Source organism: Bidens hawaiensis, unplaced genomic scaffold (assembly GCF_021521415.1).
Source record: "Bidens hawaiensis isolate Kalapana, Puna unplaced genomic scaffold, B.hawaiensis_p1.1 tig00003587_1, whole genome shotgun sequence".
Classification (NCBI taxonomy): Eukaryota; Viridiplantae; Streptophyta; class Magnoliopsida; order Asterales; family Asteraceae; genus Bidens; species Bidens hawaiensis.
Window position 1 is genome coordinate 2,387,620 of NW_027491204.1, and position 72,089 is coordinate 2,459,708.

Below are 72,089 nucleotides of genomic sequence, written 5' to 3' on the forward strand. Positions count from 1 at the left end.
GGAAATCATTGGAAGACTAGCCAAATGAGCTATTGGCTTGTGTGAGAACAACATAGTGTATTAATCAAGAAAGGTAATCAGGGGCTACATCTTGGCCTACTTTCTAGTTGCAACTCCATATGAGCCTTTGGAGGTGAATGAGTTGGAATATGGTGAACTTGCTACTCCCTTCGAAAAGTGGACACTCTACACTAATGTAGATTCAAGTATAGATGTTTCCCGGGCTGGTCTGATAATTATAGAGCCTCACAAAACTGAATATACCTGTGCACTTTGATTAGAGTTTCCATGTACTAACAATTAGGCTGAATATGAAGATCTCGTAATTAAGTTCCATTGTCGATTCAAGATTGGTGGACAATCAAGTGAACAATGAGTTCATAGAAAGGGAACTTCGATGCTACAGTATAATCATAAGGACAAGGAGATTATGAAGGAATTCAAAAGATGCTCCTTAGCCTGAGTCTCCGGAACTCAAAACAAGCAACTTGATGCCCTTAGTAAACTGGCTTCCCTGACCTTTGCTCATATAACACAAAAGGTTCTTTTCGAAGTATTGAGAAGCCCTTTGATTGAGGAACTAGAAATACATGACATAATAGAAATGGAAGGAATCACTATGATCTATTCTAGAGTTTCCCAAAGATGGTAAGCTTTCCACTGAAGAATGAGAAGCCATCAGACTAAGGCTCAAAGCCAAGCCGTATGTTGTGGAAGACGATATCCTACACAAGAATGGGTACATGATCCCTTTGCTACGATGTGTAGGTCCAGATCAAAGCAATTACCTTGCAAGAGAGGTACATTAAGGCATCTGTGGAACACACTCCGGTCCAAGGTTGGTAGTAACTAGACTAATGAACATAGGATACTACTGGCCGATGATGCACAAGGACTCTACTAAGGTGATACGCAAGTGTGAAAATTGTCAGCTCTATGCTCATGTAAAAACTAATATGAAACATGACCTGGTGCCCATCATTTCCGCCTAGCCTTTCTACAAATGAGGAATGAACATTGTTGGTCCTTTCCCCGACGCAACAAGAAAGTGAAGTTCCTATTGGTAGTTGTGGATTACTTCTATAAGTGGTCGAAAGTCAAGCACCTAGCTTCCATCAATGGGAGGCAGGTAATGAACTTCGTATGGGAAAGAATAATTTGCATATATAGGTTGCTAGGTTCAATATTGATAGATAATGGGAAGCTATTTCCTAAGAAGCCATTCAGCCTGTGGTGCAAGGAACTGCAGATCAAGCAGGTGTTTAGCTTAGTTGCATACCCCCAATCCAAATGTTAAGTTGAACCGATGAACTACAACATTGTAGAAGGTATCAAGTCAAGATTAGGGAGGCATGGCATAAATTGGGTAGAAGAACTCCCAAGTGTTCCCTGGACTATCCGAACAACGGAGAAAACGAGCCACGGTAAAACACCTTATAGCTTAGTATTTGGCTCAAAAATTGTTATCCCTGGTCTACGAGCACCAAACACCTTAAGTGATTCCTGGTTTAGATCCTCATTCAAAATCTATGTATTTGTTTCAGTTTGATGAAGTGGATAAATCAATGAATGGCATCATATTTTGAGTAAAAACTTGTTTATTATCCTATCTAAGGGTGAGTGTAAAATCCCAAAAATTTTAATACCAATTTAGAAAATTTAAGAAGTTGAGGGACCAATTAGTCATTTAGATAAGATAAATATATATAACTCTAATGAAGCGACACATGTCTGATGACTAATCGCATGAAATCGACACATGTTTGATGACTAGTCGGATGAAATCGCCATGTGTCCAATGACTAATCATATGGAATGACATGACTTGTCAACATGAAAGGACACGTGTCATCATAAGAATGAATGGTGGCAAGAGAAGGTTCGACAAAGGGTGTGAGTTTCAACTATAAATAGTATTCATATGTTGCTCATTTGTGACATCCCGAACATAAAACCACTCTCACTTTCTTGAAATTTGTGCCACCGAGTTGGAGTCCCGACGCCACTATAGAGTTTCGACATTTCATACCCCCGACACCCTACGTGTAGTCGAAGTACTCCCCGTTCGTCCTTAAGCGTTATACCCATTTTAAGGTAAGAGTTATGTTTAAGATATTTCAATTCATAGCTTAGATCTTAGTCGAGGGTATAGGCTAAACCTTGGAAAGCTTATATATGTATTTAAGCCTTTTATTGGTTTACAAAAGTAAACATTTCTTTCTTATTAAGAAACATAAAGTTTTGCATACAAAGGTTATTGTCAATTGACTTTCTTCTAAAGGAAGAAACATTTACACACACACACACACACACACATATATATTAAAAATTTTAATTAGAAAGGCTTGACGGGCATGTAGTAACTGGGAGGGTCACAATACCGGTAGTCGAGTTTCTTGTCTAATGATGTGTGTCTAATGAGTGTTTCTTTCTATGTGAATCACAACTAAGCTATAAATTTTAAAACACAAATTTCAAAAAACCATACACAACCGGAAAGTGTACCGATCACAAGTAGCATAGACCTAAGAAGTCCAAGTATCGAACACAAGGACACGTGAAAACGCCTACGATTACTAAACCCTAGACAAGACCTTCCTAAGAATAATATTTTTAATTGATTTTTAATAATTAAAATACTTGACCTAAAATAATTTGACTAAATTAATTAACTTAACTTAACAAAACTAACTGAAACACTTAATGAAACTTAACGTGGTTTTAACGAATATGGAGAAAACGTCTACCTAGGTAAGAATCAAATTAATGGTCTAACAGGCAAATGGATTGAATGACCTCACGACACCGATATCTGAAGATGACACAACTAAGGTTCGCTCAAGTTAGCTAGATCACTTCTCGGTCTCACCAATAAACCCTAACTTACACTTAATTGATTTTAAAAACAAACCGGACAACTATTACTAAGGTGTTCTAATATCGACTATCCTCTTGGACTCACCGACAGATGATCCTAATGGAAATGAATACTCCACAACCAAGGATAGAGGAACAATTTAGCTTAACACAAACTAGATCAACTAACTGCTCACAAACCCATACCCGACAAGAACCGAACCCGCTCTCGCGCAATCCTAATTCTAACATGCAAAGGATATGATGAGACTTTACTTTTTATCACGTCTCGGTCTCTAAGAAGGTGCTTACCCGGTGAAAAATATCAATTATGAGATATAATTAATAATATGGCAGCCACTAAACACAACATAATTTGTCATTAAACCAAACTTTCAATAGCAATTCAAGTCATATTAACCATACAATCCATTCAACACATTAAAACCGAACAATAATCATCACACCTAGGTAGAACTAAGTAAATTAGCCAAGCATGATTTTTGGATAGCAACAAATACTCATTATAACCATCATAATACTCATCCAAATCATAAGAAAATTCAATACAAAATCAAGTATAATCAATAATAACTTAATCCTTATCTCAATTGTAAAAGAAATCAATAATATGATCAAAAACAAGAAAGTTATGAACATAAAACAAACCAAAGATTATGGAGATATAATAATGATGATCTTGGTTGTCCTTGGAAGCTTAATACACTTGTAAACACCTCAAATCTTGGCTGCCAAACTATTATTTTTTTCTCCTTTGAACTGCCGATCGTAAATAAACCCCAAGGGGGTTTCTAACTTTTTCTTGATTTGTGGCTGCTACTTGCGATCTACTGCTGGCCACACAATTTTCCAGCCCACATACTTACATTATTATTATTTTTTTGATTTGGTCCTTGCTGCAGCAATGGTTGACAAAAACCAAGAAATTGGGTTTTTTAGCCTTTGCTTTTCTTTCTTCCCGATCAGAACAAATATTTTGAGTTGCTTAGGTTTTTATATTTTTTTTTTCTTCCAAGCTGCTGTGCCGACCACAATTAAATCAACTTTGGGTTGATTTAATTTTTCTTTGCTGCCCACTTGCTCGCCAACTTTGACTAAACCAAATACTTGGTTTATATTATTTTGTTTTCTTGATTTCTACTAGCCGATCGAAAAAAGAATATGAGATTTAGTTTTTTTTTTCTTTTTGGATCTAGCGCTGCCAATCACTACCTACAGATGTTCTTGTGTTTGGCTGGGCAGGGGGTAAGCATGCGTGTGTTGACCTCACTGGGGTGTCCCCGTTGGTGGGGCTGAGAGACAGTGGCTTCGTACCGGGACAGGCGGTTTTGAGAGCGGAGTCTAGGAAGGTTGCTAAGCATGAAACATTGTGTTTGGAGAATCAGCACGTGTTCATTCCATTTGCCTTCGACACTTTTGAATCCCTAGCTCCTGAGGCGGTTCGCTTCTTGGAGCGGGTGCAGAAGGTGGTCCACAGTGACTCGCAGAGCCCGAGGAACCAAGGATTTATATTTAGTAGAATAGGCTTTGCGATTCAAAAGGGGATAGCGGCGCAGCTTGTTGCTCGCTTACCCATTATCCAGATGTAGTTCGGTTTGTGTTATATATAAAAGAATCAATATTTTCTCATTAAAAAAAAATCGCTACCCTCTTAGAGCTTAGGGTTTTTTTTGTCTTTTTGATGTTTAATATATAAAATACATGTAAGGCTTTTCACTAGTGGGCTTGGGTCGGGCCTTGAGTTTTGTCTTCAAAAATTGATCATAAAGGCCTTTTCCGTCTTCCATAAACCCGATTCTTTTCTCTTCAAAACCCGCAACCTACGAAAGATATAAAACTTTGTAAGATCATGTCAAAAAAAGTTAAAATTATTATTTATTAGAAAATTAGGCAATTAAAAAGACGATAAATGGTGCGGAAAACAAGTGTGTTTTACAACAAATCATCTAAGGAAAGTAATTCGTATAAATTCCAATCAACCGCGAGGCCCGTTTACTTTCCTGGAGAGCTTGGTGAGAGTGTTCGAACCTATTAGGCCAAATCACGCCACACCAAACATCATACAAACTAAAGTAATCACTTTTAATAAAAAATACTTTTATATCAAAAGAAATGTTTTATCAAGGTTTAAATCTATAAATTGGACTAAAGGTCGGAAGCTAGATCATTCGATCTAGATAAATTATTAAACTATTATTCTCGAACTATAGGTCCGAGGTAATCATCCATCAAACACAGAGAAATTGTTAGTTGTGTTGGGTTCCAATGGTGATCAGTCAACGGTTTAACAATTAAACCCGGTTTTAATTGGTTTCATAATTATTAATCAAATTAATAATAGACAAGAAAACGCAACGGAATATTAAATCGAGTAATCACCAAAAACGGAACCGTACCAGATCCAGTTACATACAATACGAGTACGTGACAAAAACAACCAAAATAAATAATAATATACGACATTATTTAATTTTACCTCGGTTAATAAATAACCGCTTAAGACACCGAGGGCTAACAAATGACGCTAGGTGACCAAACAAGATTAAGACCGACGGTGGCGGTGCACGAGTGGAGCGGAAACGAGGGTGGCGCAAGCGGCGGATGTGGCGGCGTTCGGCTGCGGTTGTGGCTGGCTGCTGTCGGCGGCGGCTTGTGGCTGGCCGGTGGCAATAATGAACCGAGAGAGAGGGAGAGGGTGGCTAGGGTTATATCAATTGATTGATTAAAATCTAATGACATATTTGTTTTGGACAAAAATCTACTAAGGATAATGTATCCAAATCTGTTATGTGAGGTTCTTTGCTAAATTGATAACAATGAATATATGAACATAATAGGGATGAACACCGTGATTTTTTGCGAGGAAAAACCCCTTGATCTTGTTTAGATCAAAGGAAAAAAAAACCCCGGGTGATAACAACTCGTCGATTACTAATTTATTAATCACAAAAAAAGTTACAAGTGTTTTGGAGATAACAATCAATGTTACAACGAATACTAGTGTATAGAGAGAATTATGAGTTCTACACTAGTGTGTGAGATTACAAGTGTGTTTCTAATTGATCGTTAACTCGATAATATAAAGAAAATATAAAGTAACAACATTTCCTAATAATCCGCCACTCATCCACAACTCCTTCAACATTCTTTGACCACGTGCTGGGAGCTTCCAGTAGCGAAATTTGAGGTAGACTCAGTCATATAGCCGTTATAACTAGCTAACACGTCACCATTCTAATACAATCATTAGTAATCAAATAACATCGAGGATCCTTGATCCTTTGTAACTTGAGATATATCTTAAGGATAACTTATCCATAAGACAGTCAAGGATAATGGATCCTCAGCATAAAATTCATGCGCTAACAATTTCCCCCAAAATGGCGGGTGTTTATGCTTTACAGCTGGCATTTTGAAATTTGAAATCCCTGAAAAAAGATTAAACGATTAGACATATACCAGGAGTCATTATTATCAAACCCTAAAAATTAGTTATAACCGCCTATATATGTGATCCCGATAATTCATTTATAATCACATATCCGGCCGTTCAGCAGGTATCTTTCTTTTTTTCTTTACTCTTTTATTATTTTTAACAAACATGTCTGTCGCTTCTTCTTCTTTTCTCTCTAAGCCGTCCGACCAGTTTTCCGGTGACTCCGGTTTGACGGAGATGCAATCCCAGAACCTCATAGCCAATCCTTCTATGGAGATATGCAAGTTCACTAACCCCGAGATAGACGAGTTCCGATCACTGTTTCCACCAGAAACCATTTTCCGACCATATATATGACTCCGGCGTTCCATGTGACGTTTATTCTCGAACCTGGGTGTGTTTTCCAGCTTGTCCCTTTCTCATTGGCTACACTTATCCTTTTCCCCCTTTCACACAGAGTTTCTTCGAAACCACGGGCATATCTTATATCCAAGCTATGCCCATGATTTGGAGAGTCCTAGGTACCATTGAGAGGATTATTGAAGAAGAGGATATCGACTTCGGCATCCCGGAATTGTCTCACCTGTATACCCTAACCACTCACGGTCCGAGCTGGTTCATACTGAAATCCAAGCCCCGACAAACCCATCCGATTTCAAAAGTGACCCTAAACGATTCCTTTTGGAGGAATCATTTTTTCTTCGTAAATCGCAAATCCATACCCGGTGGGGCTGATTTACCTTTGAAATGGATCAGAAAGGGTAGGATCCTGGATCCTTAACAAGATATGATCTGTGATGACCGATCTAACTCTGTATCTTTTTCTTATGAATTGTAGTTGAGAATTTTGCTTCCATGGCCAAGTTACCTGGAACAGAAGAAAAAACAAAACGGTTCCTTGCACTGGATACCGTGGTCAGAACTTTTCAAGCCCGTTTCATCGAAGCTTTTTGTGATATTTCCTCAGATTCCAACATGTCAAGTAAAATTAGTGTAATTATTTGAAATAAATAATGATAAATAGAATACTTATCTGTTAATTTTTTCTTGCAGATGCTAAGAAATCTCAAAAGTCTGCTAGCAAATTCTCCTTGGAGGATATTGATAGTATGGTTACTCATCAAGATGTCAAGAAAGAGGCTTTGAAAGCAGCAACCAGTTCCGAGCCAAAAACTGCAACTACTAGAGCCAAGTCAGCTGCTTCCAAGAGAAAGAGATCCTCTGAGCCCGAAACCCACTTTAATGTGATCCTCACTGTAAGTATCCTGTATCCTGCTATTTTGAATTTAAGGATCCAATATCCTTCTAATCCTCACTCAATTGTTGGTTACAGGCTATGAACGCTTTCAAGGACCACTACGAAAAGATTGTGAACCAGATGAGCGCGAAGCTGTACGGGATGGGGAATGTTGTGGTTACCAAGGATAAAGCCTTAATTTAGCTTTCCAAGGACATGAAGCAGTAGGAGGATCAACTATCCGCAGCGGAAGCCCAGCGCCAGGAAGAAGTGAAGCAGGCTATAGAAGAGGCCAAAATGTGGGCTGCCAGGTCGGTGTTCCAAGCAAGGATTAAGATGGAGACGGAGGCCAGTGATCCTGCTTTCGATAAAGCGAACTGGGACATGAAGAAGTGGAAGTCTGATCTGGCGGCTCTTGGTGGCGAAGAGGATATGGAGATGGCTGAGGAGAACGAAGCTGGGACTAGTGGGGTCAAGGATGTGATGGAAGCTGGTGAAGGAAAGGAAGCGACCGCGGAGGATGAAGCAACCACGTAAATGGGCGATGAAGGATATCGAAGACAAGGCCCGAGCCCATTTTTTTTATGTTGATGTTTTTATGAACAATAGCTATGGTCTGTAACAAACACTAGTAATTAGGGTTTAAGGATCAATGATCCTCAAGACAATTTTCAGGGGTACCGAAGGTGGATGGATCCTCTATTTGTGGGGATTAAACCTTTGGTGCCTCTGACTTTTATTTTCCTGCACTTTATGAACAATTAGTAACACCTGTTTAACCCGGGTGGATGGTCCATCTTTCGTATGGTGAAATCTGGGTTAAGAATTTTGGATAAGTCCAGGTGACTTATAATTATTAATAAACTAAAACTTTTTGCTATTTGCTTCGTTATTTTATTTTGAAAGCTTATTTGATATAATCTTAGTTTTATTGTAAGTTTAAGAAACAATCAAGAGCAAATATTTTAGGATAGAATATCCTTAAGAAAAGTAATTAAAAGAAAAATTTTAGGATAGAATATCCTTGGAAAAAATTCAAAGATTTGAAATCTTCAAACCAGATGTATCTTAGTTAAACAAATGTAAATGGGCAAATAGAAATCATACCATAAGGTCTAAGTAGACCTAAGTTACCATATGTACAAAACCTTCGATGATCCTTGTATAAATAACCTAAGGATCTTAAATCCATAAGTCTTGATTCTTGTTATCGGACTTAGAACATCTGTTGCAAAGAACTTATAATATCAATTGGGGTTAAACCCGTTAAGCTAGGGACAAGCCCAAATAATAAACTGGGGACAAGCCCGTGAACTGGGGACAAGCCCGTGAACTGGGGACTAGCCCAAACTGGGGACAAGCCCAAAAACTGGGTATAAGCCCAAAACTAGGGACAAGCCCAAACTAGGGACTGACCCAAATTGGGGACTGACCCAATATACGGATGTTAACTGGGGACTCGCCCAAACCGGGATTTAGCCCAAACGTAAGATAACATGAAAATGTTATAAACCGGTGGTATGGTACGTCTACCATAAATCGTAGGATCCTCCGTATAGCCGAAAGAAACGAAATTGTCAGCCACTAAGTGTGTGCTGGTCCCGCTGCCCCATACTATACGTTGGATAGCTGCGCTACAGGCGAGAGTGTAGAAACTCTAGGTCGTAAGAAAGGTGAAAACCTTTAAACCTTGGAGGATATGACCATCAAGGGTCATACCTAATCGTGGGCTAGGCCAAGGGAAATAGTTTAGTACCTCAAATATAAAGGAGAGGTGGCCAACCTCTTGATCATTGAATACCTCATTAATATCCTGCATTGTTACTCAAAACTTGGAACATACAAATGTTAAGAATATGTTATCCTTATATATGCAAAAACCAAAGGTGAATAAGTGATTAGATAGATATTACCGATTTTAGGATCCTTGATCCTTAGAAGATATTTGATCCTGATCAGAAAAAGTATTTCTTGAGGTGGATAGCATTCCATGCTCTTGGTAACCTGTTTCCTTCCATAGTGAGCAAATGATATGCCCTCTTTCCAGCCTCCGATCCAATCAAATAAGGACCTTCCCACTTGGGTGCTAGCTTCCCATCTGCCGGATTGGTGGTATTCTGTAAGGCTTTTCTCAAGACTAGATCTCCTTTTTGAAATCTTCTGATCCTTATACTTTTGTTGTATGCCCCAGCTACCCTTTGTTGATAAGCCGCCATTCTGATCTTGGCTAGGTTTCTGAGTTCTTCAACAGTATCCAAGTCTTCAAGAAGGATTCTATCATTGGCTTCAGGATCACGGATGCTTGTTCTGGCACTAGGAACCACCATCTATGTAGGGATTACTACTTCTGATCCAAACACCAATGAAAGGGTGTTTGGCCCGTTGCATTCTTGGGTGTTGTCCTATCAGCCCAAAAAACATAAGGTAGCTCTTCGGCCCACTTTCCTTTCTTGGATCCTAGTTTCTTCTTCAAGTTGTTGATGATTATCTTGTTACTTGATTCTGCTTGGCCATTAGCTAGAGGATGTACCGGTGTAGAAGTAATCATCTTGATGCCCCAACTGTCACAAAAGTTAGTGGTTCTTTTCCCGATAAACTGGGAACCATCGTCACAAATAATTTCTGAAGGAATGCCAAATCTAGTAATAATATTTCTTTTAATAAAGGATATCATCTCTTTTTCACGTACTTGAACAAAAGCTTCCGCTTCTATCTATTTTGAAAAGTAATCAGTCATTGCAAGCATGAATACTTTTCCTCCTGGTGCCTTAGGTAGTTTACCCACAATATCCATGCCCCACTTCATGAAAGGTCATGATGAGGATAGAGGATACATAGCATATGCTGGTTGATGTAGGATATTTGCATGCCTTTGACAAGCATCACATTTCTTTGAGTACTCCATGGCATCCCTCTTCATTGTTGGCCAGAAGTATCCGATTCTCAGAATTCTAGAAAACAGAGCTCTACCACCAGTATGATCACCACAATCACCTTCGTGAAAGTCTTTGAGCACTTCTTGAATTTCATGATCCTCGATGAACCTCAAGTATGGACCTGCAAGAGATTTCCTATACAGAATATCATGTAATAAAATGTATTGTGATACCTTAATTTTAAAGGATTTGGGATTCTAATTGGCGGGAATTTCTACACTTTGAATGAATTTTTTGATCTGGAGGATCCAGGATCCTTGGTTGTTTGAGGATGATGGATCCCAAAGTACAATTTGTTTGTCATTTGTTATCTCCTCAACTTCTTGTTCTCCTATTACTGGCGGGAGTATATGAATGATTGGGATCTTCGTTTCTTCTGGAATCTTCAAAGATGAGGCTAAATTTGCAAAGGCATCTGCCCCAGCGTTCTCTTCCCTTGGTACCTGTACAATGCTAAACAATTCAAAATATTTTGCTAATTCCTTCACAACATCTAGATATTTGATTAGTTTTTTTCCTTTAACAACATATGAGCCATTAAAGTGGTTATCAATCAACAATGAATCTATATATACTTGAAGATACTTTATCCTCATGCACTTAGCTAATTGAAAACCTGCGATCAGAGCTTCATACTCTGCCTAATTATTTGTCGCTTGGAACTCACAGGCTATAGACTGGGGTAATATGTCCCCCTGTGCCGATTTCAGTAGGATACCTAATCCTGTCTCTCTTACATTGGAAGCTCCATTTCTGAAGAGGATCCAAGGATCCTTGGTTTCTTCTAATTGTCGGACTTCTAAATCAGCTTCTTTTTGCATGTCACTGCTGAAATTAGCCACAAAGTCTGCTAATGCTTGCGATTTGATGGTTGTTCTAGGCTCATACTGAATATCATATGCACACAGCTTCACAGCCCACTTGGCCATTCTTCCTGACAACTCTGGTTTTCTAAGCACATTCTTAACAGGATAATTAGTTCTCAAAATAATAGTATGCATTTCAAAGTAATGTCTCAATTTAGTAGAAGCCATAATAAGTGCAAGAATTAACTTTTCTAAATGAGAATACCTGGATTCCGCATCCAAAAGACTTTTACTTACATAATAAATGGGATGTTGTTCACCTTCATGATCCTTGACAAGGACATCACTTACTGCATTTCCTGAAACAACAAGGTATAGATATAAGGATTCTCCATCCTTAGGTTTCGTCAGAGCTGGTGCTGAGGATAAGTAATCCTTTAAGGCTTTTAGGGCGACTTCATGCTCCTCAGTCCATTCGAACTTCTTATTCTTCCTGGGGATGTCATAGAAGTCTTTACACTTCTCGGAGGATCTGGAAATGAATTTGTTGAGAGCAGCTATTCTTCCCGTCAATCTCTGGACATCCTTAGCATTCACAGGAGACTTCAAGTTGATGATAGCTTCTATCTGTTCGGGGCTTTCTTCTATTCCTCTTTTGGTCACCATGTATCCTAGGAACTTCCCAGCTTTGACACCAAAATGGCATTTTGATGGATTCAGCTTCATATTGTACTGATCCAGGATGTTGAAAGCTTCTTCTAGATCTCTGAGATGATCCTCTGCCCTTTTTTATTTCACCACCATGTCATCAATGTATACCTCCATAGTCTTGCCTAATTGATCCTTGAACATCATGTTGACTAATCTTTGATATGTTGCTCCTGCATTTCTTAGTCCAAATGGCATAGCAATATAACAGTATATGCCGGTAGGAGTCATAAATGTTGTATCCTCTTGATCAGATGGTTCCATCTAAATTTGTTGAAATCCAGAGGAAGCATCCATAAAGGTAAGCATCTCATGTCCTGCCGTTGCATCCACCATGGAATCTATATGTGGTAATGGGAAAGGATCCTTGGGGCATGCCATGTTTAAATCAGTAAAATCGACACACACCCTCCACTTTCCATTCTTTTTAGAAACAACAACTACATTAGCTAACAATCGAGGATACTTAAACTCTCTGATCATACCGGCCTTAAGAAGTTTTTCAACTTCTTCTTGTATGATCGCGTTCCTCTCAGGAGCGAATTTCCTTCGCTTCTGATGGACGGGTTTAATAGATAAATCCAGGCCTAACTTGTGAGTAATTACCTCCTTAAATATACATGTCATGTCTGAATGTTTGAAGGAGAACGTAGACTTTCTTTGTTTTAGAAAGGATATTATATCCTCCTCGATCTCACTAGGGATACTGGATCCTAGGAACACTTTCACATCTGGATCCTCGGGGTCCAAGGATACTTCCTTTAACTCCTTCTCATGAGCTTCCATCACGTCCATAGGATGTTGATGTGGTTGCTATGCTATCGTTTGTTTAGCTGCCGGCTTCATTGATGAAGAGTAGTAGTTCTTGGCTTCGACTTGGTCACTATCTATCCTTACTACTCCCCAAGGAGTTGGTAGTTTGATGCATTGATGGTAAGTAGAGGCCACCGCCTTCATCCCATGTAGCCAAGGCCTGCCTAAAATAACATTGCAACAAGAAAGGTTATCTATGACATAAAATTTTTGGTAAGAGTTTAACCCTTCGATGTATATTGGGATACCCCAATGTCTTCTTGGTCTCTCCACTGAAGCCGACTAACACCGACGTCCTCGGGATAATCTGAATCTGGGATGTTCATCTTCTGAAGGACATCATGCTGGATGATGTTGACCGAGTTTCCACCATTGACAAGGATCCTGTGTACATAATGGTTAGCAATAAACAAAGTAACAATCAAACCGTCATGACGAGGATCCTAGATGCTTGATTTATCTTCTCCATCAAAGAAGATTCTTTTGTCTGTTGTTAAGGTGGTGGATATAACCGGTCGTTCCCCGTTATCCAATTTGGTCTCCTTGGCCAATCTCTTAACTGCTGAGAAAGAAGTTCCACATATGTCTAAGCCACCGGAAATGAAGTTTATCACTTAAGCATCTGATGGGGGCGGAGTTACTTTTTGAGGAGCCTCTTCAGGATCCTGGACTTCTTTCTTCCCAACAGTTACTTAAAGTGGCCCTTGCTCAGGAGGTATTCGATTTCCCTCCTCAAACCGATGCAATCGTCCGTCATGTGGCCAAAATCCTCATGGAAAGCACACCATTTGAATTTGTCTCTGAAGGTGGTTGACTTCTCGTTCTTTCGGGGACACCTTGCCTTCTCCACTAGGTCCTTCATGGCACAAATCAAGCCATAGGTATCTACGGAGAAGCAATATTCTGAAATGCTGGGGTAATCCTCATCATCATCATCTTCAACAACTCGAACCTTTTGATTGTTGAATTTGGAGTATGGCTTCGAATTTTTGTTTATGTATGAGGATCCTTTATTCTTGTCAGGGGATTCTTGCTTTTTTGAGCCCTAACTATTCCTGGATCTTTTTTTCATCCTCTATCCGTATGAACCTTAGTGCTATGTTCCTTACTTCATCTAAAGTCCTGCAAGGAGTCATCACGAAATCATCATAAAAGGGGGAGCCCTTCTGAATTCCCATCTTGAATTCTTCAACAGCAGTAGTCATGTCAAGATTATGGATTTCTAGAGCTTCCCTACCAAACCTTGTAACAAAATCCCTAAGGGATTCATCACTATGTTAGATAACGAGGTATAAATCACTAGTTAACCTCTCAAATTTCCTGCAGGAAAATTGACTGTTGAACAAGTTAACTAAGTGTGAGAAAGAAGTGACAGAAAAGAGAGGAAGACTTAGCAGCCATTTCAAAGCAGATCCTGATAGTGTGGCACCAAAACCTTTGCATAGATAAGCCTCTTTGAGCCTCTCAGGAATTGGATTAATTTCCATCCTTTCCCTGTATTGGGCTACATGCTCCTCAGGATCAGTGGTCCCGTCATACACCTTCATGTTGGGGATTTGAAATCGTTTCAGGATCTCCGCATCACAAATTGGTGGAGCGAATTTGGATAAATTGTGGCTTCCTTCCGGTATCTCAGGAATTGGACGGATTACCCCTGTTACGCTGGATATCATATCCTTAAGTTTAATAGTTCCTAAGCCATAGCTTGGTTGATACATGCGTCATACATGGAACCATGGTTAGCATTTAAGGATATAGGATTATAAGTGTTACCTCTTTGTTTTGTAAAGATCGGCATTCCAGAAGAGTGGTTAAGGTAAGAAGCGTCCGCTACTGGAGTTGGTTAACCAGAAGCGATGGTTTGCATGGGGATTATATCTCCTTCATGGACCTCGGAGGACCTTTGATATCGAACCCCTGAGGATCCTTGATCCTGGAAGAAGGATATTTGACTAGGGATGAAGGATCCTAATGGTTGAGAGTTGAAAGATCCTTGAAGATACAATCCGGAGGATTCTGGTTGAAGGATGGATGATCCTTGCTGCAAGATTGAGGATTCTTGAGCTAGTTGAGCCATAGACCCCTTTTAAAGGATGGATGATCCTTGTTGGAAAGTTGAGGATCCTTGAGCTAGTTGAGCCATGAATCCCGGTTGAAGGATAGATGATCCTTGCGCATGTTGAGCCTAGTGAAATCCAACACCCTAGGCACTAGAGGAGTTTGGTCCTCTGCTGACCTCTTAGTCCTCTTGAGATCTGGTTAGTCTTGTTCTGCTGCTCCATGTAAGCCTTAACCTGCGAAAACATAGAGGAAACATCATTGTTAGTACTAACCACCGGAGCGACAGCAGTGGTTTTCGAGCTCTGGAAGACTGGCAGTTGTGTCTTGTTCCCAGCAGCAGTAGCTCGTGGTGCTCCCGTGATTTGCGGAGGCATCGGCGGCAAGGTTCTTGATGAGAGAGGAGCCGAAGATGGCATGGTTGATGAAGCAGGGGTTGATTGAGAGGCCATTGAAAGTGATATGGGTATGAAAAGTTAAAAATTGATAGGAATAACATGGATTATAGCACCAATTGCCCCACGGTGGGCGCCAAATCGTTTTGGGCAAAAATCTACTAAGGATAATGTATCCAAATCTGTTATGTGAGGTTTAGTGCTAAATTGATAACAATGAATATATGAACAAAATATGGATGAACACTATGGTTTTTTGCGAGGAAAAACCCCTTGATCTTGTTTAGATCAAAGGAAAAACCCAGGTGATGACAACTCGTCGATCACCACTTTATTAATCACAAAAAAGGTTACAAGTGTTTTGGAGATTACGATCAATGTTACAACGAATACTAGTGTGTAGAGAGAATTATGAGTTCTGCTCTAGTGTGTGAGATTACAAGTGTGTTTCTAATTGATCTTTAACTCGATAATATAAAGAAAATATCAACTAACAACATTTCCTAATAATCCGCCACTCGTCCACAACTCCTTCAACGTTCTTTGACCACGTGCTGGGAGCTTCCAGTAGCGAACTTTGAGGTAGACTCAGTCTTATAGTCGTTATAACTAGCTAACACATCACCATTCATACAATCATTAGTAATCAAATAACAGACGGATCCTTGATCCTTTGTAACTTCAGATATATCTTAAGGATAACTTATCCATAAGACAGTCAAGGATAACGGATCCTCAACATAAAATTCATGCCCTAACAATATATAACTAACTTATCCTATAAGGCTAAGGGGTATACACCACTCTCCATCAATATCCTCATTCGCCACATCAGCTTTCCCCCATCATTCAACATCACTCTTCAACACCCTTCAACCAAGAAATACACCAATCTCCATCATTCTCTACCATTCTCCATTTTTATTTTTTTTAATTTATATAATATTCAAGCATTAATAATTAAATTTAAACTTAAAACATTACAAATAACATTATCAAATAAACTTAAACTTAAAAAAAAATATCTAGTCTTCATCGTCCATAAGAAACCATATATGTTACCCCAATTCCGAACGTAATGTGTCATGTGTATCTTGATTTTCCAAAGTCAATAGATTATATTCGCTTAATGTTTCGTCAACCAGTTGATATTGGATGAGGTCTTCATTCTCCTTGCACTCGTAAATCGCACGTCCCTCGTCTTCAATAATCATTTTATGCAAAATACATATTGCATACATCATCCGTCTAGTTTTTTTGGCGTCCATGCTCGTGTCGTGTTGGCCACTACGTGCCACTTTCTTTTTTTGACACCGGAACATCCTTCAATATCTTTTCTTTCCGCCTCTTGAGCTTCCTTAAATTTCTTTCATTTTTCATCTTGTGGGCATGTGAAGAAATTCACAAACATGGACCACGATGGATGGATCTCGTCACCAAGATAATACCCGTGCTTATATTCATCCTACATTCTAGTATGTTATTGTAAAACCCCGACTGATTGAGGACCTTTAAATCATTATTTAATACTGGCAACACCAAAGAAGGCATGCCAAATCCATAAATCTTGTGAAGCAACTACTTGCAAGGATATAGTCGGGTGTGCATGATCACCTCGCATGTATTGACCGCGCCAAGCATTTGGCCAGTTTTCCCACTCCCAATGCATACAATCAATACTACCAAGCATCCTGATGTGCTAAAAGTAGTCAAACAACTTATTAACTAAAATAGGCTAATACAGACACTAAGTAATGTTAGGGCATGAATTTTATGCTGAGGATCCATTATCCTTAACTATCTTGTGGATAGATTATCCTTAAGATATGTATTAGGTTATGAAGGATCAATGATCCTCGGTATTATTTTTTTACTAATGATTGCATTTTTAATGGTGATGTGTTAGCCAGGTATAACAATTTTATGATCAAGTCTACCGTATATCTCACTATAAGGCATCTGTAGTACGTGATCAAGATTGAAGATTAAGTTGAAGTCTGGATCCAAGATCCTTAGTCAACATAGCTATTAATGGATGATTTTCGTATGAAGAGTGAAGTTTAAATTACAACAACGGCTCCTAGACTTAGTCTACCATTAACTTCGTCACTAAACGTCTATTAGCACATGGTCAAAGAGCACGATGAAGAAGAGTGGAAGACTAGCGAGTTTATAGGATTTATTTGTTAGTTAGTTATTTTACCTTTTCTTTATATACATTGAGTTGTGATCGACATAGGGGACATTCACACATATTCTAGCTGCTTAGATTTTTGTAATCACACACATAGCATTCATTGTATCTGTTGATCAACAACTCCAACCTTTGTAACCTTTTTTGTGATTATTAAATTGGTGATCGACGAGTTGTCATCACCCGGGGTTTTTTTCTTTTGATCTGAACAAGATCAAAGGGTTTTTCCTCGCAACAAACCTCTGTGTTCACTCCAGTTTCATTCATTTAACCATTGTTATTAGCATAGCACTATTCCTCACTTTTACAGATTTGGATACATTATCCCTAGCTGATTTTTATCCAAAATAATTTGGCGCCCACCGTGGGGCAATTGGCCTCTCAATCAACCTCTGCTTCATCAACTATGCCATCTTCGGTTTCTCTCTCATCAAGAGCTTTGCCGTCGATGCCTCCTCCAATCACGGGAGAACCAAGGGCTGCTACTGCTGGAAGCAAGAAGCAATTACCAGTCTTCCAGAGCTCGAAAACCGTTGCTGCTGCACCAATGGTTAATACTAACAATGATGTTTCATCTATGTTTTCGCTGGTTAAAGCATATATGGAGCAGCAGAACAAGACCGACCAGAGGATCCTTCGTGAGATAGAAGATCTCAAGAAGACTAAGAGGCCAGCGGAGGATCACACTCCTTTGATGCCTAGAATGCTGGATTTTGCCAGTATAGGATCCATAGTTCAGTTCTCGCAAGGATCATCTATCCTTCAACAAGGGTCCATGGGTCCACAGGCTCAAGGATCCTCACTGTTTCAGTTAGGATCATCTATCCTTCAACAGGGATCTATGGGTCAACAGACTCAAGGATTCTCATTGGTTCAGCCAGGATCATCTATCCTTCAATAAGGGTCCCAGGAAGCAAACTCAAGGATCCTCACACTTCCGACAAGGAGCACCCATCCTTCAACCAGGATCCTCTGGATTATATCTTCAAGGATCCTATAATTCCCAACCTCAAGGATCCTTCTATCAGAATCAAGGATCCTCAGGAGTCCAACATCAACGATCCTCCGAAGTCCATGAAGGAGATTTCATTCCCATGCAGACTATCGCGTCAGATGGTCCAACTCCTATCGCTGACTCTTCTTATCCCAGATACTCATCCGAGATGCCAACCTTCGCCCAGCAAAGAGGTAATTTGTATGATCCTTTATCCTTAGATGCTAACCGTGGTTCCATGCAGGATGCAGGTATCAACCAAGCTATGGCCAAGGAGCTACAGAAGCTCAAGGATATGATATCCAGTGTTCCCGAGGTGATACGACCAATCCCCGAGATACCTGAGGGAAGCCACAAGTTATCCAGATTTGCTCCGCCTATCTGTGATTCTGAAATCCCGAAACGATTCCAAACCCCCAACATGAAGACTTATGATGGAACCAATAATCTTGAAGAACATGTGGCACAATACAGAGAAAGGATGGAGATCAACCCCATTCCTGAGAAACTCAAGGAAGCCTGCTTGTGTAAAGGCTTTGGATCCACACTGACAGGATCAGCATTAAAATGGCTGCTAAGTCTTCCTCCCTTTTCAATTAATTTTTTTTCACATTTAGTTAACTTGTTCAACAGTAAATTTTCCTGTAGCAGGAAATATGAGAAGTTAACTAGTGATTTATACCGAGTTGTCCAACCAAGTGATGAATCCCTTAGGGATTTCGTTACGAGGTTCGGCAGGGAAGCTCTGGAAATCGCTAATCTTGACATGGCTACTTGACGGGTGGTCTATGGGATAACCCTTAATTGATTTAAAGCCGTAATAATCATAGTTTGAATTTGTTTATTTTGTGGAATTAGATAACTATGGTATTATTGGTGAATAGTAGGCTCAAAGGAGGTTCCAGGGCTATTATGGTGTATACCGAGGCAACCACATGAGCCGAAGACGCGCGAGTGGTCAAAAGAAGTGAAAACGAGAAGGCGCGGTAGAAGTCCACTATGGCCCACTTACGGCTATCTATTTAGTTGTATTTGGTTTATTTTTGAGTGAGTCTTCGACCTCCGTCAAATTTTGGCGCCGTTGCCGGGGAGTAGTGCGCAACGTGTGATAGCTTTAGTAGTTTTTGTTTGTTATTTTTGGGTTTACGCTGGTTGTGTTAGTGTGCAGGTACCTACAGGTGTATGCATACTAGAAGATCTAACAGGTCATCACCGCTAGTTATTGATCCTGAGATTGACAAAACACTTCGAAGAAACCGAGTCTTACTTAGGGAGAATAAGCTTCTTGGTTCTCCAACAGCATCAAACAACATGGATTCACCATTTCCCACTTCGGGTCAACCAGTCCCGACTACACCTCCACCAAATCCACCCCCACCGATTACTACTAATATACCTACACCATCAAGTGAACTCCAACCACCACCCACAACTGAACCCATCAATGCTCAATTCACCTATGCAACATCATCCACATTGCCACTTATTACCAACCTTTTTCCTACCTTTGGTGAGTCATCATCATCTCAACAATATCAACCACCACCACCCTTTCAACAATCACAATCAAACTACCAATACCAACCCCAACCGTTTATGCAACATTCATGATCACAAGGTGATGGATATGGATATGGGTTTGACAGTGAATTCAAGGGGTATGAAGTGGAAGGTTACTACACGGGAGGTGATGGAAGCCAAAGGGTAAATCTGGGAAATTTGGCATATAGTCAATGGTAACATCCGGAATCAGTGCAAGGGTTTAATAGACAACCATCACCGGTTGCTCAACAACAACCTCAACAACAACCGGTGGTTGTCCAACAAAACGTGCAACCACCGATTCAACAACAAGCTCAACAAAAACCATCGGTTGTTGTTCATCAACAAGTTCAACCGCCACCAATTATCCAACAACCGCAAGGGCAACCTCATGATCCACAATTTCAACAACCAATGCCCCAACCACAATTTCAACAACAGTTTGTGCAGCCAAGGCCCGTTTATAGACCAATGGGTCAACCAAGAGTACCAATGGGGGTACCAAGAAGGCACGCAAGAGAGATGGTTAGGGGGATTGAAGCCCATTTTCGACCCATAATTACTAATAATCTGTCTCCGGTGGTTATTCCTCTCAATCATCAAGGGAGGACATTTTAAGTAAGAACCAATTCCCTTCAAAGTCTTCTGAAGTATAAAGGTCTAGCAACGGAGGAACCGTACTTCCACTTGGAGGAATATGACTCCATTTGCAACACAATTGGGGGTCAAGGTTTTACATCGGATGATGTGAAGTTGGTTCTATTTCAGTTCTCATTGGAAGACAAGGCAAAGAGATGGTTTTATACTTTGCCTTCCGCGTCTGTTTACAACAAAGACCAATGATGCGAGAAGAAGTTTGAGAACCTTCCAACAACAATCAGGGGAAATGTTTCATGAAGCATTTGAGAGGTTCAATATGATGATAAAGAATTGTCCTCATCACGGTATTTCTTTATGGGAGTTGTTGAATGCGTTTCATGAGGGTTTGAGTATGGAGGATGAACGGGATTTGCGGTCGATCACTAATGGTACATTTGATACCAATTATGAACAGGATGATTCGGCGTATTTGGAACAAATGGCGGTTACATCAAAGAGAAAGGCCCAAACCGGTCGATGAGCAAGACCGGCGATTGGTAGACCGCAAGTGCAAGCCGTGGAAGAAGGAAATGTACAAACCACTAATCAAGTAATCGATGTTTGTATAAATTGCAACGAGTTGGGTTATGCAACGGAAGTGTGTGGGGTAGGTCAAGCACCGGTGGAAGAGGTGAATGCACTTCAAGGGAGATGTGGTAGGAATTACAACATGAACTCCAACACCTACCACCCCGGGTTGAGAAATCACCCGAATTTTCGTTATGGAAATCCGGCCACTCAATCTAACCCGAATTTTCAAGGAAGTCAAAGAAATTATGTCCCTCTCCAACAATATAATAACCAAGGTAATTATCATGGCGGGAATAATCAAGGATTTCAAGGTCAAAGGGGTGGCGGTCAAAGCGGGTCAACGGGTCAAAGTTCATCGAGTGGAAATGAGGTGATGGACATGTTGAAGTTGATGCAACAAGACATGCAACGAAGAAATCAACTTGATGAGGTTAGAATGCAAAAGGATGAAGTAAGTGATAAAGCCATCCAATCGTTGACCACACAAATGGGTCAACTCGCAACTGAAGTGTCCGAGTTGAAGAAGAATAAAGGTCGATTGCCAAGCGACACAAAGGTAAATCCTTCTCATAACTCCTCTCGTAATGTTCCTATTAATCACGTTAGTGTTTTAAGAAGTGGTAAAGAATATAAAAAAGATTTATCACCGGGTGTGGTTGATGGGGAAGTTGAGGATATTACGGGTAATGAAAGTGATGATGAAATAGTAACAAATAAACCCACTAAACATGTCACTTTTGAAAAACCATTACAAAATCCGGGTCAAATTTCAAATTTAAATGATAAAAATAAGGAAGTAGAACCAAAGATGGTTCCATTTCCTTTGGCTTTACTTGACCCGGGTAAGAAAAATATTATTTCAAGAAGGGGTCCTCAAAAAGAAGAGATGTGGGAAGTTTTTAAGCAAGTAAAAGTGAATTTACCGTTACTTGAGGCAATCAAACATGTGCCCGCGTATGCTAAGTTTTTGAAAGAATTGTGCACTCAAAAGAGGCAACAAAAAGTGCCTCTACGAGTGGATTTAACTGAGCGGGTAAGTGCAGTTTTAATAGGAGACCTTCCTCCTAAGCTTCAAGATCCGGGAACGCCATTAATTAACATTCAAGTAGGCGATTTTCAAATGTCTAAGGCGTTACTAGATCTTGGGGCCGGAGTAAGTATTCTTCCGGGGGGTTTATACGACCAATATGATTTTGGTCCTTTAAAACGAGTTGAGACAATGGTTGTGTTAGCCGATTTGTCCCATAAACTCCCCCGAGGAATTGTGCGGGATGTGATAGTAAAAGTTGAAGAATTTTACTATCCGGTCGACTTTCTGGTCTTAGATTACTCATCGGTTGATTCGACCCAACAACAAAATGTTATATTGGGTCGACCGTTTTTAAACACCGCTCATGCTATTATTGACTGTCGATCGGGAACAGTTGATATGGCTTTTAGAAATAGGAAAATGAGATTAAATGTGTTCACTAACGGATCTAATGCTTTATGTGGTGATGAGTGTTTCATGGCAGATATTGTTGACACGTGTGAACCGCACGATTATGAGGACGATGCTTTGGAAGCATGTGTTTGTGATTTTTCTGAACATGTACATCTTTGTGCATTGAGGATGGAAGAGAATAATCAAGATGTGTTGGCGGTAAAAGAAGGACGACCACCATGGACTCATCAAATTGAAAGTCTACCAACTATGATCGATTCGGGTACTAAACCGTCATTGGAAAGCCCACCAAAACTGGAATTGAAGGATTTTCCTAGCCACTTGAAGTATACGTTTTTGGGGGACAATGACACATTACCGGTCATTATTGCATCTAATTTGGAAGATGCCCAATAACAAGAATTGTTGAAGGTGTTGAAGGAGAATAAAGCGGCCATAGGTTGGACAATTGCCGATTTAAAAGGCAGTAGTCCATCTGTAGTTATGCACAAAATCATCACCAATGAGGAGGCAAAACCAACCCAAGAGACTCAAAGGAGGTTGAATCCCAATTTGAGAGAAGTTGTGAAGAAAGAGGTAATAAAGTGGTTGGATGCGGGAATCATCTATCTCATCTCGGATAGCGCATGGGTAAGTCCTACACAGGTGGTACCGAAAAAAGCAGGTATACAGGTAATTAAAGATGAAGGCGATGAACAAATCGCCACCCGACCGGTCACCGGGTGGCGAGTTCGCATTGATTATCGTAAATTAAATGCCGCTACATCTAAAGACATTTTCCATTACCTTTCATTGACCAAATTATTGAAAAATTATCGGGTAAAAAATATTACTGTTTTTTGGACGGGTATTCGGGTTATAACCAAATTGCTATTCACCCGGATGACCAACACAAGACCACCTTCACCTGTCCGTATGGCACTTTTGCTTTTCGGCGAATGCCATTCGAATTGTGTAATGCCCTGGCCACATTCCAACATTGTATGATGAGTATTTTTTCGGATATGGTCGGGGATTCACTTGAGGTATTTATGGATGACTTTTCAATTTTTGGTCCAACTTATGAAACTTGTCTCAATGAATTAGAAAAAGTTTTAAAAAGATGTGTTGAGACAAATTTAATTCTAAGTTGGGAAAAAAGTCACTTCATGGTGCAAGAGGGTATCGTGTTGGGTCACGTAATATCGGAAAGGGGAATGGAAGTGGATAAGGCAAAGGTTCGGGTAATATCATCTTTACCTCCACCTAAAAACATTAAAGGGGTAAGGTCATTTTTTGGGCATGCGGGTTTTTATTGAAGATTTATGTAATTTATTGTTAAAATATGCTCCTTTTGATTTTACTAATGAGTGTTTTCAAGCGTTTAATGTTTTGAAGGAACAGTTGGTTGAAGCTCCCATTCTACAACCACCGGATTGGTCAAAGCCGTTTGAGATTATGTGCGATGCTAGTGATACTACTATCGGAGCAGTTTTGGGTCAACGAATTGATAAAAAGCCGGTGGTAATTTATTATGTGAGTAAAACTTTATCCGAGGCGCAACTTAATTATACAACCACCGAAAAAGAATTGCTTGCGGTGGTGTATGCTTTGGATAAGTTTCGATCGTATATTTGGGGGAGTAAGGTGAATGTTTATTCGGACCATAGCGCGGTTCGATATTTGATGGAGAAGAAGGATGCAAAAGCACGGTTAATTCGATGGGTATTGCTTTTGCAAGAGTTCGACTTAGAAGTTCGGGATAAAAAAAGGTGTGAAAATTTCGTGGCGGATCACTTATCTCGAATTCCATTGGAGGGTGTTGATGACCCGATAGAGATAAACGAACGGTTTCCCGACGAACAATTGTTATCCGTGTCAACCGCACCGTAGTATGCCCACTTTGTGAATTATTTAGCAACGGGGTCTATTCCAAGTCATTGGGTGAAGAAAAGAAGACAACGGTTCATGGCCCAAGTGAAACAATATAATTGGGATGAGCCCAAGTCAAGATTGGTTCGGATCAGATGATAAGGAGGTGTATTCCTGATTCTGAGGTACGGGAGATTTTGACTCATCCACATGCATCGGCGTGTGGAGGTCATTTTAGCGGTCAAAAAACGGGTTACCGGGTGCTCCAATGTGGGTTTTATTGGCCCACCATTTTTAAAGATGCAAGTGAGTATGCCCGACATTGTTTGAATTGCCAAAAGTTGGGTAGTATCTCGAAACGGGATGAAATACCATTGCAACCGATTTTGGTGTTAGAGATTTTCGATGTATGGGGAATTAACTTTATGGGCCCGTTTCCAAACTCGAATGGATTTTTATATATCTTGGTTGCGGTTGATTATGTGTCCAAGTGGGTAGAAGCGGTAGCAACAAGAACCAATGACCATTCGGTAGTTTGCAAATTCGTTCAATCCAACATTTTTGCTCGGTTTGGTATCCCACGGATTATTATTAGTGATGGTGGGTCACATTTCAAGAATTTCAACTTTGGAAAGCTTTTAAAGAGATATAATGTGAATCACCGAATTGTTACTCCTTATCAACCACAAACAAGTGGACAAGTCGAAGTGTCCAATCGCCAAATTAAAGAAATCTTGATGAAGACGGTGCAGTTCGATAGAAAGGATTGGTCTTCTAAGTTAAATGACGCATTGTGGGCGTATCGGACCGCCTACAAAACTCCTATTGGCACAACTTCTTATCGGTTAGTTTATGGGAAAGGGTGTCATTTACCAATAAAGTTGGCACATAAGGCGTTTTGGGCGATCAAGAATGTCAACGCGGATTATAAGGAAGCGGGTGAATTGAGAAAATTGAATTTGAATGAGATTGAGGAAATCCGGGATGAAGCGTATGCTAGTGCTTCCGCGTACAAAGACAAACTAAAGAAAGTCCATGATGCAAAGTTGAGAAAACGGACTTTTGAAGTGGGTCAAAAGGTGTGGTTGTATAATTCAAGCCTAAAGTTATTTCCGGGTAAGTTAAAGAGCAAGTGGATGGCCCATATGTCATCTCAAAAGTGGGTCAGTTTGGTGATGTGGAGATTGAAGATGTTCAAGAGCAAACAAAACAGGTGGTCAACGGTCAAAGACTTAAACCGTACTTGGAAGGAAAGGACATCAATATGCTTGATGTGGACCGGGTGAGTTTTTTATTACGCTCACCGGATGAGGAAACGAATTAAAGGGCCAAATGTTGTATATTTTAGTATAGGTTAATTTAGTTTTTATTTAAAATTTGGTTTTATAAAATTACCTTCTTCTCTTTGGAGTTGTCCAAATCAAGTGTGGGGAAGTCCTTGTGATTTTTTTTACCGTGTTGAGGACAAATCGGGTTTTTCATTGGGGGTAGGGTAATTTTTATTTTATTTTTTAATTTATTATTTTGGTTTTTCTTGGTTCCTTATTTTGTGATTAAAAAAAAATATTTTAGGTGAACCGTGGACCACGGTCCAAACCGTGACCCACGGTCGGTTCCACGGTGTGGGGTGTACTACGGTACGATGCCTTCTGTTAGTTTTGACGTGACCCACGGTTAAGACCTTGGGCCACGGTCCACTTGAACCAGCAATTAGACCAGATGCAACCGTGACCCACGGTTTAGACCGTGGGCCACGGTCCGGTGACGACAACGAGGAGGGACCGGGTTTTAGCGCTAAAAATTAACAAAAAACCAATTTTTATATCAATTTTAAACCACACAAATCACCTAACATTATTATTTTCTCCTATTATCATCTTCTTCTTCTCAAAACCCATCTTTACAAACCCTAACTCTCAACTTCAAACCTTCATATCTACCTCATATCTCCATCAATTAAACCGATTTTTGAGTCTAAATTGGCTAGAATTCCACTTACAATTATACCATTGCATTTGAGAGAATCCTCTGTTTTGTTGGTCGATTTTGGACAAACAAGTCCGAAATTTTTGGTTTTTTTTGGTTTAGTTTGAAGCTTTATTCACCTACATCTTCTACAACACTAAGGTATGGAATCTCTTTTCATTATTGATGGTATATTGTATTGAAGTTGTAACTGTGTCATGATTGTTTCTATGAACCCACTTGCTTGTTTAAGTAATGAGTATAATGATTATGCATTATGGTTGTGGCTAGTGAATAAATGTTATAACCTATGGTTGTTTAATTGATTAATTGGAAATTATTTGTTGAAGTAAGTGTTGAAATTTTTGGTCAATTGATTAACAAGTGATTATCCACAACTATAGTAACAAGCAAGTGTGAGGAAGTTTATGTTGACTAAGCTTGGTTTGTTGGGTTGTTTGATGTGTGTAGTTGGGTAGAACCGCTGACAAAGGAAAGTCAAAGGCATCAACTTCTAGTGGTCGAGCAGCCCAATTAAAGAGGCAAAGAATGCAAGAAGAGCAAGAAAATGTGCAAGTACAAAATGTAAAACCCACTTGGAGAGGTGGGGGATTGTCAAAGTACGCGTTGGAATGGCAACCGAAGCTGTTCATTGATAAGATGGCCACTTTGCATAAACGAATTGAAGGATATATGTGTGAGAAGGAGGTAAACGATCCCGGTTTTGAGGCTTTTGGGATAGTTGACAAATTTGAAGCTTTGGGTTGGGACACAGCCCTTAAGTGTTACGATGAGAAAGTTAACACGTTGTATGATAGAGAAATTGAAGAATGGGGTCCACATTGAGATGCCCTCCCTACAAGAAGGGACACGATATGAAATTAATTGGAACAGTGGGCGGACAGGAAGTCATGATGTCCTTTGACATATTCAATCAAATCGCTCTTTTTGACAGTAAACCAAGCACCTCATATATTTACCCTTCTGTCAAAGAATTGTTTGAATGTCCTGACAAGCACCCCAAGGGCACAACATGTTAACAAAGGTGGTTAGACCAAGAGAAGGTTTTAGTGATCAGATTAGGAGAAAAGATCTGAAGATTGAGGCGAAGTTGTTAATGTCCATTTGCTTATATAATGTGGTTCCCCGTCGGGGGACATTTCGGTAGTGAGGAACAGTGATATTCCAGTTTTGTACGCATTGATGTGTGGAAAGCCTCTCATTTCTTTCCGATATTTAGTAATGCACAACATTTGAAACAGTCGAGAAAGTAACAAGCGGAAGTTAATTCCGCATTGTCAACTGATTACAGCATTGCTTAAGAATCATGGTGTGATAACTGATGAGTCGGTGGGAATAACCAAGGTGTTCAAGGAATTTAAGTTGTCGGATTTGCCGGGTTGGAATTACACACGAACCGATAGGCATCATGTGCTTGTGAGTGATAAGGTGAGGTGGAGTGTAGTAAGAGAGGATGTTGAAGTGGAGGAGAATGAGGAGAGATAACAGGTGGAAGAGATAGGGGAGCACGATTACATGGATGTGGGCGGTGGTAGTAGTTCCCAACACGGGGGTTGGGATTATTCGGAAGGTTATAATTCGTATGGTAGCAATTGGTCCCATGAGGGGTCCATGAATGAGGTGGTGGAGAGGCATAGGCCACCCACATATGAGAATTGGTCGGATGAGACACGCACATTATTCGACCATCAGACTTTAATGGGGGCCTATGCTGAACGGGCCGAAAAAGTGAGGCACGACCGGTAACCGTGCAAATGCATATGGGCAGGAACATGAGATGAACATGAGGTACTTGGTTGATCGTAATCGGAGGATGCATGATCAGTGGCATGCAGGTGAACCGATCGTGTCGGATCCACAAATGGTAGATTACACAACTCTACCCCCGTATGACGGTTCGGTACGATATCCCGAACCACCACTTCATCATTCCATGTGGATCAACCCGATGCAATCAATGGCACCACCACCACCACCACAAGAAGAAGGAAGCAGCGGCGGCGATGGGGCGTTTAACTTCAGCCAGTTCTCAGAGTTTATGATGTCTATCTTTGGGCCGGCCCACCCGCCTTACAACTGATCAAGCCGCATGATGCTAGGTGAACACTGTTTTGTATATTCTGTACAATTGTTATCTTTTGTTTTGTGTTTTTTATTTGTTTTTGGGTGGTTGGGTGGTGGAAAAAATACTTTTGATTAAGTATTAAAGGGTTGTGTTTGAAGGAAGGTTGTGTTTTTGAAGTAGTTTGTTTTATTTTTTTTTTCAAAACCGCACATTGGGGACAATGTATCCCAAGTGTGGGGATGAGGAAATTTTCGTTTGTTTTGAAAAATTTCATTAAAAAAAATTCAAAGAAAAAAAATTAAAAAATCAGAAAAAAAGAAAACAAAAATTTTAAAAATGTGTTAATGAAATCGGAAAGTGGTAAGATGGCGGGGTGAAGTTTGGGTCCCTTTTCATGGTCATAATTCCCTAAATAACACGTGCCTAGTTGTTTTAAAAAAGGAGAGTATGTAGTTTTCTAACCAAGGTTAGAATGCTTTCGGCATAATAACTTGCATAACATGTTCCCTTACACTTGAAAATTGAGAAAGTTTTGGTTGGTGAGACGGTTAATATTCTTCGATAGAACTTGTACAATTAGTGCATTTCGAGATCTTAGCTTGGAATGAGTGCAAAGATGATGGAGGCACTTAGGTTAAGCCTCGTCTGGATGAGCGAGAGTGTGGGATTTGGGGGGTTGGGGCCTCATACATTAAATGGAATAGGAAGTTTGTGTCGAGATGTTGCTTGAGGGCAAGCAACTTTTAAGTGTGGGAATGTGACGGGTGGTCCATGGGACAACCCTTAATTGATTTAAAGCCGTAATACTCATAGTTTGAATTTGTTTATTTTGTGGAATTAGATAAGTACGGTATTATTGGTGAATTGTAGGCTCAAAGGAGGTTCCAGGGCTTTATGGTGTATACCGAGGCAACCGCATGAGCCGAAGACGCGCGAGTGGTCAAAAGAAGTGAAAACGAGAAGGCGCGGTGGAAGTCCATCGTGGCCCACGGTCCAAAATGATGATTCAAACAGAAACCACCGTACCGTGGCTGGTACGGTGGCTGATGTGTTATAAAACACACTTACTTTCCATAGCGTTTTATCATGATTTACGTACTTTATTAGTTTAATTATTAAGTTTTATGGTTTGATTATGCTTGTTTTTACAAAGTTGGAAGTTTATTTGTAGGTTATGTGAGTTTGTGAAAAAAGAATGATATTTGAAGACTTTAGGGGCTTAATTGGTCAAGTTTCAATACTACAACTCAAGGCCCGACCCAAGCCCGCAAATTAGAGCCTTTCATGCCTTATTATATTAATTAAAAAGAAAAAAATAAAAAAACCCTAACACCTACACAAAGTCCGATCGGCCAGCAAAGGGAGAAAGAAGAAAAGCTTGTGGCGGCTAGGGTTTGGTGTTTGTGACGGCTGGAGAGGAAGAAGAACACCAAGGAGAATCTTTTGCAGCAGCTAAGGGTCTTATAATCTCATAATCTCAGCTCATAAACCCTAAGTAATCATTCATAAACCTTGTCTTTTGTTCAAGAACCCTAACTAGTTAAACTTGATCTTTTTTGTTGGTTTGTTTTGCAAGTAACTTAGAGATTGATTTGTGCTTGATTGTTCTTGATCATTGAATGAGTTTTATTATGTTTATGATGAGTTATATGATGTTTAATTTGATATATTGCTGCTGTCCAAAATCAATGAGTGGCTAAAGTAGTTAGTTCTAGCTAGGTTAGATGATTATTGTTAGGTTTTAGTAAGTAGTTTGGATTGTTTATGATCATGGCTTAAATTGTTAATGTAAAGTTTGGTTTAACATTGAATTAGGTTGTGTTTAGTGGCTGTGAATTTATTAATTATACTCATATACCTCTTGCTTTGATTGATTGAACCGGTTTTGATTGATTGTTGCTTGTTAGGACTCTTTACTTAGTGTTTAGGGTTTGTTTGCGGGGTGATCAACCGTAAGGTTTAAGTGAGTGTTTTAATTGAATATAATCAGCGGGTAGACACCTTCCTTTAGACCGAGAGGTGATAGGAAGTAAACTCGTCTCATAGCTTTTACTTGTTAGGATTAGGATCGCGCGAGAGCGGGTTCGGTTCTTGTCGGGTTTGGGTTTATGAGCGATTAGTTGACCTAGTTTAAGTTAAACTGAATTGTTCCTCAATCCTTGGTTGCGTAGTATTCTTCTCCATTAGGTTAGTGTGTCGGTGAGACCGAGAGGAGAGTCGGCATTAGAACACGTTAACAATTCGTCACCCGGTTTGTTCTTAAAATCAACTAAGTGTAGGTTAGGGTTTGTTAGTGAGACCGAGAGGTAATCTAGCTTTCTTGAGTGAACCTTAGTTGTGTCATCCTTAGGAACCGGTGTCGTGAGATTCTACAATCCAATAGCTTACTATACCTTCAATAGGATTCTTACCTAGGTAGACGTTTTTCCCATTGATAAATCGTATTTTCACAGTTTCGTCTAGTTTTCTTAATTTAAGTCTTTTAAGTTAATTTAAGTTAGGTTAAGTATTTAATAATATAAAAAACAATTTAAGATATATTATTCTTAGGTGAGTCTTATTTAGGGTTAAGTATTAGATACGTTTTCACGTGTCCTTGTGTTCGACACTCGGACTTCCTTAGTGATATACTATTAGTGATCGGTACTTTAGGAATTTCGTTTAATAAATTTAAAGCTTAGTTGTGAGAGCATCGTTATACACACATTAGTGGCCGTGGAGCTTACCGTGACCCACGGTCCAATATTGCAAAAAATCCACCATGACCCACGGTGTAGACCGTGGGCCACGGTTCAAGTCGTAACTGTCATTTTCCCTTGCATTATTTTAATCGGTTTTTGCTAGTCTTTTCATGATCTTTGATTCAAAACACCTCTTGGACGATTTGGGGAAGGCAGGTACTTTATTTGGGTGATTGTAATCATTGAATTGGATTGTAGATTCATCTACATACGTTGATTTATGCTATGATGAACCGAATGATGAGTGGCTAGTACCCTTTGTGTTCTTTCCCGAATTGTAAGGTTTCAATTGACTATTTGTGAATTGTTTATGTTATTTGTGGGATAGTAATTTGATCAATTGATTGTATTGCTATGGTGATTATGAGTTTGCCTTGTAATTGTAGTATAGTATAAATTCGTGTTCTTGACTATCCGTTCTTGGTGCCATAGGCAATCGAGATTTAGTAGAAGAGAATTAGGGTTAGCTATATTATATTGATTATTGAATGATAACCTTTCATTTTTTATTATCCAAGTACTTCATCCTCTTTGATCACTTTCAAACTCACTTTCATGAATTATGTCTATGTAGTTCATCCCAAAAGTAAACATTAACATTATCAATATTGAAAACCTGAAATCGGCAGAGAGCATTGTTTCTTATATTGTTTAAAACTTGTTTAATTGTTTTAGCTATTTTTGTTAATTAAAACCTACCAAATCACTGAATTTACATTTTGCACTTAGATTAATTTTATAGCTACTCAGTAACGCATTTTCCACCAACTCCCTGTGTTCGATACCCACTTACTGCTATCTATTTAGTTGTATTTGGTTTATTTTTGAGTGAGTTTTCAACCTCACTTCACTACTGCTGTTGAAGCCTTCAAGATGGGACTTCAGAGGGGCTCCCCCTTTTATGATGATCTTGTGATGACACCTTGCAGGTCTCTAGATGAAGTAAGGAACAGAGCACTAAGGTTTATACGGCTGGAAGATGACAAAAGGATCCAAGAAAGATTGGGGGCTCAAAAAAACAGGAATCCCCTGACAAGAATAAAGGATCCTCATACAGGAAAAACAACTCAAAGCCGTATACCGAGTTCAACAATCAAAACGTACGAGCAGTCGAAGAAGGAGATGATGATGAAGACTATCCATGCATCTCCGAGTATTGTTTCTCGTAGATACCCATGGGTTGATCTGTGCCATGAAGGATCTAGGGGAGAAAGAAAGGTGGCCCCGTAAGAAGGAGAAGACGACCACCTTCAAAGACAAGTCCAAATGGTGTGCTTTCCACGAAGATTTTGGCCACATGACAGACGAATGCATTGGCTTAAGGAGGGAAATTGGATACCTCCTGAGCAAGGGCCACTTCAAAGAGATCTTGGGAAGGAAGAAATCAAAGATCCAGGATTCTGAAGATCTTTCACAAAAAGCAACACCACCACCACCAGATGCTCACGTGATCAACTTCGTATCCAGAGAATACGACATATTTCAAACTTCTTGTCCCGCAGAAGAATTCGAGTTGGACGATGAAAGAAGACCACCCATCCCCACTACTCGAGTGACTAATGAGAGAATCTTCTTTGACTCGAGTATCCAGGATCCTCACCAGAATGAGATAAATGTGCTGACGGTCAATTTCATCTCTGGAGGTTCAGACATATGTGGAACATCTTCCTCTGCAGCAAAAAGACTTGCCAAAGAGATCAAGTTGGATTACAGAGACCGACCAATAGTATCCACCACCTTAACAACAGACAAAAGGATATTCTTCGATGAGGAAGACAAACTAAACATCCAGGATCCTCATCATAACGGTTTGATTATTACTTTACTTATCGCAAACCATTATGTACGCAGGATCCTAGTTGACGGTGGAAGTTCGGTCAACATCATCCAACACGATGTCCTTAAGAAGATGAACATACCAGATTCAGAGATCATCCCTAGAACATTAGTGCTAGTCGGTTTCAGTGGAGAAACCAAGAAGACATTGGGGGACATCAACCTCCCAATTTATATTGAAGGGTTAAATTCATATAAATAATGTTGTGTTATTGATAACCTTTTTTGTTGTAATGTTAGTTTAGGTAGGCCTTGGTTGCATGGAATGAAGGTGGTGGCCTTGACTTACCATCAATGTATCAAACTACCTACCCCATGGGGAGTTGTGAAGATAGTTGGTGATCAAGCGGAGGCCAAGAACTATTATTCTTCATCAATGAAGCCAACAGCCAAACAAACTATAGCATAGCAACCACAACAACATCCTAGGGACGTTCTGGAAGCTCGGAAGAAAGACCTTAAAGAAGTATCATTGGACCCCGAGGATCTAGAGGTAAAGGTGTTCCTAGGATCCAGTATCCCCAGCAAGATTGAGAAGGATTTGGTATCCTTCTTAGGGCGAAGAAAATCTACATTTGCCTTCAAGCACTCAGACATGACAGGTATTTCACAGGAGGTAATCACTCATAAATTAGGCCTTGATTTATCTATTAAACCCGTCCATCAGAAGCGAAGAAAATTCGCTCCTGAGAGGAACAAGATCATACAAGAAGAAGTTGAAAAACTTCTTAAGGCCAGTATGATCAGAGAGGTTCAATATCCTCGATGGCTAGCTAATGTGGTCATTGTTTCAAAAAAGAATGGAAAGGTGGAGGGTGTGTGTCGATTTTACCGATTTAAACAAGGCATGCCCCCAAGGATCCTTTCCCATTACCACATATAGACTCCATGGTGGATGCAACGGCAGGACATGAAATGCTTACCTTTATGGATGCTTCCTCTGGATTTTAACAAATTCAGATGGAACCATCTGATCAAGAGGATACAGCCTTTATGACTCCTACCGGCCTATATTGTTATATTGCTATGCCGTTTGGACTAAGAAATGCAGGGGCAACATATCAAAGACTAGTCAACATGATGTTCAAAGATCAATTGGGCAAGACTATGGAGGTATACATAGATGATATGATGGTAAAGTCGAAGAAAGCTGAGGATCACCTTAGAGACCTTGAGGAAGCATTCAATATCCTTGACCAATATAACATGAAATTGAATCCGTCAAAATGCCACTTTGGTGTTAAGATGGAAAATTTCTAGGATATATGGTGACTAAAAGAGGAATTGAAGTAAGCCCTGAGCAGATTGAAGCCATCCTCAATTTGAAGTCTCCTGCAAATGCCAAGGATGTCCAAAGGCTCACGGGAAGAATAGCCGCTCTCAACACGTTCATCTCAAGATCCTCCGACAAGTGCAAAGACTTCTATGACATTCTGAGAAAGAATAAGAAGTTTGAGTGAACGGAAAAGCATGAGGCTGCCTTTACAGCCTTGAAGGATTACTTATCCTCAGCTTCAGCTCTAATGAAGCCCGTGGATGGAGAATCCTTATATCTATACTTAGTTGTTTCAGGAAATGCAGTAAGTGTCGTCTTGGTAAAGGATCATGAAGGTGAACAACACCCAGTGTACAATGTAAGTAAGAGTCTTTTAGACGCAGAAGCCAGGTATTCTCATTTAGAAAAGTTAATCCTTGCTTTAATTATGGCTTCTACTAAATTAAGACATTATTTTTGACACTCATACTATTATTTTGAGAACTAATTATCCTGTTAAGAATGTTCCTAGAAAGCCAGAATTATAAGGTAGGATGGCTAAGTGGGCTGTAAAGCTGAGTGCATACGACATTCAGTATGAGCCTAGAACAGCTATCAAATCGCAGGCACTCGCAGACTTTGTGGCTGATTTCTGCAGTGACATGCATAAAGAAGCCGACTTGGAGGTTCAGCAACTAGATGCAACCAAGGATCCTTGGATCCTCTTCAAAAATGGAGCATCCAACGTAAGAGGAACGGGATAGGGCATACTACTGAAATCGCCACAAGGGGACATAATACCCCAGTCCATTGCATGTGCGTTTCAAGCTACCAACAATGAGGCAGAGTATGAAGCACTCATCACAGGTTTACTTTTAGCCAAGAGCATGAGGATCAGGTGTCTTCAAGTTTATATGGATTCTTTACTTATAACTAACCACTTTAACGGTTCTTATACCGTAAAAGGTGAGAATATGATCAAGTATTTAGAAATTTTGAAGGAATTGGCAAAATCCTTCGAAATGTTTAGTATAGTACAGGTACCAAGAGAGGAAAATGATAGGGCAGACGCCTTAGCGAATTTAGCCTCATCCTTGAAAATTTCAGAAGATACGAAGATCCCAATTATCCATATACTCTCGCCAACAATAGGAGAACAAGAAGTTGGGGAAATAACAAGTGACAAACAGATTGTACTTTGGGATCCATTATCCTCAGATAGCCAAGGATCCTTCAAAGTCAAGGTACCACAATATATTTTATTAAATGATATGCTATACAGAAAATCGCTTGCAGGTCCATACTTAAGGTGCATAGAGGATCCTGAAATCCAAGAAGTACATAAAGATTTTCACGAAGGAGATTGTGGCAACCACACAGGGGGGAGAGCATTATTCTTCAGGATACTTAGGACCGGATACTTCTGGCCGACAATGAAGAAGGATGCAATAGAGTATTCGAAGAAGTGTGATGCCTGCCAAAGGCATGCAAATATCCTTCATCAACAAGCAGAACCAATGTATCCTATATCCTCTTCATGGCCTTTCATGAAATGGTGAATGGACATTGTTGGTAAGCTACCAAAGGCACCAGGTGGAAACGTCTTTATGTTTGCAATGACGGACTACTTCTTTAAATGGATTGAAGGAGAAGCATTTGTACAAGTCCGAGAAAGGGAAGTTATATCTTTTATTAAAAGGAATATTATAACTAGATTTGGTATTCCTTCTGAGATTATATGTGATAATGGTTCCCAATTTATTGGGAAAAGAACAACTAACTTTTGTGACAGCTGGGGCATAAAGATGATTACTTCAACTCCAGTGCATCCTCAAGCTAATGGTCAAGCGGAGTCTAGCAACAAAATCATCATCAATAATTTAAAGAAGAAGCTAGGATCCAAGAAGGGAAAGTGGGCCGAGGAACTACCATATGTTCTTGGGCCGACAGGACAACACCCAAGAATGCAACAGGCCAAACACCATTTTCGTTGGTATTTGGATCAGAAGCAGTAATCCCAACAGAGATGGTGGTTCCTACAGCAAGAACGAGCATCCGTGATCCTGAAGCCAACGAAGAAATCCTTTTTGAAGACTTGGATACTTTTTGAAGACTTGGATATTTTTGAAGAACTCAGAATGGCAGCTTATCAACAAAGGGTAGCTGGGGCTTACAACAAGAATATAAGGATCAGAAAATTCCAAGAAGGAGATTTAGTTTTGAGGAAAGCCTTCCAAAATACTACAAATCCGGCTGATGGAAAGTTAGCACCCAAATGGGAAGGACCTTATCAGATCGAGTCGGAGGCAGGAAATGGGGCATATCATTTGCTCACAATAGAAGGCAACAGGTTACCAAGAGCATGGAATGCTATACACCTCAAGAAGTATTTCTTCTTATCAGGAACAAGTATCCTTGAGGATCCATTATCCTTAGAGGATCCAGGATCCCGAAATTGGTAATATCTATCTGATGACTTATTCTTTACAATTTCCTATTATTAATTCCAGGATAACATATTCTTAATAATTTATTTCTTCCAAGTTTTAAGTATCAATGCAGGATGTTAATAAGATGTGTAATAACCAAGAGGTTGGCCACCTCTCCTTTACATTCAAGGTACTATACTATTTCCCTAGGCATAGCCCACGTTTGGGTATGACCCCCTATGGTCATATCCTCTAAGGTTTAAAGGTTTTCACCTTTCTTATAAATAGACTTTCTACACTCTCGCCTGGAGCGCACATTATCCAACGTATAGTCCGGGGCAGCGGGACCAGTACACGCTTAGTGGCTGACAATTTCGTTGTCTTCGGCTATATGGACGATCCTACGATTAATGGTAGACGTACCATACCACCGGTTTATAACGTTTTCACTTTATCTTCGTTTGGGCTAAATCCCGGGTTGGGCGAGTCCCCAGTTAACATCCATATGTGGGCTTGTCCCCAGTTTTGGACTTGTTCCCAGTTTGGGCTTGTCCCCAGCTTCGGGCTTGTCCCCAGTTCACGGGCTTGTCCCCAGTTGCACGGGCTTGTCCCCAGTTTATTATTAGAGCTTGTCCCTAGCTTAAGGGATTTGATCCCAGTTAACATTATAAGTTGTTTGCAACAGATTTTCTAAGTTCATCATGAAGACAAAGTCCTATGGATTCAATATCCTAAGGTTATTTCATCAAGGATCATGGGCGGTTCAATACTTATGGTAACTTAAGGTCTACCTAGACCTTCTGGTATGATCTCTATTAATAAATTTATACTGTCTTAGTTGTGATAATTTTAAATGTTTTGATTTAAAGGATTATTCCTTTAAGGATATTCCATTATAAAAACTTTTGTCAATTTTTATGGATACTTTATCCTACGGTTTTTTCTTTAAGGATATTCTATCCTAAATATTTTTCATAAGGATCTTATATCCTAAAAATCTTTTACTCAAAATTATTTTTCCCAAACTTTCAATAAAGCTAAAGCTATAATTAAACGAACTTTCAAAATAACAATAACAAGCAAATAGTTAAAAGTTTTATATTATTTAAAATAAGTCGCCATGACTTATCCAAAATCCTTAAGCCGGATTTCACCGTGTGAAAGATGGACCATCCACCCGGGTTAAGTAAGTAGTACTAACTGTTCATAAATTCAGGAAAATTAAAAACAGGGGCAACAAAGGTTTCATCCCCACAAACAGAGGATCCATCCACCTTTTCTACCCCCGCAAATTGTCTAAAGGATCATGGATCCTTCACCCTAGTTACTATTGTCTGTTACAAACCATAGTTATTGTTCATTAAAACATCATAAAGCAAAATAAAACAGGCTTGGGCCTTGTCTTCTTTATCCTTCATCGCCCGTTTATGCAGGTGCTTCCACCTCCACCGTTGCCTCATTTCCTCCCTCAGCTTCGTCCAGATCCTTCACACCGCTTGTGCCTGCCCCACCTGTATTTGCCATCTCGCCTTCTGCTTCATCCTCGCCTCCACCCAAGTCAATCAAAGCTTGCTTCCACTTCTTGATTTCCCATAAAGACTTGTCAAAGGATGGATCATTGGCTTCAGTCACCAGTTTAATTCTAGCTTGGAGGACCGATTTAGCTGCCCAGACCTTTGCCTCTTCGGTGGCCCGGTTGATCTCATCCTGCATTTGGACTGCAAGTGTGGAGGCATGGTCTTCTGCATGTTTCTTCTCCTTAGTCATCTTGGAGAGGGCCTTGTCCTTAGCGGCAGCCATAGATCTCATCGCAGCGAGGGTCTCTTCGTACTCTCCAACAGTCTTCTCATAATGGCTTAGGGCAGAACTGATGGCCTATAAAAGAAAACAGGATAAGTTAAGAAGGATACTTGGACAATAAAGATTGAAAGAATAAAGGATCCTTACGGTCGAAAGCATTTCCAGAAGCTATTTCTCGGTATCAAAGGGGTTCTCTGGATCCGAACTCTTCTTTCTCTTAGCTCCTGACTTGGCTCGGGTTGTGATTGGACGAGGCTCGGACGTAGGAGTTGGTTTTGGGGTCTGTTTCTTGGTAAACATGCAATTGATATCCTCAAGGGAGAACTTGGAAGCAGACTTTCCTGACTTTTGAGCACCTGTAAATATTAATTCGCATATAAGTTTTCAGTCATTTCTCTTTTTGATATTAAAAATTATTACTCTTACTTGACATGATTTACTCTGAGTTTGACTCTTGAAAAGCTTCAATGAACTTTGCTTGAAAGGTTCTAATTGCAGGATCCAGTGATAGGAACTTCTTAACTCTATCTTCGACTCCAGATAGATCAGACAGCAAATCAAAGTTTTCAACTACACAAGCAATGAAAAATATTAGCAAAAGAATATAGTATCCTACCATGGTTACCTAAGGATCCTAGATCCTACCCTTTGGTATCCACTTTTTGGGAAGGTCGGTTCCACCCAGAATGGAATCCCTTTTTACAAAGAAAAATTGGTTCCTCCAGAGGGTACCATTCAGAGTAACTTTTAAGATAGGAATACCTTGGTGAGGTTTTGATTTGAAGACGAAGCGTTTGGAACCATGGGTGACCAGATTGTATAGGTATGATAACTCTACCAAGCCGAACTCAACACCCTCCTCTTCAATTATCCTCTCTATGGTATGAAGAACTCTCCATAACATCGGCATGGTTTGGATATAACTAATCCCCGTCAAGGTAAAGAATCTTTGGGTTAAATCAGGAAAAGGATACTTGTAGCCTATGAGAAACGGTTGGGCTGGAAAGCAAACCCAGTTTTTCGATGTACTGTCACTACGAGCTAAGGAATCGAAGGGTCGGAAAATAGTGTTGGCCGGAAAGTGTGATCGGATTTCATCGATTTCTGGATCTGTGAACTTACAGATCTCGAAAGAGGGGGATTGAAGGATGCCTTGCGGGTAAATATCATCGGGGTCGGTATTATTAAAAGAAGAAGAAGAGGATACAAAAATAGTTGACATATTGAAAGAAAATAAAGAAGGAGAAAGAAGGATACCTTGAAGACGCCTGGATCTGGGTTATAAGAGAGTTATAATTATCTCATATATAGGCGGCGTATAATTATGGCTTGTCGATATTAACCGCCTGACACACGTCTAATCATCTTCTTTTTTGCTGTAGTTTGAAATTCAAAATGACAGCTGTTTTACACAATCACCCGCCATTTTGGGGACAATTGTTAGGGCATGAATTTTATGCTGAGGATCCATTATCCTTAACTATCTTGTGGATAGGTTATCCTTAAGATATGTATTAGGTTATGAAGGATCAATGATCCTCGGTATTATTTTTTTACTAAGGATTGCATTTTTAATAGTGATGTGTTAGCCAGGTATAACAATTTTATGATCAAGTCTACCGTATATCTCACTATAAGGCATCTGTAGTACATGATCAAGATTGAAGATTAAGCTGAAGTCTGGATCCAAGATCCTTAGTCAACATAGCTATTAATAGATGATTTTCGTATGAAAAGTGAAGTTTAAATAACAACAACGGCTCCTAGACTTAGTCTACCATTAACTTCGTCACTGAACGTCTATTAGCACGTGGTCAAAGAGCACGATGAAGAAGAGTGGAAGACTAGTGAGTTTATAGGATTTATTTGTGAGTTAGTTATTTTACTTTTTCTTTATATACATTGAGTTGTGATCGACATAGGGGATATTCACACATATTCTAGCTGCTAAGATTTTGTAATCACACACATAGCATTCATTGTATCTGTTGATCAACAACTCCAACCTTTGTAACCTTTTTTGTGATTAATAAATTGGTGATCGACGAGTTTTCCTCACCCGGGGTTTTTTTCTTTTGATCTGAACAAGATCAAAGGGTTTTTCCTCGCAACAAATCTCTGTGTTCACTCCAGTTTCATTCATTAAACCATTTTTATTAGCATAGCACTATTCCTCACTTTTACATATTTGGACACATTGTCCTTAGCTGATTTTTATCCAAAACAAGTAATACTCTAGACTATTAAACTTAACTTAAACTACTAACTGAAAAGTGTACCGATCGACTCTAGTATAGCTAAGTAAGTCTGGATATCGAACCCACGAGACTCTTTAAATTACGTAACTAGCTAATTAGAGTCGACTAAATGATATGGCTATTTAAATATCATTAATAAAGAGGGGATTTTAAACTAATTAATATTAAACTAAAAGTTAACCCTAATTAATTACAATTAAATAAACTCTAATGATTACTTAGAAACCCTAATTAATATTTAAATAATAAACTAATAGAAACCCTAATTAAATTAAAAGATTAATAAACTAGTAAATTACTTTGTATAAATTCAGATGAAGAAAGTAACTACCTAGGCTAGAATCCCCTAATTTATGACTATCAATTAACTAGGAAAATAAAGTTATGTAACTGGGGTCGTAAGATAACCCTTGAAAGACAACCCGAACAGGACCCTTGACCATTTCCAAGAAGACACCTATGAGTTTCTAATAAGTTTTAAGACAGGCCAGTTTTATCAATTAAACTCCCTTACGGTTATTTAATTATTTAAGTTTAAGTATCTTTATAGTTAAATCCTACCTTACAGCGCGGAAATCAAAGATAGCTTGGCAAACCCAATTGACTTAATCGACTAAGTTGACAATTCAAACCTAGACGGACTCCTTATGAAGAACTAAATCTAGCAATCCTAATTAACAAAGATCTATCAATAACCTATCACTTTACAGATTTCTAGGTTAGCAGCTCACTTGTATTTATTTAATTAGTTTTATTTGTTCTATGATCTTATTCGAATTTGATGTACATGAAATTATACATCATTTTAGCATCAAATAATCTCTAAAAACTGCAACTTCTATTAAATAATATAGCTCAGAAGGCTACTTATCACATAAAAATGCAATTTTATGTAAACCCAAGCCTTAAACGAAGAAACACGTGAAAAGATGAAGAAAAACAAAATAAAACCCAAGAAAAACCTCAACCACGCCCCCAGTGCTTCAAGAACCACGCCCCCATGCTTCTGAACACAAGAAAAGACAAAAATCTACAAGAAAAGACAAACACTGGACAAAGAAGCACGGGGTTGTGCTTAAGTAACCATGGGGTCGTGGTCACCTCTCAGATAAGACAAACAGAATTAGCACATGTCACTAAAAAGCACGGGGTCGTGCCTTAGGAGCACGCCTCTGTGGTGATTCATCATGTACGATCTGACAACATTTAATGCAACTGAACACCTGGACATGGGACTGTGCCTTTAGGGACACGGGGTCGTGCCTACTTCCTAGACTGCCTATAAATAGGGAGAATGTTGCATTAATCAAGTGTGCTTGAAGAAATTCTCTATACGAGTTTGTCTTATAAAAACACTCACATTACGCTCATATTGAAGATCTTGTGAAGAGTTTGAAGGCTTGGAGGTTACCATCATCATCAACATCATCATCATTAAGATGGGAGATTCATCCACATTTGGTTAGATTGTTCTAGTTTAATCATGTGTTTGTTATCATCATCTTTTTAATGTTCATAACAATGCTCATTATGAACTAAACTCCATTTACTATCTAAAATCTATGAAAAAATTTTCTTTTACTTGATAATTATGTGAAACATGTGATTTAGTTCGGTAAAGTACGTGGTTATTTTGCAATTATCCGTTGATGAAGAAATGTTTTATCAGTTTAACTCAATACATCAAGGTTGATGACTAACAATCATTCATGATCACTCATGTTCTTGGAAACTATAAATGGTAAAAAGAATACTTTGGTAACTTATTTAAGATAAAACATGGACCCCTATGTTGTACTTAGAAATGATGAGATATAGGTTATGATATATTTCTCTAGTTTTGATAATTCTAAAATAACATTATTAACATGAATGCTTAAGTTATCATGCTAATTAAAGAAATCATATGTTAATGGAATGTGTAACTACAACCTAATCTAATCAACCAAGGGGAGGTTGTGTGAGTTAACTATAACCACTCGAAGTTGTTAGGATTGGTATTTGAGAAATCGAAGTCAATCCTAATCGTTCTACTTTACCAACTGCTTGTCTACTTAAATTGACATTCTCGTGGTAGCATGCTATTAAGCATAGGATGGACTTGAAAATATGCATGCAATTTTCTATTATGTCATAGAATATGTTCACTCAAAAATGAGGAATATAGTCTATCATATATTATTAGGGCAAGTTTATCACATGTGTATTTAATAAGCATCAAGGAACAATGAAGTGGATTCTTGATCTTAGATGGTAACCTTCATATAATTGAACTACCCATTTATAACTTCTCTTCTTGTCACCTATATATTATATATAAGTATTTATATTTTATTAAAAGTTCAAAAATCAACCCAAAATGATTAAAACTCTTCGATTACATTAAGACAAAGATTCATTATTAGAAATATTTGTGTCCACGGATCGATACTTGGTTCTTACCAATACTATTCTACATATACAATAGGTACACTTGCCTATTTTGTGTGTGGTTAGTTTTAGTAGAAATCACTTTTATAAATTTAAAACATGATCTTGTCCAAAGCTAAATCTCCAATCCATAATATATTATAACGCACCGCACACAGAACATCAAAAGTTTTTGGCGCCGTTTCCGAGGACACTGTACGTTTCTAAGAACGATCCAAGTTTTAATTTAATCATTGTTTATAACTGTACAAATTTTTTTACTTTTATTTTATTTTCTTTTACTAAGTATTTATTATATTAGAATTAAATTTTTAAGGCTACCCTAACCTTTTTAGCTTAATTAACTTATACCTTAGATTAGTTTTAAAATAGCTTAGCCTAACCTTTAGCATATCTTCTACTAACCTTTAGTTTTAAAAAGTTTTAAGTTTGATTTAACCCCATGTATGTCCTCTACATTTGGACCTGGGCTTGTTTCTCCAATTTCTGAACCGGAACGACTTTTTCGTCGACGAGCACGTAAACGGACTGCGGAAACCTCCGAAACAATCAAAGACGAGTCAGTAGACACCACCACATCAGGAGAAAATCAAACCGAAGAAATTATAGAAGCACAAAATAATGAACCAAACATGAGCCATTATGTCAATCCAACTCTCGAAGGCTACGGCACTGGAGTAGCTCCACCCGATATCACTGAACATAATGAAATCAAATCAAGCACCATTCATATGGTAGAAAATTCAGTTCAATTTCATGGTCTCCTCGACGAAGACCCTCTTTCTCATATATCTCGATTCTTACAAATTTGCGGCACCTTTAAAATTCAAAACTGTTCAGAAGATCAAACCAAACTCAAACTCTTTCCTTTCTTTCTAAGGGGTCAAGCCTTAGAACGGATAGAATCCCTTCCTTCTGGTTCCATCACCAACTAGGACCAGATGGTTGAACAGTTTCTCCTCAAATACTTTTCGCCTGATAAAACTGCCAAATAACGAGCCAACATTACCGGATCCTGGACCGATGATGATGAGTCATTACACGCAGCATGGGAGAGATATAGAAGACTTCTGAGAAGATGCACACACCATGGACTGAGCGTATGGTTGAAACTTGCAAGTGCAAACTTTCTTTGACGCACAATCCAGTCAAAACAAACAAGCCATCGACCAAGTCGTCGGTGGAGACCTGGGATCCAAATCACCTAACGAAGCATTTGAAATCATACAGAAGGCAACAAAGAAGAGTTTCGCTAATAACCCACCGAGTTCTACACTAACACACAAACGGATACACCACGTCGATTCCAACACTCTTTTCACCGCACAACTTGAAGCCCTTTCTAAAAAATTTAAACAACTTCAAGCCGTACTATCAAAAATCAGGATCACCTGTGACACCTTTGGAGGAACTCTTAAGACGAGTGACTGCAAACAAGTCATTATGGCCATGAAGAAGTTGATTTCATCGCCGTCAAAACAAGGCTTTAAGCAATAACTATAATCCAGGATGGAGAAACCACCCGAATTTAGTTGGAATGACTGAGGTAACACTCAAACTCTACCCGGATTCCAAAAGAGGCCAATGAGTCAATCCTTCCAACCTAAACCTCAATTCCAAGAACAAATTTCTAGTAGCCATCAGAATCTGTGCTACTCAAAAATTGAAGAAATGTTGATCCAAATCATGACCAAAACAAATGAAGCAAAAAAGAAGGCCAACTCAAGAGCTGTTGATTACAGTGGAGTATGGCTAAAGCATGAAGCTAACCTTAAAAGTCAACTAGTATCATTGCAGAATCTAGAAACTCAAATCGAACAAATTGCCCGAAAATTATCCAAAAGACCACATGGAATCCTTCCAAGAAACACTATCACAAATCCAAATGCAACAGCTAACGTTGTTACACTAAGAAGTGGCATAACCACTGTTTCCTCACCAACTTCAGAACCAATTATGGAGAAGGAAGCCCCTGAAAAAAACGCAGGAGATACGGATTCCAACAGGCACTGTACATCATAAGGAACTAGTCCGAACATATGTTCCACCTATTCCATACCTTGGACGGCTGAAATAGGAGAGATTGGAAGCTCAGTACGAGAAGTTTTTAGAACTCTTTAAACAAATCCACATCAACATCCCTTTCGTTGAAGCCATTGCTTAAATGCCGAAATATGCAAAATTTCAAAAAGAAGTGCTGAAAAACAAGAGGAAGCTGGAAGAGCTCTCACATGTCACCCTTAGTGAACAATGTTCAGCTGTCCTCTAAAACAAGCTGCCACCAAAGATGACCGATCCAGGGAGCTTTACTATCCCTTGTCTCATAGGAAATTTGTCTGTTAGCAATGCCCTAGCAGCGTATTAACTTAATGCCTTATGCGGTTTTTGCAAAACTAGGGATAGGAGAACCAAAGCCCACCTGCATGAGCATTCAGTTAGCTGACCGATCCATTAAACCTCAGGGCATTGTTGAAAACATGCTTGTCAAAATTTACAAATTTGTTTTCCTTGTAGATTTTGTAATTCAAGATATGGAAGAAGACAAAAGTGTACCTCTGATTTTATGAAGACCCTTTCTAGCCACTGCAAAGGCTATTATTGATGTTTGCACCGGCAAACTCACTCTCATGGTCAATGATGAGGCTATCACTTTTGACATAGGAAAATCTATGCAACATCCGCAACATCACGATGACACATTATATTGTGTTGACATCATCAATTCTATCGTGAGTTTCTATGTGCGGAAATCTTCCATTAACACCCCATTAGAAACCCAAATCTTAACTGACGACATCACTAAACCCGTTTCGTATCACGATAATCTCAATAACTATAAAGAAACACCAGAAATAGTATGTGAGATTACCAAATGCAATGAAAAATCAATAACATCAATCGAAAAACCACCAGCCTTAGAGTTAAAAGAACTACCGAACCATCTCGAATATGCTTTTCTAGAAAAAGACTCTCAACTCCCAGTGATTATTTCATCTCACTTTTCTAAAGAAGAGAAAGATGAACTTCTTAAGGTTCTTAAGAATCATAAGAAGGCCATCGCATGGAAAATCATGGATATCAAAGGCATCAATTCTTCCTTTTGTACTCACAAAATCCTCATGGAGGAAGAATACAAACCCGTGGTCCAACATCAAAGACGTCTCAATCCCAACATGCAATATGTGGTAAAGAAGGAAGTAATCAAACTTCTTGATGCCGGATTAATCTACCCAATCTCATATTTGCTTTGGGTTAGTCCAGTAGTACCCAAGAAGGGAGGATTGACCGTTGTAATGAACAATAAGGACGAGCTAATCCTGATGAGGATCATCACAGGCTGGCGAGTTTGCATTGATTACCAGAAGCTTAATGACGCCACAAGAAAACATCATTTTCCACTTCCTTTCATTGACCAAATACTTGAACGCTTATCTGGAAAAATGTTCTATTGTTTTATTGATGGATTCTCCGGATATTTCCAAATCTTAATTGATCCTGAAGATCAGGAGAAAACCACCTTTAGATGTCCGTATGGCACCTTCGCCTACCGAAGGATGCCATTTGGACTATGTAATGCTCCAGCCACCTTCCAACGTTGCATGGTGGCCATATTTCATGAAATGATCGAACACTCTATGGAAGTTTTCATGGATGACTTCTCAGTCTTTTGAGAATCCTTCAATCATTGATTGGAAAACCTAGACAAAATGCTAGCTAGGTGTGAGAAAGTAAATTTAGTACTCACCTAGGAAAAATTCCACTTTATGGTTAAAGAAGGCATTGTTCTCGGTTATAAGATATCCCAAGCAGGACTAGAAGTTGATAGGGCAAAAACTGAAACCATCTCTAAACTTCTACCATCAATTTCAGTCAAGGCCATTAGAAGTTTTCTAGGTCATGAAAGATTCTATCGTCGTTTCATAAATGACTTCTTCAAAATTGCTAGACCTATGACTAAACTTGTAGAAAAAGACACACCATTTATCTTCTCTGAAGAATGTGTTGAGTCATTCAACATATTAAAAGACAAACTTGTCAACGCACCAATCATGACTACATCCGATTGGACCCTTCTATTCGAGATCATGTGCAACGCAAGTAACTTTGCAGTTGGATCCGTACTCGGACAACACAAAGAAAAACATTTTCACCCAATTTATTACACTAGTAAAACTCTTAATTATGCACAAGAAAATTACACCACAACAGAATAAGAGCTATTACAAATAGTCTTTGCCTTTGAAAATTTTAGATCCTACCTGTTTCTTTATAAAACCAAAGTTTACACCGACCATGCCGCCATACGCTACCTCTTCAAAAATCAAGATGCAAAACCCAGACTTATCCTATGGATTTTACAACTCCAAGAGTTCGATATAGAAGTCGAGGACAAGAAATGAGCAGAGAATGTAGCCGCAGACCATCTTTCACGCTTAAAATGCCCAAATTCAAAAGAACATCACGAGGAAATTATCAATGATAATTTTCCACATGGAGTTCTCATGCATACCCAAGTAGTCATGCAAGATGAGGACGAAAGCCCTTGGGTTGCCGATTTCGCAAACTATTTAGCCTGTAGAATCCTAAGAAAATGGCTAACTCATCAACAGCGGAAGAAATTCTTCTCCGACCTTAAGTTCTATTTCTGGTAAGATCCATACTTATTTAGGATAGGTGAGATCAGGTTGTTCGCAGGTGTGTATCAGGAAAGGAAGCCTTAGATATCCTGAAACATTGCCATGAAGGACCTACTGGAGGACACCAAAGTACCGCCACCATGGTAAGGAAAGTGTTTGATGCATGATTTTTCTGACCCACCAAATATAAAGACACATATGCTTTGATCCAAGCATGCGATGCTTGTCAAAGAGCCGAAAACATCTCAACCAAAAATGAGATGGCTCAAAAAGGCATTCAAATTTGTGAAGTCTTTGATGAATGGGGGATAGATTTCATGGGCCCGTTCCCTAACTCATTAGGGACTAAGTACATCCTTGTTGCAGTCTACCACGTGTCTAAATAGGTAGAAGCACAATCTCTTCCCACAAATGATGCTCGAGTAGCTGTACGTTTTCTAAAAAAGTTATTTTCACGTTTCGGTACTCTGGAAGCCCTAATTAGCAACGGAGGTACTCACTTCTGTAGTGCACTAATGGACAAAGTCTTAGCACGATATAGAGTTTACCACCGATTGGAAACACCATATCACCCTCATACTAGTGGGCAAGTAGAGGTCTCGAATCGGGGGATTAAGAGAATCCTCTTAAGAACTATAAGAATAAATCGCAAAAATTGGGCAGGAAATTAGATGACGCTTTGTGGGCCCTTAGAAAGCCTACAAAACCCCAATAGGAACTATTGAGTCCATGTTTGGTGGTTTGTACTTAGTTCTAGCTAATTGGTTTTGGTTTTATGTGATATATGTATACCGAGATCTCTTTATAAAGATCTCGGTGGACTTTGGGCTTGACTTGGAAGCTTCCCTATATATAGAGAATATGTGTATAGGGTTTGGGTTGGCCGTTCACTTTGTTGTTGATTGAACGAGTATCGTAATCAAGGGCTTAAGAACCCGACGTTTATATAACGTGTGTTTTAAAGCATCTTACGGTGTTCTTGACGTGTTCTTGCTGATCATCTTGAATCATCTCGTGTTAGTATTCCGCATTAACATAAAGATAGTTGATGTCATATTGTAAGATCCATATACAGGACTTACAATTGGTATCATAACCATAAACCTATTCAGGCTCGTTATTGTGATATCAACGATTCAAGATTTTGGTTTTTTTGGTATTCTTTATTTGTTTTCCGGCGAAGTGTTGATCGGAGAAGAAGGACAGTAGTTTGTTTGGTAAAAGATTACGTTATCCTTTGAAACAATTTGAATCCCATAAAATCAAGGATTTAGTTGTTATCAAAACAAAGTTGTTAACCGCGTTCTGGGTGTTCTCGGTTGTGTTTGATAGTTTTCGGCCATTAAACAAGAATTTTCTGTAAAAAAATCAAGGTTTTCGGCCAAGATCTAGTGTCTTCGGCCAAGTTTGATTGTTTTTGGCTTAAGAATAAGTGTTCATGGCGAGTATTAAGCATTCTCGGTCAACGATCTCTATTCTCGGTAAAAGTTCTTGATTCTCGGTCAACGTTCTCTGTTCTCGGTCAACGATCTCTATTCTCGGTAAAAGTTCTTGATTCTCGGTCAACGTTCTCTGTTCTCGGTCAAAATCTGGGGTTCTCATCAACGTATTTGGTTCTCGGTCAACATAGAATGTGAACATAGTTTGGGCCTGATCCATAATATTTGGGCATGGTGTACTGTTTTATTAGATCTCGGACTTAGATTACCTTTGGAATGATTAAACTAAAATAGATCAATTAATTAATAGTAATGGGTTATCCAATGCTTCACTTCATCAAGAACTGGACTCCATAATGGGGACCACTAATCGTGTGCCCCGTCTGTTGTCTCATGAGGGGTTCAATGAGTGGAAATTTAGATTCGAGAAATATGTTAAGATGAAAGATTGCCAAAATCTAGAGAAGTATAGTTAGGGGTCCCCAAGTCATCACTAACCAACGTGAGAACTCTATTGAAATTGTTGTGAAGCCTGTTGCAATGTATGATGATGATGATTTTGCTAAAGTAAAAAAGGATGAAAAGGCACTTTCAACTCTGACTATGGCACTATCACCTGAGATTGCCCTGGGTTTTAAAGAATTGCAATCTTCTAAGGCACTGTGGGAAGCATTGATTGAGGTGTATGAAGGGAATGAAGACATGAAGAGAAGTCATCAAGATTTGCTGCGACAAAAATTTAATATGTCCAATCATGTTATGGGAGAATTGTTAGAGACTCAAATTCAGAGGTTTATTGGCCTTGTGACAGAGATGAGATCTGCGAGCATCTATCTAGCAACTACTGAGACAAACAATAAATTGGTAAATTCTCTTCTTAAAAGTTGGGATATGAATGTTGATGTTATCAAAAAGACAAAAGATCTCAACAGGTTGTCAATATCCGAGATGATGGCTATCCATAAAGCATGTGACATGGATAACAAACATCGTGCTATAAACCATTCAAACACTTACAGTGCAGCTGGTTACAGTGCTGCAACTAATAATGCACTCATCTCTCAAGACAACTCTTCGATGTTCTAGACTACTCAAGGGCAACAGCAACTTCTACCTCAAAGCAACTTCCAAATGTTTAAATCCACTCAGAGTCCATCATCCTCAACCATCTAGTGTTGCTAATGTTAAAACCCAATCATCTAGTGTTGCTCCTGGTCAGAACTCTAGTCAGATTCCCGCTATTCCCAAGGAAACTCAAGAGAACATTGCTCAAATGGCGGGATTCATGAACTGCTACAATGCATTCCTTGCTAGAGATTTGGTTCAACCTGTAGTTTCTGATGAACTTGATCATATTCATCCAGATGATGTAGAAAAAATGGATATCTCTTGGTAAATCACCATGGCAGTGTTTTGGGCCAAGAAATTTATTAAGAGAACGGGAAGGAATAATTGGAATATGCCAAATAATCAGAAGGTGGGGTTTAACAGAGACACTCTGAGCTGTTACAATTGTCACAAGCCAGGTTTGCTCATGAATTTACCAACCTAGCAAAGAAAGGAAATATAGAAAGGGCATTGGTTCCAGTGGGAAATACTAAAGGAGAAGTTGGAGGTAACTCTAGAAATGATGAAAGACGTTTGGTTACTCATCAATTTTCTTGGGTTGATCAAATGGTTGCTCTCGACATTAGCAACCAGACTGCTAATTATGCTCATGTTGAAGATACTGAAGAAGAAAATGCTGCTAAGGAACAAGTTAAGGAACTTTAATTCGCGTTCATGGCATTCACTTCTCCCAGCTCATCTGAGGTAAGTTTCCAATCATGTTCTCAAGATTGCATTGATAAGATAAATTTGTATAAGATTCATACTGATAACTTGCTTAGAGATATGAAAACGGTAAAATCTGAAAACCATAAACTTAAGAAAAACGAGAAAGCTTATCTTGATAAAATTGAGGCACAGAAAAAGGATTTTACCAAACTAAAATCTGACTTTAGCTTGAAAAGTTACCACCATCTAGATTCCAAACAAAAAATTGTTGAATTAACTACTGAACTGGAAGCCTCTAAATTGGAAATTTCAAAACTAACTGAAAAAATTAAAAGGGCTGAACTCGATTTCAGAAAGTTTGATGGCTGCAGTAAGGTAGGTAATTCTATGATTGAAAATCAATTATGGTGGAAAGAGAATGAGGTGAGGGTATAGGATATAGTCAGGTACCCCCACCATATAATGACAACAACACAGGTCTTCCTCTTACCAAAGATCAGGAAGAAAAGATTAAAGATATGAAGTATGGTAAACTTTCTAACAATGAAAGGATCGACTCAGTAAAAACTACTGCGTCCACGTTAAAAGTGAACGATTCCAATGTATTTACCTCATGTGCAGATAAAGTAATTGTTGAGGATTGGACTGATGAGGATGATGATTCATGTGTTTCTAATAATAAAGACATTGACTCTAATGTTTCTTTAAAATTTACCTGTTTTGAATTCTATTATTCTGACTATTTGTGTGGGCTCTGTTTTAAAGAGAAAGGATACTTGTGTGGTTGATTCCGTTAAGACTTTGAATTCTGATAATGTGATTTTTAATAAGTTTAAAAAATCAAAAAATTCCAACAAGTACTCATCGCCTAAGTTTGTTAAATTATTAAATAGGGATGCTCTAATGACAAACAAGGTGGTAAGTTAAATAATGTAACAAGTGGTAAGCATCAAGTAAAGCAAACTGGTCCACACAACCGGTCCAGACAAGGAGTTGCCCAAAATAATTTCTATGTAAAAGGTCAAGCTTGTTTTAACTGTGGCACTTCCGGTCATATTGCCAGAAATTGTCCACATCGTCCATACGTTCCTTATTATAGATTTTAACAGAGGAATATGCCTCATATGCCTCATAATACCTACAGGAAAAAATTCAGGCATAATCAGGCTAATTCCTCTGACGATGATTGGAACAGAAACAAATCTGGTAGGTTTAATCCTCATCAGACCAAGCCTAACATGTTTCGTAGAGGCGGTAGAAACAGCGCTTCGGTTTCGAAATCAAACACAAGTTCTGAACCGAAACAAGTGGTGAAAACAAAATCATATGTTTCTCCCACCAAAGTACCAGAGATCAAGTCATCAATTCGTACAAATAACGCCAAATCTTACAATGGTAGACACGAATGGTTGCCTAAGTCTCATGTGAAACAGGCAACAAATTCGATATTAGATTATCGAAATGATATGTCATGGCAACCTGTGACAACCGTAGATGAGTCAGGGTCACCCAGTGTAACTATGGACTGGGTACCAAAGTCTAACTGATCTCGCACATTGTGCAGGAACAGCTATGGAGGAATATCATCAGACCTTGGTATGTTGATAGTGGTTGTTCCAAGCACATGACAAGAGACATTTCCCAGATACACGACATTCAAATATTTAATGGTGGGTATGTGTCCTTTGCAGGATGATAAAAAGGAAGATTACTCAGAAGGGTACTATAAGTAACGGTGTTCTAAAATTCGAAAATGTTAATTTTGTTCAAGCACAGTTTGATGAGCGTGTCACAAATCTGAGATAAAGATTTTTAAACTCATTTTACTAAGGAAGAGTGTTTGATTTTGAAACCTGGTATCATTATACCAGAGGACTGGATTCTTGTTCGATCACAAAGAAAAGATAATGCTTATGTGTTCGACATGAACAAAAATGTTCCTGATAAGATAACATGTTTGTTTTCAAAAATGTCAGAACATAATGCCATGCTTTGGCATCGCCATCTTGGTCATGCAAATATGAAAAACCTGAACCGTTTTGCTAAAAATGATTTAGTGTGTGGTTTACCCGTCAAAGATTTCGTTACTATTGAAAAATGTGTGGCTTGTGCCTTGGGTAAACATCATCGAAAAACTCATAAGCCAAAATTGATAAATACCATTTCATCAGTTTTTCAATTGTTTCATATGGACCTCTTTGGTCCAGTTCATGTTTTGAGTCTTTCTCGCAGCTCTTATTGTCTTGTTATTACTGATGACTACTCACGTTTTACTTGGGTGTTTTTCTTGTCAAATAAGAGCGAAACTGCAGAATTAATCAAGAGGTTTGTGGTGCTTATGGAGAATCAGTTGAATCTGAAGATGAAGGGAATTCGTTATGACAATGGTACGGAATTCAAGAATGCTTCATTGAATCACTTTTGTTAAGAAAGGGGGGTGCTCCGTCAGTACAGTTCAGCTCAGACACCGCAACAGAATGGTGTGGCTGAAAGGAGAAATAGGACTCTTATCGAGGCAGCGAGGACCATGTTGTGTGATTCTAAACTACCATTATTCTTCTGGGCAGAAGCTATTAATATGGCATGCTATGTTCAAAATTGGGTGATAATCAACAAGTCTCAAATGAAAACTCCATATGAGATTGTCTATGTTCATAAGCCCATAGTGGCGCATTTCACTGCGTTTGTATGTCCGAGTACTCTACTGAATCTTGAGTCAACTCCAAAATTCGGGGCCAAAGCTGATGATTGTTATTTTGTTGGTTATGCTAGCCATACCGCCTACAGAGTCTACAATAAGTCAACCAGGCGGATTTTGTAATCATATGATGTTCGTTGGTTGGAAGAAAACGAGACTAATGCCCATGTTGTTCCTGACTGGCTGTTCGATTACAATGAACTCTTCAAACCATTCAATGTACTTCCGGTTATCAAGCCAAAAACGTTAGGTGGTGCTACTGTAGATGCTGAGAAAGAAGACCCACATACAGTTTCTCACATGTCACCAATTCTAGATGATGATCTCACAGAACCACTCGATGTCACTCCATTCGTATCCATCAATCAATCAGAAGAAGTTACTGAAACTGTGTCCCCAACTTCTTCAGAAAATACTCCAACATTTCAGGGGGAGAGTCCTATTCGTCAAATTTTCGGGAGCACTCTGTTTCCCGATGTCATTCCAAATGAATACGTTGCCAGCACCTCGTACACACATAGTACGGCAGCTTCTGGATGGAAGAATCCTCTCAGTGAGATTGATGAGAATTTTTCAAACTTACCTTCTACCGGAGTTGTTCCCGAACAACCGATTCCATCAAGAACTCAACGAAATCATCCAATTGAGAATGTCATAGGTCCTCTCGAAACAGGCGTGTCTACCAGGAGTCAAACAGGACATATAAACAGTTGCTTGTTTTCCTGTTTTATTTCTTAGAATGAACCGAAATTTGTAGAAATGGCTCTTCAAGAACCAATATGGGTGGATGCTATGCATGAAGAGTTAAATTTGTTTGATAAATTGAAAGTTTGGAGATTCGTTGAGCTGCCATAGGGGGGAAAGCACTAGATACGAGATGGGTTTTCCGAAACAAGCAAGATGACACGGGAGTTATTGTTGGAAACAAGGCATGGTTAGTCATTCGTGGTTTTCGTCAGGTTGAAGGTTTAGATTACACTGAAGTCTATGCTCCCGTAGCTAGACTTGAGGCCATTCGGATTTTTTTGGCTTACACGTCTTTCATGGGTTTCACAGTGTATCAGATGGATGTTAAGACCGCCACTAGTATGGCGAAGTTAAGGAAGAGATTTACGTGGATCAGCCACCGGGATTTGTAGACTCTAAGAATCCCACTCATTTCTACAAGTTAGACAAAGAGCTGTATGGGCTTCATCGGGCTCCTCAGGCGTGGTATGCTACATTGACGGCACATCTTTTGGGTCATGGCTATAAAAGGGGGACCATTGATCAAACTCTGTTCCTTAAAACCGTCGGAAAAGATTTGATTCTGGTTCAGATCTATGTGGATGACATTATTTTTGGATCTACCAGTGTCGATTTGTGTTTTGAATTTTAGGATGTAATGAAGAAGAGGTTCGAAATGAGCTCGTTGGGAGAAATGACAACGTTTCTGGGGTTGCAGGTTCATCAGAGCTCGACAGGAATTTTGCTGCATCAAGAAAAGTATGTTGAAGACATGCTGGCCAAATTTGAATTTTAAGATTCCAAGAGTGCTACCACTCCTATGGCGGAAAGGCCTCTCTTGTCATCTGATCCTGAAAGGAGTCTCGTAGATCCAACATACTATCAATCGATGATCGGGTCCCTGATGTATCTCACCGCCAGTCGTCCTGAAATCATGTTCACGGTCTGTCAATGTGCTCGTTTCCAGGCTAATCCCAAACTCCCTCATTTAATTGCTGTTAAACGTATTTTAGATATCTGAAGGGACAACCGAAGTTAGGTCTTTGGCATCCCAAAAACTCATATTTTCATCTTTATGCCTTCGCTGGTAGCAATTATGGTGGAGATGACATTGACAGGAAATCCACATCTGCCGGCTGCTAGTTTTTTGGCAATCGTCTCATCTCATGGCAATGCAAGAAGCAACAAACAGTATCTACATCAACTGCTGAGGCTGAATATGTTGTTGCGTCAGCTTGCTGCTCACAGGTTATCTGGATGTAACATCAATTGCTGGATTACGGTTTGGAATTTCTTGACACTCCTATCTTTTGTGATAATGGTGTTGCCATTGCAATCGTTAAAAATCCAGTTCAACATTCAAAAACTAAGCACATTGATATTAAAATAAATTTTATTCGCGATTGTTATGATCAAAAATTGATTTATCTTGAACAAGTCCACACTGATAATAATGTGGCCGACTTATTTACAAAACCAATCAGAACAGCCAGATTTAATGTGCTTGTGAGTTTTCTTAAAATGCAACGTTTCGAAGATTGAGTCTTTTTTAGTATAAATTTGTACATATTTTCTAAATTTGCACATATTTAGGGGGGTGAATCAAAAACTCAAAAAGTGTGTGTGTGTGTGTGTGTGTGTGTGTGTGTGTGTTATTCTTCGTTTATAAAAATCAAAATGTCAAAAAGAGTGTGTGTTATTCTTCTTTTATAAAAAAAAAGGTTTTTACTATTCACTTTCGCTTAAAATTATATCGGCTGCTCAAGTTTGAGGGACATACACTTGTATATGTTTGGTCCGGTCATCTACTTGTAGATTCATAGGATAGCCATTTACCTAAAGACTGAAAGCATCCGGGGCGATTGTGATGTGTTTTTGTGTTTCGAATTTTTTCACTTAAAATTATTTTGGTAACTCTAAGTTGGAAAGACATGTATTATCATATGTGTTTGGTCCTGTTAACCACATGTGGACATACGGGATAGTCATTTACTTGAAAACTAAGAGTGACCGGGGTGACCGAGTTTTAAACTGTCTTCAAGAAAATAATATGTTTATTCAGTTAATGGCTTTCTGAAGCTTCAAAACATTTTTTAAATGAAAATTGATCAAACCTTTGGAAAATGATAGAAAAATTGTTTTTGTGTGCCTAACGGGTGAAGTTGTTAAGCTTAAAAGGCTCTAGAACAGTCAATGATTTGCATGGTAGTTTTCCATGATGCGTAAAAGTTGAAGTGATATAAACTAAATATGCTAAACTTACTATGGAGAGTCATTTTGAAGAAATGTGCATGTCTCCATATACATCTCTCTGAATGATAGGCAGAAAAGCAATTACTCAGTCATACACGAGCCCGTTAGTGTCTTGATCACCAAAAATATTGTGCGATTATGCTTATTATTAAAAACAATTGTTGAGTGTGTATATAATTTGTGTTGTTAAAATCTTGGTTTTTCAAAAACTTAAAGGGTCAAACTAGAACTACAAGGATGGGGCATTCAAATAAGTCCTAAACACTCTGAATGAAAGGCATTTGAGTTCAACGTTCAACCTTAAAGCGTAAAATTTTTATTGCTTTCTATAATAAACTTTTTGATTAAGCACTAGGGGGTTGGAGTCAAATTGGGGTGATCTAGGGAAAGCCAAATAAGCTATGAGAAGAGATAGGAGGCACCACAGGTCCATAAGTGATGTCTATCTAAGATTTATGCCTAACTGAACCTAATCCATATCACTGATGCAATGAAAATCACGTTAAGTCTGTTATACCTGCTATCAACCTGTCTCTTAATGTCATATTAACGCTGAACATGAATCCTTGCGAAGGTACCTCAATCAATAAGATTCCATGTTCGAATCTTTTCATAAAGGCGTTGCTTTTATCAAAAAACTAAAATTTGATCCCAAATATCTGTTAAAATTACAAGAAGACTTGTGTTTCGTGTTTTTGTGGTTCTTGTTTATTTATTATTTTCTTATTTTGTTTCAAATTTTGTTTTTATCTCGAACCACTCTCCTCGAATCATTTGTTCAAAATGGGCTACTTTTGTTTGGTTAAAATGTGCTGGACCTTGAGCCTGTTTTGGGCTATGTTTCTGCTTGGGCTCGTCTGGTTGGGTCTTTATGGGCTCTCGGCCCACAAAGCTTGGGATATAAATGGTTTTTCAACCAAAATTATTGTTATTTTCAAAAGTCATTCTCTTTCTAAAAACTCTTCTGGCCGAAAACCCTAACCCCTTGCTATTCTAATCCAATCTGATTGTGTCTTAGTGTTCTTTGTTTCAACAACAGGTAAGGACGCATTTAGTGAATCGTTTGATTCTAAAGGGTTTAATTGAGATGTGTTTTTCATACTATATGGGTTTCCATTTGACGATTCATATAATGAACCGTATTGTATTGGATTTTTAATTGGGTTGATGCCATTGCTGGGCATTAGGAGTTTGTTGCAGGTCTCTTGTTCATGGAGTTATCAGTCTATTTGGAGAAGATGACACGATTTACGAGGCTGAATTCAAAGGGTTGTTCTTTCCAGTCAGTTTGACCGAAAACCCTTGGTCAAACCAAGAGTTCTCGGTTGACTTTTGTTGACCGAGTACTCTCATCTTTCACCGAGAACCCCTGTTCTCGGTGTGTCTGGACAGAAAACACGTTCCCTTGACCGAAAACTCCTATCCTTGGACAGAAAACATGTTCCTTTGATCAAAAACACTTTTTTGTACCCAAATCCATTATAAAATTTATTATGTTACACTTATGGTCCATCTAATATGTTTTTATCACAATTGGTCCTAAATGTTTAAGAAATTAACAATTTTGCTGTTAAGCTTATGACTGTTATTCAAGTTATGTAAATATTTGCTAACTTGACTCGTTTTTTGCAGTAATGGCTGATCAGGCTACACTAAAGTTCGTCGATACACATAATATTTCTGGACACTTGTTTGACCCTCCTCTGGCACACAAGGAGTTCAAGTCCATGTTCGTCGGTCTCAACACTTACAGGATTTCTCACGCCTTACGAGAAAATTATGTCATTTGCAAGAAGATGATCACAGAGTTCTAGAACAATGCTTTGATCAACCAACGAGTAGTAGATAGAGCTGTTTCAATAGACTCCAAAGTGCAAAAGAAGTTGGTCGTCATCACAGAAACCATTATACGTGAGTTTCTTTCATTTGGGGATCAACCTGATTACCCAACGGAATACTCGATAGTTGCTGTTACTGAAGTAGTAACAAGAATGGGTTATGAAGGATCTTATACTCCAGCAATCAAGAAACTTTTCCATCCCTACTGGAGATTTCTGATACACACGTTCTTTGCTTGTGTGTCGGGGCGAAAAGGAGGATCCGATTAGATTAGCCACATTCAGATGTCGCCCGTGGTTGCTCTGATCATGGATTGGAATTTCAATTATTTCAAGTTCGTTTTCGATGAGATGATGAGCAACCTAAAGGGAAAGAAGAAAAAAATGTTTCTTATGTATCCTCGATTCTTACAGATGATATTTGATTCACATCACACTGATCTTCTCAAATTTGTTGAGACATTTGATAAGAAGTCGATGGGTCCCAATACCTTTGGATTGATGAAGTAGTCCAGGAAAGGGTCAAAGGTTGTATATCAGGGTCTTCATAAGCCAGTCAAGTTTGGCCGTTTTGCTGAAACGGAGACTGTTCCAGTTAGAGCTCATGTTGCTGAAGAACATGTGGCGCCAGTTCAGAGGCGTGCTGCTACACTTGAGATTATTTAAGATGATGAAGATGATGAGACTTCCATACAACATATGGAGTCTGAACACCGTGAAATAGAAGTTGCTCCGTCTGCTGAGCAATTAAAAGATTTTGAAAGTTCAAAGAACTGTTGCAGTCGACTGCCTTGAATCCTCCTCAAGCAGTCACTGTGAATGAAGATGATGATACCCCTAAGGAACCAGCCGCCGATCTCATTCCATGTAAACGAAGGAAGGAAGATCTGATACCTGGCGTGCTGATTTCTGAAGCTACACCAATAACAACAACAACAAGCCAACAACAAAAACAAAATCAACGTGAGTCGGAAGTTCCTGAGACTCATGTTGATACGAGTCCATATACTGTTGCTTCAAACACAAGAACAGATTTTTGATGACATTGCTCAAGAGTTCGATTTTGAGGCAGATATCCCACATACTGATGCATCATCTGGATCGTCTGATCCAATTGATCAGGGTCAGTCGAGCTCGAGTGCTGCTGATAAGATTGTCCATATTCTTGCCATGCAAGATCAATTTTTTCAAAATAAAGGCAAGGGGGTCGTGCTGGAAGCTGAACACGTAGACGTACAAGCTTTACAACGACGAGTCTTTGAGCTTGAACAAGACTCAATTGTCAAAGATGTACGTATTCAAGAACTTGAAGCTAGTAACTCCGACAAAGATTCCAAGATTAAAGAGCTTCAGTCCAGCATGGGAGGATTAACTGCTATGTACCTAGACCTCCAACAAAAACTTATTCACAAGTTTTGAAATGAATTCAAGAGCAGTGATGATGTAACGTCTAGGACACCACCAGTTGATCAAGGTGGCAGTTCCAGTGGTCGTCCAACTACCAAGATAGATGAATCTGATACACTAGAACAATATATGTCTGCACCTCTAATGACAAGTGAAAAATCGGGCCGACTTCAGAAGAATATTATGATTATGAAGAACTCCAATCAGAATGTTGAATCATCCGATCATCCAGATAAGTCATTGTCACATTTCCAAAGGGTTTTTCTGGCAGGTACGGTGATCGTTCCGGAGTCATGTCGTGGGGTTTTGATGCTGAAAAGAATATGTGGTAGGTTAAATGAAGTTCTGGGAACACTGAGTACTACAAGAAAATGAAAAACTTCGGATCTTGGAAAAAAGTGGATCTCAGCGACCTTATCAATGCACCATTCCACAATCCAACAAATGATAAGAGAGGTATATATTTCTGGAACTTCCTGAGGTACTAAGTTGATAAAGGCTTTCTTAACATGGTGTAACGATTCCGACGAAACCCGGTATACCCTAACCGGTAGACAATAGTTACGTCATATTTAATGTCGGGTACATGAATTACCATAGTAATTATACGAGAATACATGGTTCACTGTATTGATTGTACGTGAATATATAATTCATCGTATTGAATACGCGATTAATCGATCGATAGTTATTGAAACCCGAACGAATTGAGGGTTCAATTATAGACGATATCAATAATATTTAGTGATTTTACGGAACATTAATGCTTCGGGATAAGTAAAGTACGGCACAGAAAAAGAATTTGGATTTAATGGTACGTCGGTACATTAAACGAATCAATCAATACCAAACCGAGCAAGAGATGATCGATCAAGCCGAAAAAGATGCGCGATAATTAATAATATGATGTTTTAAGTTAATAAATGTCATGGTTTAAGTTTTTAAAGTTTTTAAATCGGTTTTACATAAATTTCATTTTTAAGCCGAAAAGCGACCGTTTTAACCTCGTTTTAAGCCGAATTAGACATTTAACCGAAAAACAAACTGAACCAGATTATCCAAAACATTATCCAGATTACGGGAATCCAATTGTGTGGCTAGGAACGGAGAAGTGGGTCCCACCCCACCCCTCATACATTCCGATCGGAACTCCCATCCCCATTGTCTCATTATTTTTCTTTTTCTCAACACAAACATTCAACATTCCATCTTCCTCTCCACTTGATGATCTAAAACCGAGAGTTTGTAGCAAGAAAACAAGGTAAAGAATCGAGTTAATCACGTTTCTATCTTCGTTTCTTGAGTTTGTTTGCAAGAAAATGAGGTTTCAAAGATGAAAACCGATTCTTGCATGATTAAGTGATGTATACGGGTTATACAAGGGATCTTGGTCCAAGAAAGGGGTTAAACGAACCAAGAACGAATTTTTACGGTTTAAATCTTTGTTTTTGAATCATAACCGAAACTATAGTGTAAGAGACTTGATCGTGAGTGTAACTTGCTTGGTATTGTGGTATGTTGGTTGTAGGTTCTGTATTTAGTGGTAGATAAGGCGGAAAAACGAGTTTGTAGCTTGTAGTGGCGGAAAACGAAAGGTATATTCGGTTTATGTTCGGTTTTGGAGATTTGGACAGATTGTGATGTGTTTAGAGTTAGGTCATGAAATTTTACAGAGGTGTTAAACACATGAAAATATAAGTTCTGTGAATTTTTGGTAATTTTTGGATAAAGGATGAATATTTGGTGAATTTAATTCTCAGTTTTGGCCAAAAATGGTGAAAAATAGTTAAACATCATGAAAAATTCTGGAAAATTTCAGATAAGCCTTTAATATCATGTATAGGTCACACACAAAATTTGAGGTCCGTTGGAGAAGTCTAAGTAGGCTTTTTGGTTAAACGAGTTCTAGGATTTTCTAGCTCGGTTTTAGTGAAAATGGCATGTAAAAGAAGATTTTGGTTCTAGAAAAATTACAGGGGACTATGTGGATGGCAGGGGACATCCAGGAGAAATTTGGGATTTTTCTAAGATCGTTTGGTATTTACGACATATTTAGTGTTTAAATGGTGTTTAAAAATAGATAAATAAATTTTAAATATAAAAATTAATTCTGGAAATATTTTTATAAAATTCCCCACTGTCAAAAAGTGATTTGTGCAAAATTTCAAGATCCGAGACTAAACGGATAATTATTGTGCTAAAAAGAAGATAAAAACAAACTTTTAAAGTCTAAAACGCATAAACCGGTAAAGTTCGTCTAAACGAACTGACTGGTGTATAAAAACCCTAAAAATGAACTATTTTCATATAATAGAATTAAACAAGTAAAAATGAATCATCCGAAAGTAAATTCGGATGATTTGGGTATTTTTAACCGATTTAACAGTTTCCGGTACGCCAAAGACGGAAACGGGTCCCGCGGCCAATCGGGGCGTCTAAACCGAGCTCAAATTTCACAAATTTAATTAAATTATCAGTCAACCACTACTTTCAGGTCGTGTGTGACCAAACTCATTTTTGAAACGTAAAAACGGATAACCGTACTAGGCACGCAAAACGAGAAAAACAACTAATAGTAATTATGACCATGGAACTCTAAACGATATCACAATCTGAGTCAGGAGAAGTGTTTCTGGGTTAACCTTGCCCCCAGAACGGGTACAGTGTTGGGTTAACAGTGTCCCCAGATGTACTGGTTGATACGGTTAAAAGGTTATATAAACAATAATTGTATAATAACGATCGTATGGATCATATTACAGATTGGACGTGTTAATTGATAATGATTGTTGTTACCTGCTTGCATGTGCTAAGGTGAGTTTCACGAGCCCCTTTTTCTGAATAGTTTTCAAATATTTTCCCGGGGCGGAAAGCATGTTACTAATAAAATGTTTAAGTACATACTGAACGCATGGATTTGCGTGTATTTATAAATATTTGATTATACGGGAATCGTACGGAATAGGTACAGTACTGGGTTAACAGTGTCCCCAGATGTCCCTAGAAGTGTTTCTGGGTTAACATTGTCCCCGGAATGAGTACTGTACTGGGTTAACAGTGTCCCCAGACAGAGGTTTCGCTTGTGGGCTCAGCATAATTACATCGTGTTTCTGGGTTAACATTGCCCCCGGAATGAGTACAGTACTGGGTTAACAGTGTCCCCAGATAATATTATATTTTGATATGGATTTATCATGGTTTACTCAAATTGTGAAACTCACAAACTATTCGTAGTTGACCCGTTTTCTCACATGCTTTTCAGGTACAATTAAGATGAAGTGATTGCTTACGTGCTAAGTGCTTGATGTGTGTAAGATTTGCGTGCAGGATGTTAGGATACATTATAACAAATAGAATTGTGTATCGTATTGTATGATGTGTGTATCACCTAGACGGTAATGAAATACAAGATAATGTAATTTGAAGTATATTAATGTATTCAGTTTTCTTTATAAACAATGTGGTTGATATCAGAGGTGTCTGTTGCATCCCGTTTACGTTTCCACTGCGGTTGCGGGGTGTTACAGAAGTTGGTATCAGAGCCATTGGTTATAAAGAATTAGGATGTCTTTAAAAGATACCTAAAATATAACCAGTAGCTCAAGTATTATAGGATCTGAATATCAACTAATAATTTATATGGTGACGAGATCTGGATGAACTTGGATGGACAAGTGAGTTATTATGGTCCGGAACATAATAACAGACTTGTCTGTACGAGGGAGTTCAGGGGAAGTCACGGGGTACGTTAATAGGTAAAAATGGCAACATATGTGTAAAGTATATAATATTATTTATACGTGCTAATGTGTATATATATATATGTACATATCTTGTGGGTACATGTATTGAGAAATAGAACCCGGATAGGGAACCGGGGGATGAAATAATAAAAGTACTGAGGATGCTGAGATTTCTAGAGCATCGGTTGATGATAAGTCTGACTTATCGGGCAATAGTTATGTTAGTACCGAGTTAGATCTCCCGTTTGACATTAACCAGAAATATCTAGTAACCGTCACTCCCAACCAAAATTGATAAATCCCTTACCCTTCCAACACCGGTACCGTATATCTTAATAACTCCCTATGTTCACCCGAACTGCCGACCCTCACGTACGGATGGACCTGTACTTGAACCCATTCTTATTCCATTAAGGTAAATAAATAAATAAAATAAAATAATAATAATAATAAAAAATTTGCTAATAAATGAGCAGATAAAAAAAAATAATATATAGAAATATATATGTATTTTTCACTCTCAAACGTATGAGACATACCACCTCCAGATCGAGAATTACCGATTTTAGCGAACCTAGAACGCCTGAGGACATTGACTGAGCAAGTGTAGAGTTTCCCATAATAGTAATTGATAATATTTGAAGGCAACCCATGTTGTGCGATTACCTTGCACCTTGCAACTCCCTATGTTATCCTTATATCCGTTAGATGCCTATACCCATATATGCTCGAATAGAATGATTACCCATACACAAAGAGGTGTTGGAATCATTATAGCATAGTTGGTTGTTCGTTCGTAGGTGGTATACCGTGTATGCCGGATATACAAATAGACCCGGATATTATAACTCCGTGGTACGTAATCGTTTGGTGCCCATGGTGAGCATGTATCGGTTATGCTGACATGCAGAAGGATATTGAAATCAAGCATATTAAACATTGATATTTGTTGAGAAAGATCTATATGTCAGTTGATGACAAGGGTTATGAAACATATTTAAACGTTAACCGACGTCAGGTTAAGTCCATATGTTATTATATTTGTGGGACATATATACTAGATGCCGGTATGTGTAATATATATGATAATATTTGGTGTGTATGCATACCTGTTGTTATGATTGAGCTGGTAACGAGTTATACGGTGAGATTAGTATTGATTACTGTGTACGGGATGAGTACGGCAGAATGACATAAAAAGAGTAGCTCCAATGATGGAGATTGATATGATTCAGTTGATTGCTTAAAGATAGCAGATGATGATACCGAATGTCGTATCACAGATCACTGCTAGTGTTGATGCAAATGTGATCGCAGAATTATAGATCGAGCAATCACATGATTATGAATATTTCAACTCTTAGTGTTATTACTAAGAGTGATAATGTTCCACCGAATACTATTATGACTACAAGTATTAGTTATAAACTAAACATGAATAGTAGTCGTAATGAACTAGATCCGGTATGAAGGATATGTTTGTTGGTTGTGTTAAGGAAATTATTAATAGTTACTGATGGTAAAGGGAGGAATAGATTAGCGAGTGGATAGAAAAGATCGAAATGGTTAATGGTATTGATATGAGTCTAGAACATTGTGTAGTGAAATATGCTACCAATATGTAGGTAGATTATGTTGTATCGTGATGGAACACGATGGTACAAAATTTTAGCTAGAAAATTATCACTCAGATGATATGGTCAGAGTTTAAAATTCTTGTGCTAGAGCACTTTTATTCGAGTAATTAAGTTCAGAGATTGGAAACTGAGCTATGGAAGATAGAAATGTTGTGTGCTGATCACTTAGAACACGCTAATTGTTTGAAGGAATTGTCATGTCTGATAACATGGCTAATTACTCCTGAAACTAAGCGAAGTGAGCGCTATATTGGGGACTAACTCCATCGATAAGGAGTATAGTCAATCCTGTGAAATATATAACCTTTGGAAGGGTTGTGTCACAAACCAGCACTGATATATTTGACTCTATGGGAAGCGGACTGGAAGGACGTTAGGTGAGACGTCGAGTGTAAAGAAGAGAAATGATAACAGTATAGTGCAAGATAGACTTTTGAATAAGTAGGTATGTCCTACAACCCAGAATTATACCAAGACTAGTTCTGGTGTGAAAACATGAACCGCATGAAGGGTCCTTCCCTAAATGTGGAAAATATGGTCATCGGCAGGAAGAAGAATGTCGAGTGATAGTAGGCCACGGGTGTGGTAAAGATGGACGTAATGCCCTAATTGTAGAACCAATTGAAGCCATGTGAACCGGCAACCCCAACCCATTCGTGTACAACCACTCCGAACCCAACAACCTCAATAACAATCCATCCAAAGAAATCAAATTATGCCAAACAGTTGTACTTGCTATGAATGTGGCAGTACAGAACGTTTCAAGAGAAATTGCCCAAAGTTGAACCAAGGTGTCGTTGGAAGACGAACCTCAAGACAAGCATCAACCTCGGATCAAGCAAGGAGCCGTGCTTTTGTGAGTAATTCGAATTAAGCACGTCATGATCCAAAGGTGGTATTAAGTACGTTGTAATTTTAAATCAATGGGCTTCAGCGATATTTTTACGGTCATCGATAGAAGTTAGTTCCTGCTAACCTCCTATCATTTGGAAAGATACCGATTAGTGAAACTATAGAACCCCATACGGTAGAATCGCTAACGGTAAATCCTTAATGGTTAACTAGATTGTTCGGGATTGTCCTATTACTCTGAACGATTAATCCTTTCCTTATTGACCTACGACCAGTAAAGTTAAGAAGTTTTGACGTAATAGTTAACATGGATTGGCTAACTCAACATGAAGCTGAAATCAAATATGAAAAGAAGATGATTAGAAGCTCTCCTTCGGACGATGAAGCGATTAGATACAGAGAAAAGTGTACGGTATTATGTTACCACTCTAATCTCATCTTGAGATGTTATAATATTTACGACAAGAAGACGTGGTGTATTTAACAAACGCGATTGCCAAAGTATTTAAAAGAAAACATATAGAAGATGTCTCGGTGATACTTAAATATCCAGAAGTTTTCCCAGAAGAACTTCCTGGATTACCGCCAACCCGACAGGTCGAATTCAGAATCGATTTAATACCTCAAGCTGGCCCTGTTGCTAAAGCATCTTACCGACTTGCGCCAACTGAAATGCAAGAATTATTGGATAAAGGTTTTATACGACCTAGTTAGTCACCATGGGGTGCACCAGTGTTATCTGGGAAATGAAGGACGGAAGTGTTTGGATATGTATTGATTAGGGAGAATTGAATAAAGTGACGATCAAGAATAGGTATTCACTTCTTCGAAGTAAATGATCTGTTTAACCAACTGCAAAGGGCGATTTATTTTTAGAAAATTGATCTTAGATATAGTTATCGCCAAATGAAAAATCCAAGAAGAGGACGTTGTAACAACAGCGTTTCGGACTCGCTACGGCCATTATGAATTCTTAGTTATGCCTTTCGGGCTAACAAATGCGCCGGCAGCATTCATGGAACTCATGAACCGAGTCTGTAAACTTTATTTTGACAAATTTGTCATAGCATTCATTGATGATATTTTGATATATTTGCAACGTAAGGAAGAGCACGAACGACGGTTAAGGAAAATTGTGGAAGTGTTAAAGCAAGAGGAGTTGTACGCGAAGTTTTCGAAATGTGATTTTGATTAAAGAAGGCATAATCCCTTGGTCATGTTGTAAAGCAACAAGGATTTCACATAGACCCAAATAAGGTAGAAACCATTAAAATTGTGCCGAGCGCCGATTTTAAGTCTCCCCGATGGAGACGATGGTTTTGTCGCGTATTGTGACGCATCGCGTAGAGGGTTAGGATGCGTGTTGAGGCAGAATAATAAGGTTATACCCTATGCTTCCCGACAGTTAAAAGTACACGAGAAAAATTATACTACTCACGACTTAGAATTGGGAGCGGTTATCTTCGCACTTAAAATCTGGAGACATTACCTCTACGGTACGAAGTGCACCATCTTCACCGATCATAAAAGTTTGCAGCACATATTCGATCAGAAAGAACTGAATATGAGGCAACGAAGATGGGTCGAGTTGTTAAACGATTATGACTGTGACATCCGTTATCACCCCGGCAAGGCTAACGTCGTAGCCGATGCCTTGAGTAGGAAAGATCGGGTTAAGCCAGTGCAAGCGCTGGGGATGATAGTCCAGTCGAACCTTTCGGATCTGATTCGAGTCGCTCAACGTGAGGCGTTGAAAGAGGAACAATTGGAAAAGGAGGGACTTTACGGCAATGAGAAGAATTTCGAACAACGCGTGGACGAAATGCTCTATTTCAGAAATCGGGTTTGGATCCCGACCCTCCATGACCTTCGTGAATTAATCATGGACGAAGCGCATAGATCGAAATATTCCATACATCCAGGATCGGATTAGACTATTGATGATACGAATGTCTGGAAGGATTTTATTAATGGCCGAGTTTGGAGAAAGATATGGTTACGTATGTTGGTGAATATTTAAGTTATGCAAGAGATAAGGCTGCATACCAAAAACCCTGGGGAACGCCACAACGACCGAAAAATTCGCCAATGATAGTGGGAATAAATTACAATGGATTTCGGGACGCAAATTCCCAAGATATATCAAAGGCATGATGTAAATTGGGTAATCGCGGATCGATTAATCAATCCTCGCATTTCATCCCAATCCATGACGATTACCACAATGAATTCTCGCCCAAATTCATGATGGTGAAATGGTATCTCGTCGTGGAGTACCATTTTCAATTATCTCAAATCGAAATAGTCATCCTACTTACAATATTGGAAGGCGGGGAAGGAAGCATCGAGAGCTTGAAGCTTTCTATGGGTGAAGTAATTATTACCAATTTGTTAAATTGAAAATGGGCGTCACTCAAGCCATAAGATTTGAATTGATTCGAGAAACAACCAATAGGATTTATAATAATTAAGATATGTTGAAAGCAGCGCGAGATTGGCTAAGGATTTATGCCAACATTCACAGGAAACCATTGTCGCTGGAAAGAGGTGACAAGGTATTTTTAAGGCATCACCTTAGAGAGGTGATATGAGGTTTGGCAAAACCGAAAATAGCTCCCTAATATATTGGACCTCATGAGACTATCTCCATGATTGGTCATTTAGTTTATCGATTAAAGTACTCCAGGGGCTAAGTACTATATATAATGTTTTGCCATGTATACGGATTGAAAAGTGCCTAAGCGATGAGGCAACGAAAGTACTAGTAATAGAGGTACTCATAGAAGACATGCTTGATATCATAACTAATTCCGTAGAGATAGTAGACGGGAAAACTAAACAGTTTGGACACACCAAGCTTTATTGATTAAGAATAAGTGGAATTCACAGCGAGGACCAGATTATACCTAGTGACGCGAGGGTGAATTCTGAAGGGAAAACCCCCACCTTTCTCTCGGAAGGAGATAGTGGGCGTGTAAAATTTCTAGGACGAAATTTCTTAACGGGGGGAGAATGTAACGATTCCGACGAAACCCGGTATACCCTAACCGGTAGACAATAGTTACGTCATATTTAATGTCGGGTACATGAATTACCATAGTAATTATACGAGAATACATGGTTCACTGTATTGATAGTACGTGAATATATAATTCATCGTATTGAATACGCGATTAATCGATCGATAGTTATTGAAACCCGAACGAATCGAGGGTTCAATTACAGACGATATCAATAATATTTAGTGATTTTACGGAGCATTAATGCTTCGGGATAAGTAAAGTACGGCACAGAAAAAGAATTTCGATTTAATGGTACGTCGGTACATTAAACGAATCCTTCAATACCAAACCGAGCAAGAGATGATCGATCAAGCCGAAAAAGATGCGCGATAATTAATAATATGATGTTTTAAGTTAATAAATGTCATGGTTTAAGTTTTTAAAGTTTTTAAATCGGTTTTACATAAATTTCATTTTTAAGCCGAAAAACGACCGTTTTAACCTCGTTTTAAGCCGAATTAGACATTTAACCGAAAAACGAACTGAACCAGATTATCCAAAACATTATCCGGATTATGGGAATCCAATTGTGTGGCTAGGAACGGAGAAGTGGGTCCCACCCCACCCCTCATACATTCCGATCGGAACTCCCATCCCCATTGTCTCATTATTTTTCTTTTTCTCAACACAAACAGTCAACATTCCATCTTCCTCTCCACTTGATGATCTAAAACCGAGAGTTTGTAGCAAGAAAACAAGGTAAAAAATCGAGTTAATCACGTTTCTATCTTCGTTTCTTGAGTTTGTTTGCAAGAAAATGAGGTTTCAAAGATGAAAACCGATTCTTTCATGATCAAGTGATGTATACGGGTTATACAAGGGATCTTGGTCCAAGAAAGGGGTTAAACGAACCAAGAACGAATTTTTACGTTTTAAATCTTTGTTTTTGAATCATAACCGAAACAATAGTGTAAGAGGCTTGATCGTGAGTGTAACTTGCTTGGTATTGTGGTATGTTGGTTGTAGGTTCTGTATTAAGTGGTAGATAAGGCGGAAAAACGAGTTTGTAGCTTGTAGTGGCGGAAAACGAAAGGTATATTCGGTTTATGTTCGGTTTTGGAGATTTGGACAGATTGTGATGTGTTTAGAGTTAGGTTATGAAATTTTACATAGGTGTTAAACACATGAAAATATGAGTTCTGTGAATTGTTGGTAATTTTTGGATAAAGGATGAATATTTGGTGAATTTAATGCTCGGTTTTGGCCAAAAATGGTGAAAAATAGTTAAACATCATGAAAAATTCTGGAAAATTTCAGATAAGCTTTTAATATCATGTATAAGTCACACAAATAATTTGAGGTCCGTTGGAGAAGTCTAAGTAGGCTTTTCGGTTAAACAAGTTCTGGGGTTTTCTAGCTCGGTTTTAGTGAAAATGGCATGTAAAAGAATATTTTGGTTCTAGAAAAATTACAGGGGACTATGTGGATGGCAGGGGAAATCCAGGAGAAATTTGGGATTTTTCTAAGATCGTTTGGTATTTACGACATATTTAGTGTTTAAATGGTGTTTAAAAATAGATAAATAAATTTTAAATATAAAAATTAATTCTGGAAATATTTTTATAAAATTCCCCACTGTCAAAAAGTGATTTGTGCAAAATTTCAAGATCCGAGACTTAACGGATAATTATTGTGCTAAAAAGAAGATAAAAACAAACTTTTAAAGTCTAAAACGCATAAATCGGTAAAGTTCGTCTAAACGAACTGACTGGTGTATAAAAACCATAAAAATGAACTATTTTCATATAATAGAATTAAACAAGTAAAAATGAATCATCCGAAAGTAAATTCGGATGATTTGGGTATTTTTAACCGATTTAACAGTTTCCGGTACGCCAAAGACGGAAACGGGTCCCGCGGCCAATCGGGGCGTCTAAACCGAGCTCAAATTTCACAACTTTAATTAAATTATCAGTCAACCACTACTTTCAGGTCGTGTGTGACCAAACTCATTTTTGAAACGTAAAAACGGATAACCGTACTAGGCACGCAAAACGAGAAAAACAACTAATAGTAATTATGACCATGGAACTCTAAACGATATCACAATCTGAGTCAGGAGAAGTGTTTCTGGGTTAACCTTGCCCCCAGAACGGGTACAGTGTTGGGTTAACAGTGTCCCCAGATGTACCGGTTGATACGGTTAAAAGGTTATATAAACAATAATTGTATAATAACGATCGTAGGGATCATATTACAGATTGGACGTGTTAATTGATAATGATTGTTGTTACCTGCTTGCATGTGCTAAGGTGAGTTTCACGAGCCCCTTTTTCTGAATAGTTTTCAAATATTTTCCCGGGGCGGAAAGCATGTTACTAATAAAATGTTTAAGTACATACTGAACGCATGGATTTGCGTGTATTTATAAATATTTGATTATACGGGAATCGTACGGAATAGGTACAGTACTGGGTTAACAGTGTCCCCAGATGTCCCTAGAAGTGTTTCTGGGTTAACATTGTCCCTGGAATGAGTACTGTACTGGGTTAACAGTGTCCCCAGACAGAGGTTTCGCTTGTGGGCTCAGCATAATTACATCGTGTTTCTGGGTTAACATTGCCCCCGGAATGAGTACAGTACTGGGTTAACAGTGTCCCCAGATAATATTATATTTTGATATGGATTTATCATGGTTTACTCAAATTGTGAAACTCACCAACTATTTGTAATTGACCCGTTTTCTCACATGCTTTTCAGGTACAATTAAGATGAAGTGTTTGCTTACGTGCTAAGTGCTTGATGTGTGTAAGATTTGCG